This window comes from Botryllus schlosseri, chromosome 8 (genome assembly GCF_051294905.1).
Source record: "Botryllus schlosseri isolate E-star chromosome 8, Bs_hap1, whole genome shotgun sequence".
In the NCBI taxonomy this organism is placed as follows: domain Eukaryota; kingdom Metazoa; phylum Chordata; class Ascidiacea; order Stolidobranchia; family Styelidae; genus Botryllus; species Botryllus schlosseri.
In genome coordinates this window covers 1032075-1103351 of record NC_137243.1, presented here as the reverse complement: position 1 = coordinate 1103351, position 71277 = coordinate 1032075, and the positions used below count along the sequence as shown (strand labels likewise).

The 71277-nt window shown below is 40.4% G+C and overlaps 7 protein-coding genes and 1 pseudogene across 9 annotated transcripts; 3 read left to right on the top strand and 5 right to left on the bottom strand.

Moving 5' to 3' along the window:
* Positions 1 to 7434: 7434 nt before the first annotated feature.
* On the bottom strand, positions 7435 to 9625 carry LOC145445175 (natural resistance-associated macrophage protein 2 pseudogene; annotated as a pseudogene).
* Positions 9626 to 14089: 4464 nt separating this feature from the next.
* Positions 14090 to 21283, top strand: LOC145444370 (activated CDC42 kinase 1-like). Its single transcript, XM_080322337.1, has one exon. It carries the CDS (start codon positions 14895 to 14897, stop codon positions 17913 to 17915), a length of 3021 nt encoding a protein of 1006 aa, XP_080178463.1. The 5' UTR covers positions 14090 to 14894; the 3' UTR covers positions 17916 to 21283.
* Positions 21284 to 21333: 50 nt separating this feature from the next.
* LOC145444371 (palmitoyltransferase ZDHHC22-like) lies at positions 21334 to 25770 on the top strand. Its single transcript, XM_080322338.1, has 3 exons — positions 21334 to 21600; positions 22821 to 23001; positions 23822 to 25770. Exons 1-3 carry the CDS (start codon positions 21336 to 21338, stop codon positions 24255 to 24257), a joined length of 882 nt encoding a protein of 293 aa, XP_080178464.1. The 5' UTR covers positions 21334 to 21335; the 3' UTR covers positions 24258 to 25770.
* Positions 25771 to 26256: 486 nt separating this feature from the next.
* On the bottom strand, positions 26257 to 32179 carry LOC145444924 (KATNB1-like protein 1). The gene is made up of 6 exons (XM_080322984.1): positions 32030 to 32179; positions 29257 to 29426; positions 28399 to 28497; positions 28230 to 28334; positions 26783 to 26876; positions 26257 to 26371 (listed from the first exon to the last, which is right to left on the bottom strand). The coding sequence occupies exons 1-6, from the start codon at positions 32045 to 32047 to the stop codon at positions 26339 to 26341; spliced, it is 519 nt and encodes a 172-aa protein (XP_080179110.1). The 5' UTR covers positions 32048 to 32179; the 3' UTR covers positions 26257 to 26338.
* Positions 32180 to 33546: 1367 nt separating this feature from the next.
* Positions 33547 to 44714, top strand: LOC145444922 (L-2-hydroxyglutarate dehydrogenase, mitochondrial-like). The gene is made up of 10 exons (XM_080322983.1): positions 33547 to 33656; positions 34263 to 34402; positions 35808 to 35959; positions 36679 to 36807; positions 40526 to 40664; positions 41144 to 41184; positions 41636 to 41800; positions 42746 to 42903; positions 43686 to 43817; positions 44334 to 44714. Exons 1-10 carry the CDS (start codon positions 33559 to 33561, stop codon positions 44527 to 44529), a joined length of 1350 nt encoding a protein of 449 aa, XP_080179109.1. The 5' UTR covers positions 33547 to 33558; the 3' UTR covers positions 44530 to 44714.
* A 753-nt stretch (positions 44715 to 45467) lies between these two features.
* Positions 45468 to 47248, bottom strand: LOC145445372 (cartilage-associated protein-like). Its single transcript, XM_080323566.1, has one exon. It carries the CDS (start codon positions 47075 to 47077, stop codon positions 45848 to 45850), a length of 1230 nt encoding a protein of 409 aa, XP_080179692.1. The 5' UTR covers positions 47078 to 47248; the 3' UTR covers positions 45468 to 45847.
* Positions 47249 to 53234: 5986 nt separating this feature from the next.
* Positions 53235 to 54716, bottom strand: LOC145444628 (uncharacterized). The gene is made up of 3 exons (XM_080322651.1): positions 54382 to 54716; positions 54099 to 54270; positions 53235 to 53470 (listed from the first exon to the last, which is right to left on the bottom strand). Exons 1-3 carry the CDS (start codon positions 54536 to 54538, stop codon positions 53305 to 53307), a joined length of 495 nt encoding a protein of 164 aa, XP_080178777.1. The 5' UTR covers positions 54539 to 54716; the 3' UTR covers positions 53235 to 53304.
* Positions 54717 to 59041: 4325 nt separating this feature from the next.
* On the bottom strand, positions 59042 to 65025 carry LOC145444575 (E3 ubiquitin-protein ligase TRIM32-like). Of its 3 annotated transcripts, none has more exons than XM_080322578.1 (13): positions 64408 to 65025; positions 63425 to 63554; positions 63189 to 63311; positions 63027 to 63131; positions 62885 to 62970; positions 62724 to 62828; positions 60862 to 60973; positions 60675 to 60804; positions 60535 to 60625; positions 60345 to 60456; positions 60150 to 60195; positions 59734 to 59918; positions 59042 to 59679 (listed from the first exon to the last, which is right to left on the bottom strand). In XM_080322578.1, the coding sequence occupies exons 1-13, from the start codon at positions 64533 to 64535 to the stop codon at positions 59353 to 59355; spliced, it is 1680 nt and encodes a 559-aa protein (XP_080178704.1). In that variant the 5' UTR covers positions 64536 to 65025; the 3' UTR covers positions 59042 to 59352. The 3 variants fall into 3 exon arrangements, with proteins under 3 accessions (XP_080178704.1, XP_080178703.1, XP_080178702.1); XM_080322577.1 differs by having other exon boundaries at positions 60003 to 60195; positions 64408 to 65015; XM_080322576.1 differs by having other exon boundaries at positions 59734 to 60195; positions 64408 to 65024.
* Between the last annotated feature and the right edge of the window lie 6252 nt (positions 65026 to 71277).

Genomic DNA, 71277 nt, shown 5'->3' with positions numbered 1-71277 from the left:
GAATCAGTGCGACAATTACGTTCGAATAATATCAGGTACTATACATTCTATGATATTTACGATGAATTGCGCTATCACAATGCCTTAATCTATGTTTCGAACTTTATTTTTTAACAATAAATAGGCAAGTTGCGTGATTTTGGTAGTAAAAATATTCAAAATCTAATAGACAGGTGAGGTACTGCCTCACTTGACTCCCCTGACCCCACGCCACTGACGCATCACGATTGGGTGTGTATACTAATGTATGATGAGCGTGTTGACTCCCCCTAAGTATGCCATCATGGGCCCTCGCATTTAAGAATGGCATCTAGACGAACTTACGACCTCGTTTAACTGACGAAGGTCTCAAATTTTGTGTGAGGCTTAACCTTAACAGTTATCAACCATACTAAAAAGCCATCAGGAATACCATGCAACATCAAAAGACGCATTAATTGTAAAAGGCGTGTTAAAAGTAGATTCATACTTTTATTGTTGTCTACAACTGTTGGAAATCTAAATGTTATTCGTCTTAAGCTTCGAAAAATATCATATGCCTCTCAGTGCAATAATTAAAAATATATTACTTGCAAAAAATCTAGCAAATCTATGCAAATTTAGCATACTCATTATTCAAATGAGGCAACCAGCATGATTAGTACGAGTTTTTACTGAGAAAATACGCTGCAAACGACGAATCCCATATAGTGATATCGAATTTGCGCTACCATGACGTCACGATTTTTCAATTGTGACGTAGTCGATGATCGTTATCTATGGCTCTTTGGGAGGTAAAATGGAAAATATACGGTCAATATGGCTCTTCGGGCGAAAAAAGGTTCCCGACCACTGTCCTATAAGGATTGTAGGAATAGTCAAAATATATATTGGAATTGACCAAACAAGATAATCCTTAACTAGTGAGACGCACGTGATTCTAATTTGTTATTTCTTCATGGGGCTCATCATCTTCGCGGTATCCATTACTATTTACATTAAAATCGAAAAATTAAGTATGACTGAATCGCGCGAAGAAAATATTCGAGTTGAGCTAAAATCTCTCAAGAATTCGGGAGCCAGTTCGTAAATTAAAATTGTATGTTGACAGGCGCTGACCCACGCTAAGTTAATTATGAGTATGTAATAACGCATGATTAATTGATTATTGCTCTTCCCCCACAGGTTGACCAAACCTGAACTAGACTCATTGTCGTGACACGATCGACAGCTCTTCTGTATCTTTAGTTAGGAACATTGATAGTCATCGTCATATTCATCTGAGGAATCATGATGATAACTGATTTTCTTCTTCTCTATGTTTTAAGCCGACCGGAATTTGTACTGAATAAGTCCCGATATTTGCATATTTACATAAAAAGCTAAATGTGCATTGTGCGATCGTGTGCATGTCATCTCATCGCACCACCGCGGATGTATCTAGCAGTTGCAGTGGGATTATATTGAGGAGGGTTGATGTCCTTGCGTAGCAGATGTCCAAGAAAGGTTGCGAACAACTTCACGCAACTGTACAATATTACTACGAACATTAGAAACTGATGCCAGGATGGGGTCCTTCTCCATCAATTTTTCTAGGTATAGACTGATTTTTGATGGGCTCTTAGTGCTGCAGCAAACAATATACGTTCATGATGCCAAATTTATTCCACTCGAAGCGTTTCGACTGGCTCTCATCAGGAGCGAACGCCAATAAATATGGTTAACCAAGTTCGAAATAAAAAATAAGAGTTGCATCTCCCGTGGATAGGCACAGCTTGTAACAGGTTTGAAAAACAGGGTACGTCCTCCTTGAGTCATTAAGCCCATTTACATGGTCAAGTCGTCTTGAAGTCAAGTCGTCTTGGAGTGACGTCATGAGACGGCTTGCCAAAGTGATCGAGTTTACATGGTCATGTTTATCGCAGCTCGAGTGATACACAGCACTTTGGGATTCAGCTCGGGAATATGCTATGGCAGTTGAGATATCCAGAAAAACTTCATCACAATTCTAGAATGACCAAATACACCGTGTATATATTCTTTCTGATAGTGAGTTGCGCAAGTTATATTGTTGGCTGTACTCGCTTCCTAAGTTGTGACGCAGAACAAATAAGACCACGTGCATATTATAAAAGCAGTATCATGTACTGATAGAGCTTTCACATTCACCAAGTTGAAATACGCGCCGGTTTCGTGAAATATGAACATGAAATGTTGGTATGTTGCTGCAGTCTGGATTCGTTTTCAAGTACCGGCACTGTTCAAGTCGTCTCCAAGCGACTCTGCGGAACGGATTGAGCTCAAGACGGATTGAAGCCGTCTGCCTTTTTCTCTTTTTCAAAAACGAGAGAGTCGGATTGACGAGTCAGCTTCGAAGCTTACCCAAACGGCCATGTAAATGGGCTTATTGTTTTCCACAAGTGGAACCCCGTGTCATAGCCTATTTACTATACTACAGCGACGCGTAAGGATGTGCTTCATGCGATTGATCAGCACGCCAACACACTATTGGGATTTCGTTTGTTGGTACTGGTGCTTGGAAATGCGACCAGAAACTGCTAAAAGTGAGGAAAATTGATACATTATAAATGCGAACCATTCAATATCACCAAACAGAGTTAAAAAGTGGATTTAGGAATACTACGTACTCATCTTGTATTTTCATGACATTTCATGTTATCATTTTGATCAAAATGTCTAAATCGCCGTGGTGCAAAAAGCCTTCGATGCGAAAAGCACCACTAAATGTTTTTATACATAATAATAATAATAATGTACTGTACGCGAAATCCGATGCAGACCTGAATAACCAAATGAAAATTGTTCATGAGTTTTCGGAAGATATAAAAATGAAATTTGGTTTGGATAAATGCTCAAAACTTACCATACGACGTGGAAGAGTCACCAGCACTGGCGACATGAGCTTCAAACTGGGTGAAACCATAACAGAATTGAATGCCGAAGATCACTATAAATATCTAGGGATCTGTGAAAGCGACAACATTAAACATGCTGCAATGAAATCAAGTCTGAAAAAGGAATACATTAGCAGGCTCAAGTCAATTCTCAAAACTGAACTCAATTCCAAAAACAAAATCAATGCCATAAACAGTCTTGCAGTGCCTGTCTTGAGATATAGCTTTGGTGTGGTGAACTGGCGCAAAGATGAAATTAAAAAATTGGATACAAAGACGAGAAAATTGATGACAATGCACCACATGCATCACCCAAAATCTGATACACAAAGACTGTACATCCCCAGAAAAAAAGGTGGTCGAGGACTACAAGAAATTGAACAAACTTTCAAAACAGAAATCATCGGCTTGTCACAGTACATCAACAACAGCGAAAACATTTACTGCATAATCATTGCACAGGAAGACCAACAGCGCAAAACAAAATCTCTGAGCTATCGTCACGACAAGTACGTCAGAGAAGTCAACATGGAAACAGCTAACCTGTACACTGCTGAAAACACTGTTGCCAAACCCACAACAATAGCAAAAGCAGCACGAGTCCAGTACAAAAATGCAATGCTCAAAATGAGAGAAACGATATGGGAATCGATGCCTCTTCATGGACAGCACAAGAAGTTAACTTCACAGCCCCATGTAGACGAGCTTTCATGGACCTGGCTATCCAGCTCTGGCCTGAAACCGGCAAGCGAAGGATTCATTTTCGCAGCACAAGACCAATCGCTTCCTACAAAATACTATCGCAAAAGAATTCTGAAGCAAAGCACGGACGGCAAATGCAGAATGTGCCACAACCAAAATGAAACTGTAGCACATCTCATGTCCGGCTGTGGTGCACTTGCAGCTACCGAATACACATGGAGACACAATAGGATTGGTCACTACATTCATCTTGAATTATGCAAACATTTTAACATCACCACTTCGACAAAAAATTGGTATGATTACAGCCCAGCACCAGTGACAGAAAACGAACAAGTAAAAATTCTGTGGGATGTACCAGTTATAACTGACCGCGAAATCAGGAGCAACCGCCCGGATATAATCGTCAAACTAAAAAAGAAAAGAGAATGCTTATTCATTGAACTGGCTGTCCCAGCTGATCACAACCTACTGCAAAAAGAATCAGAAAAATACTCCAAATACGCAGACCTCAAAATGGAATGTGAGAAAATGTGGCGATGCAAAATAAACATTGTACCGATAGTCATTGGTGCTACAGGGGTCGTGAGCAAAAAACTCATGAGACATATCCAACAAATTCCGGGTAACGTTCGATTCGACATGATCCAGAAAATCACATTATTGGGCACTGTGCACATTCTTCGGAAGGCCTTGAATGCACCACTGGACTAAAATTACACTTGTGAATCACAGCATAATTTCTGTAATTTCGATTCTTCATCTTCAATCATCTCTACCTCTGCTCTGTAACCCTTGCCAATTCTTCAACTGCTGCAATTCTGTAATCTGACGTCTCCGTGTATTGCATAGGAATAACAATTTGAATGTATTACTGAAACTTTAAAAATTTACTCCAATCTCGCCATTTTCCTTTGGGGGCAGGTTGCTCCCCGGATTATGTGTGTATCTACCAGTTTTACTGTGAATAAAGAATATAATAATAATAACTGGAAACTGAGCAGTCAACACAATGACTTGGACTCGAGTCATAATACCATGACTCGGACTTGATCCTCTGTTCGCTGACTTGGACTCGGACTTGACTCGGTGGGAATTGAAAATGACTCGACTTGACTCGAGTCAAAAATATATAAGTGAGATTGACTTGTGACTCGGAGCCTTGTGACTTGGTTACAACCCTGCTTGTACCGCAATATAAAACGAGCACAGTACAACTATCCTATTCTGATTAAGGACCGGATATCGCAAACTCAATTATCACTTGCGCAAATTGCATATCACCATGGAAAACTGAATAAATCGCGGATTATCCACCGATCAAGGATAATCCGAGAAATATCATCGAAAAACTCACACAACTCCGCTTCTACTGGTCGGAATTGACTCAAATTTGTTTTGCAACGTCTTTGAAGACAGCTCAACAATTTCATGGGGTTGGCAGAAAAATTTGGAAATTTTTTTTTTAATTTTCCATAATAAATTAAAAATTTCAATTGGATCTGCGGAGGCCTTTACTGGTTGGAATCGATTGAAATTTGGTGAGCAAGGTTTTCTACTGCAACCTGACGATTTAAGAGGTGACCAGCTTGAATCGGAAAAAAAAAGTTATTTTTGAACAGCCCTGTCGGTCATTCTCGGAAATATATGCGCGTAGGAATGGTACGCCGTTTTTATAGATAACTAGTTATCTATAGTTTGTCCCGGTTTGTTAAATCATGAGATTAACACTAACTTTAAGCGCCGCGATCAACCGGTTTCATAAATCCTGGGTTGATAATTCCTGACGAACGCGATAATCGACTTTATTATCTCCGCCATAAGACAGTGTATATATTATAGAATTTAATTTTCTAAATTTAATTGGCATGGCGCAAAAAACCATCCGCAGTTATACACACCATTTCCAATTTTACACACATACGAACATTTTGATCCAAAACATACATTCAAGTAGACACACGTAGGATTTATGATCGCGATATCATTCTGAGTTAGGTTCTGTTTTCGTGTACCACCCTTTTCGGCCCTATGAGTGTGGTGTGGATACACACTATTTTCGATAAGAGTGTAGCATAAAGAGCATACAGATAAAACGACAATTGCTGCCCGAAAGCATATGCCCATCAAATGATATAATTATTAATTGTTACAAACCTAAAATTTGATTCGTTCAGATTTAATTCATCTGATTGTTTTCTCATCTCGAAGTAAACAATTGAGGAATTATCAAATATTCTTAGCCGAGACGGGTGGTGGAAATAGGCTAATCCAGTGCTTCTCAACCTTTCTGGCCTTGCGGCCCTCTCTCAACGGGACAATTTGTTCGCGGCACCAGCACCATATAGCCCTGAGTGGCGTAGTGGTACGCTGCAGAGTTGGAGCTTATCTGATCTACCCAATTCAATGCTAATAATTTGATCATTTCAATATGCCACAAGACTGCGATACAACGAAAGATAGGAAGGTATCGACACGACTTGGAGTAGTCTTCGCAATCTGACGCTCACCTGGCCTAGGCCAGGGCTGGCCAACGTTTTTGCTATTCACGGCCGCATTTCCACTACTCATGTAGCCTACGGCCGCATTCCAGGGGATTTAGTTGTAATGAACTAGCTGGACGCCAAATACCCATGTTAAAGTGTCTGTGGCCATTTCGGACTTATCTGGATTACTATACGCTAACGCACCCAAATCGCAAGTGGTCACTGCATGGTCACGTCACGGGATTGTTGATAGTCGCGTGAAGCGCGACATTTTTGTCAGATTCACTGATGGATTTCGTAATTATAATATTAGTAGTTTTACATATTACTATGAAACATTTATCCTTTCTCAACCCATGTGATCAGATTCACTGGTAAAGTTGATGGAGGGGGTGTTTTCGAAAATTTAGGGCAAGTTATGAATGATGTCGATGGTGCATCTTCGGGTGCGCAAATTGTTATTGGTCGCTTTGTTTAGTCCTGTTATTTCTTGACCTCCCATCAGGATTATAGGTTTAGTGAGGACTACAGATTCGGAGCGGGTATTTATATGTGAAACGCATCATTTCCTCTGCTGTTCGAATCGGTACTGTGGGGTTTCTGATTGCAAAGGGTGCTATTATATTAAAATCGAAAAACGATTCGCGCACTGCGCGAGAAAAATTTAAGAATAATTAAAATCTCTCAATAAATCGGTAGTCAATTCGTAAATTCAAATTGCATGTCGACGGCCGCCAACACATGTTAATTGAACAACGTGTCCACGACCGCACAAATCTCCTTCTACGGCCGCAGGTTGGCCACCCCTGGCCTAGGCGATATAAAATAGGAGGCATGCGCTTGGTCGCTGTTGGAGCACCGCCAAACTATCATCGAAGCCGTATCGTGAGGAGTTGCCAAATTAAAACGACTTTCTGCGACGCAACAATGCAGTGCGAGCACCATTACCGTAAGGTCGTTATCATTTTACCAGCTCTAATGATGGAACTGATCGATGATTACGGACAGTCGGACACAGAGCGTAATCATTTGCGTGAAGTTGTTATTGTCTGTTAGTTGCGATCATTGTTAAATAAAACTCTGTCTGTCACCTAACACGTATTTTAAGAACGTAAAAATTATACCAACAAGCATGTTGAGAATCCACAGATTTTCGGAACAAAACGCAGGAACCCCATAGTTGGTGCACGAGAAAAAGTATTCCCCACTCGACTCCTCGTATGTGGTATCAACATTGAAAAATATCAATTCTCAAATATCAACCTACACGTACTGTTTGTAAAAATCGAGTAGGCCTAGCTGGGACATATGAGTCATACAAATGTCTACATATCTGTCATATCAAACTCATGTGCCACTATAGATCGGTATATTTTGATAATATTTTGATATTTGTAGAACAAGTGATGATAATGAAAAATATAAATTATATAATTCATGGACTGTACTATATCATGGGAATAGTTAATTTTTTTGGCACTGTGTGATCCATAACAAGAACGAGCTATAACTACGTCATATATATTGCACAGGGATGCAGCGAAGCGCCAGCATATAAAGGCCTATGCGTCAGTACAAAGTGGATTTGTGTTGACAACAAAATATGGAGTATATAACAATATGGAAGAGACATAGATTTGGCAAGGATTGATAAATGTGCTAGTCGGTAAATGATCAGACAACATTGACTTTGGTGAAGTAAGAACTATGAAAAATTACGAAACTGTTCAGTGTTCAGTGATTAGAATCAGTTAGTTCATACATGCGAGTGTATCCAGGGTCACCTTTTCTGCACCAATTGAACAAGTTTGATGTCAAACACCAAATCAAATACGCAACAAACGCTACATAAGCGAGCGCAACCAAAATGGATAAGACAATCAATGCTATCATTTTCAACCGCTGCACGTAAACAACCACAAAGAAAAAGTTTATCCCGATCACCAACATTGAAATCAAGCAACCAACGGCAAACCACCACCATGAATTTTTGAATTCACCCATAATTTCTTTGGAAGTCGTGAAATGTAATATAGGAATTAGAGCAAAAGGCAATTGTAAACTTTGTAATACATTGAGAAGGTCATTCAATCCAGTCAAGCTATGCACATCAGTGAATATCGCAAGGAGTAAAGTAGGACCAATCGCAATGGTACGGGTTAATAATATTCTCTTAAAACGAGACCATTGTAAATCGAGAAATCCTTCCATCACAAATTGTCCCGAGTAAGTTCCAGTCATCGTTGAACTTTGACCCGCTGCCAAAATTCCAACCGCCCATATGTAATACGCGACAGGTCCATAAAAACAACCCAAAAAAATTCCACCCTTGAACAAGTCCGTGCTTACTGTCGCGTTTGGTTGAGACGTGTCGTAAGGGAAGACACCGGCGCTGTTTGGAATCGAACTATTCTCACAAGTCTGGTTGAGTTCGCCGGCAGTTACTCCGTAAAATCCTTCAGCAAATACAGACACCACAAATAAATTGATGACAAAAGACACTGTCAAAGCTATAGAGGCTTCGACTAAAAAATAAAAGTTTGCTTCTCTCACTAATCGTGGGCGGCTGCGGTCGATATCACGAGATTTAACTAAAGCCGAGTGCAAATAAATGTTATGAGGCATTATAACTGCACCGATGATACCAACTGCTTGTAAAAGCTGCTTTGAAGAGCAGTCTGTGCAGTGAGGATATAACACTCCGAGCACAACTTCCTTCTGATTAGGAGCAACCGCAACATACTCATATCCAAATGTAACAGCCATAATAGTGATCAGGACTGCAAAGAAGGCCTCTAATTTCCGCAGTCCATATCTGTCTAACAATAAAAACACAAATGCATCACATGCAGTGATTAAAACCCCTGCATAAAGTGGGATTTTACCGCCCGATAGCAACACAAAAGCAATCGCAGATCCGATAACTTCTTGCATATCCGATCCAATTATTGCAATTTCGATCATAATCCATAAAATGATTCTTGGTACTTTCCTGTAATTTTTATTGCAAACTTCAGCAAGATGCATTCCAGTCACAACGCCCAACCTTGCAGCAAATCTTTGCATGAAAAGTCCCATCAGCGTGGCTAGAAACAACACAAAAAGCAGCTGGAATCCCGCTACGGCCCCTGATTGCAGATCGGACTCTATGTTCCCGGGATCTAGATAAGCGATGCTCATCAAAAATCCGGGTCCAGTAAATGCCCATAGCTTTTTCCAACTGAACGGAGGCATGTCCAACTGACAGCATTTTGAGCCACAATTCTGTTCTTGCTCGCCACGAGGAACAGGAATTTTATCGGAGAAATAGGTTGGTGAGTTTTTGTTGCGTTGATCAATATTTGGTAAGTGCCGCAACGAGGGTTGAGATGCTATTGGATCTTTTTCCGATGATCGATCCTGCGCTTCCATCGATTAATCTTTCCTTGATATCAAACAAGTTTAATAACAATCACTTGTAAGGGATCAACAATTGCTATCTAGACTTGGCGTAACATCCATTATGAACGCCCCTGAAAGTGAAAGCAAGCAGCAAGGAGAAACCTCAATGAGGAGGGTTGGTTCGATTATGTTCACAATAAGAGCAATTCTGTTCACAATAAGAGCAATCTCATGTTCACAATAAGAGCAGTCATGTTCACAATAAGAGCAGTCTCCTGTTCACAATAAGAGCAGTCGTTGTATTCACAATAACATCAGTCGCAGCACCACCATATCCCCCGGACACGATGTCCGGGTGGCAACATAGTATTAACACAACCCAAAAATGATGTCCGAACACGCCCAGACACGATGTCCGAGTATCAACGCAGTTCGAACACACTCCTGACATGATGCCCGAACACCCCCAGACACGATGTCCGAGTGTCAACGCAGTCCGAACACACCCCAGACACGATGTCCGAACGCCCCCCCCCAGACACACCCCCAGACACGATGTCCGAGTGTCAACGCAGTCCGAACACACTCCCGACATGATTTCCGAACACCCCCAGACACGCCCCAGACACGATGTCCGAGTGTACACGCAGTCCGAACACACCCCAGACACGATGTCCGAACGCCCCTTCCCCCAGACACACCCCAGACATGATGTCCGAATACCCCCCAGACATCCTCCAGACACGATGTCCGAACTCGCCACGCCCCAGACATGATGTCCGAGTGTCAACGCAGTCCGAAGACACCCCAAACATGATTTTATGAACACACCCTAGACTTGATATTTGAACACAGGCCGGGGCATGATGTCCGAACACGATTTCCGATTGGCAACGCAGTGCGGACACACCTCAGTCATGATATATCCAAACACCCCCAGACATGATGTCCAGAGTGTCAATGCAGTCCGAAGATACCCCAGACATGATAATACAATAAGAACAGCCATGTTCACAATAAGAACAGTCTCATGTACTCAATAAGAGCAGTCATGTTCACAATAAGAACAGTCTCATGTTCACAATAAGAGCAGTCATGTTCACAATAAGAGCAGTCATGTTCACAATAAGAACAGTCTCATGTTCACAATAAGAGCAGTCATGTTCACAATAAGAACAGTCTCATGTTCACAATAAGAGCAGTCATGTTCACAATAAGAACAGTCTCATGTTCACAATAAGAGCAGTCTCATGTTCACAATAAGAACAGTCTCATGTTCACAATAAGAGCAGTCATGTTCACAATAAGAACAGTCTCATGTTCACAATAAGAACAGTCATGTTCACAATAAGAGCAGTCTCATGTTCACAATAAGAGCAGTCTCATGTTCACAATAAGAGCAGTCGTTGTATTCACAATAACATCAGTCGCAGCACCACCATATCCCCCGGACACGATGTCCGAGTGGCAACATAGTCCGAACACAACCCAGACATGATGTCCGAACACCCCCAGACACGATCTCCGAGTGTCAACGCAGTCCGTGTCTGGGGCGTGTCTGGAGGGGTTCGGACATCGTGTCTGGGGTGTGTTCGGACTGCGTTGACACTCGGACATCATGTCTGGGGCGTGGTGAGTTCGGACATGGTGTATAGAGGATGTCTGGGGGTTGTTCGGACATCATGTCTGGGGTGTGTCTGGGGGGGGGGGCGTCCGGACATCGTGTCTGGGTGTGTTCGGACTGCGTTGACACTCGGACATCGTGTCTGGGAGTGTTCGGGCATCATGTCAGCAGTGTGTTCGAACTGCGTTGACACTCGGACATCGTGTCTGGGGGTGTTCGGGCATCATGTCAGGAGTGTGTTCGAACTGCGTTGATACTCGGACATCGTGTCTGGGGGTGTTCGGACATCATGTCTGGGTTGTGTTCGGACTATGTTGCCACTCGGACATCGTGTCCGGGGGATATGGTGATGGTGCGACTGATGTTATTGTGAATACAACGACTGCTCTTATTGTGAACATGAGACTGCTCTTATTGTGAACATGACTGCTCTTATTGTGAACATGAGACTGCTCTTATTGTGTACAGAATTGCTCTTATTGTGAACATGATCGAACCAACCCTGTAGACCTCAATAGCCGTGGTATAGTGCTAACTGCTAATACAATATAAATTTAAATGTTTATGAGAAACACTCTTGTTATGATTTTGGCTTCGGTAATAGAGCTTGGTGAAAATTGTAATTAGGGCTTGTTACGGAGGACGGACCAATGAGGTTTCGACATAAGATCCTGCATTTGGCTACAGGATCACGTTTTTGACTTATCGATTTATCTGATAGCTTACCGACTCACCTCTCTTCATTTTCATTACTTGCCCATTAATGACATCTTCCTGCATTTCTAATTCCGTGCGTGCGTACAACATCATCACCAGGTTATTAATCATTTAATCCGTTCAAGGACACTAAAATGTTGTGATGCAACCGAAAGATAGGAAGGCTAATGTTAATTTATGTTTTTCTTTACATGTATGAGCCATTTCTTTTCGCTTCGGCATCTTCCTATCTTTCATTGTAACGCAGTCTTGTGATGTTATGAAATGATAAAATTCGATGAATAAACTTGAACTTAAACTTGATCTGGGAATTGATTTTATTCAATTCGACAATATTTCAATCCGACAAAATGTAATGACACCTTTGTTTTTTTTCGTGGTCAGCCTTGAACACATATTGTTTTCGAAAGTAGACGTTTCTGGTTTGAACTCCACAGCACTATAGCGCGCGATCGTCTATGTGTGATTGTGTGTGGAGAAGTACCCTCTAGTTTTAGACAGCGTGAAGGCAATTTACATGTATCTATGTAGGGGATGGCACATATACGTTACCAATCGATATTATAGCGTTGGTTGTCCCATCATTATGCCTGTATCTGTATGGAATCTGGTGGAATCTAGTCTGAGATTATCTAAATTTTTTCGCTTTAATTTAGAATAATACCGTCTCTTTCTGGGGATTTGTTGATTTAATTCCAGATTCAAGCAACAAGCTCTTTCTGTGAATCATTCAAATCCAAAAGCTGAATATTGCAGTTAGAGTAGAGTCAGAGTCACAGTGTCAGTGTCAAACCAGTGTGACTACTGACTAGGCAGGAGGCAGGGACAAATAAGCTATTGACTGATTACCAGAGAACCCGGCCCTTGGAGAACCCGGCCATACCAACCCGGCCCTTGGAGAACCCGGCCCTTGGAGAACCCGGCCCTCGGAGTATTCACCGGCAATCCTAATATCCCACCTCCGGCAACCCTAATATCCTCACCCTACCCCTAATATCCCACCCCCGGCAACCCTAACCCTACCCCTAATATCCCACCTCCGGCAACCCTAATATCCTACCCTAACCCTAATATCCCACCTCCGGCAACCCTAATATCCCACCTCCACCAACCCTAATATCCCACCTTCGGCAACCCTAATATCCCACCTCCAAGAACCCTAATATCCTACCCTACCCCTAATATCCCACCTCCGGCAACCCTAATATCCCACCTCCACCAACCCTAATATCTCACCTTCGGCAACCCTAATATCCCACCCCCGGGAACCCTAATATCCCACCCCCGGCAACCCTAATATCCCACCTCCACCAACCCTAATATCCCACCTTCGGCAACCCTAATATCCCACCTCCGGCAACCCTAATATCCCACCTCCCCCAACCCTAATATCCCACCTCCCCCAACCCTAATATCCCACCTCCCCCAACCCTAATATCCCACCCCCGGCAACCCTAATATCCCACCCCGGCAACCCTAATATCCCACCCCCGGCAACCCTAATATCCCACCTTCGGCAACCCTAATATCCCACCTCCGGCAACCCTAACGCCCCACCTCAACCTACAGTTGCAATAACGAGCAGACCACGAGTGGTTGATATGTGAGCAATAACAATCGTTGGGATATATTTTTCATCTGAACATTCACACACAATGTACAATGCGATAAGACCCAATGTGATGTCATGAACAGATACGAGTATGTCGAACGTCGCACGTCCGCCCCGCGCCAAGTCAATTCAACACTGAGCCGACCACGCAAGCGTGATCACGTGATCTGATCACTCCGTGACTGCGTGATCTACGCATGCCCTGACCTCCTTACAAGATTGACAAATCAGTTGATAATAACATTATTACTTTATTAATTCATATTAATACTTGTGAATACACTTAATTTCAAAATTTCCCGAGGAATTCACCGAGGGCCGGGTTCTCCAAGGGCCGGGTTCTCCAAGGGCCGGGTTCTCCGGCAACCTATTGACTATTGTTTACCTTCAAATAATTTAGTTATTGTTGTATATGAAGATCACAATCATATCCCAATTGTCAAACATATCATTTTACAAATCTCCGTTTGCCCCCTTTTACATTTATTTATATTATTTTTTCGTACCAACGGTGTATTGATCTTCTAAACTAAACTGGTAAACATAACATGATGTGATTGAGTATAATATGCTGAAATATCTCTCTCTGATAAAGTGTTTGGTTTGAAATATTGTGTTATGAAGGGGCTTCATTCCAAGCTAATCATATAGTCTCAATCTCAAATCATGATTAGCTTCAACATATATAGTGGTAGGCCTACCGGTAACTTGATGAATTAATTTTTTTTGATATTTCATATTTGGGTTCTGGTTGGATATTTGACATGTTCGTCTACAAACGTATAGGGATCACTGACAATTATCATTCAATGTTATGAGGCCTTATGTTTGCGGTTTGGTTGTTTTTACCGGCATGTTAAAACTATATATCTGTTTGTGAATATGAAATAGAAAAGTCTCTTGGAAGTACAGAACTTAAATTCACAATTGAATAATATATTGATATTGAAATAAACAAGAGTATTTTCAGCTGACACTCATGAGGGGTAATCGTCAGCAAATTGTAGAGAATTGGAAATAACATTCGTATCACCAAATATGACATCACTGGCGAAGAGATGTACTATTGTACAATGTACTATTTTTAGATGTTACACGGACGCTTTCTGTTGGCACAAACTAGGTTGGCGTATTTTGATAACAGTTTACTACAAGGCACACAAACGGTCTCTCCTGACAATGCAAAATCTGTTGCCTCAATATTTTTTAGCACACACAGAATTGTCCAACAAATGCTTGCCAACGGCCAAATTCATGTCATTTGCCTGTTTAAATTCAAGTTTGAGGGAATGAGTCCAGGACACTTTTCTCCAAGCGTGATGCACGTGTTCTACTATAAATCTAAGGAATGTGAAATACTAAAATTGGATGGAAATTTTTTTTTTAGATCATCGAGTAATGGCATTAATCGTTTTAACCTATATCCGTGTCACATGATATTTCTTTATTTCTGGTGGTGACTTTTGACCGGGTACAAGATGTCGGTGGAGGGATCCCATTGGCTGCAAAACTTGTTGATCGATATCCAACTGGAACAGTTCTATTGCGATATCCGAGACACTTTACAAGTGACCCAGCTGTCTCATTTTGACTTTGTCAAAGGGGAAGATCTTGATAAAATCGGGATGGGAAAACCGGCACAGAGGAGATTATTAGACGCCGTGAAAAAGGCAAAGAACTCACAAAAAAAGAAGAGCAAAAATAAAGGATCAAGTCACTTGGATAATGTCGCAAAAGACTTTGAACGATCGAGCTTAACTTGCTTCATCAGCGAAAAAGAATTAACTCAGCTTGAAAAGATTGGAGATGGCTCGTTTGGAATAGTTAGAAAAGGCGAATGGACTACTCCAAGTGGTACTGTAATGCCAGTTGCAGTAAAAATTTTGAAAACTAACATGTTGACAGAGCCTGCAGTGTTCGAAGATTTTGTAAAAGAAGTCAACGCGATGCATCTTTTGGATCACCCGAATTTGATACGTTTGTACGGCGTTGTTATTTCATCGCCAATGAAAATGGTGACAGAGCTGGCTAAATTAGGTTGTTTACTTGATCACCTTCGAAAATTTCAGCGACACGTTATATTTACTCTTTGCGAATACGCTGTCCAAATCGCGCAAGGTATGGCGTATCTCGAACAGAAGCGGTTCATCCACAGAGATCTAGCCGCTAGAAACATCCTTCTTTCTTCGAATAAAAAAGTTAAAATCGGGGACTTTGGTCTCATGCGTGCGTTAGATACAAAAGATGATCATTACGTAATGGCTGAAAAACGTAAAATACCGTTCGCGTGGTGCGCTCCTGAATCGTTAAAGCGGCGTCAATTCTCACATGCTAGTGATGTTTGGATGTTTGGCGTGTCTTTATGGGAAATGTTCACTTACGGTCAAGAACCGTGGTTGAGCTACAATGGCGCGCAGATCTTACACAAAGTTGACCGAGATGGGGAAAGGTTATCGCAACCTGACGACTGTCCCGACCAATTTTACAAGCTCATGCTGAATTGCTGGAAATTGAAACCAGAGGAGCGTCCAACGTTCAAAGCGATTAAGGACTTTTTGCCTGAAATTCTGCCGAAAGAATTGACCGCGAACAGCAATTTAAATGAGCCTGATCGTTTGAAAATCACCAAAGGCGACAAAATAACTGTGATATCGGGTGAAGCGGAAAATCACTGGTGGCGAGGTCAAAATAAACGTACTTTGGAGGTCGGAGTTTTTCCGCGTATGGTCATGCTGTCTGGTAACAGCGGCCTCACCTCTGCAGATATCAGCATGCCGTTAAAGAATTCACTCATACACACCGGGCACGGTGACATCAACCCCAGTGAAACGTGGGGTTTTCCAGAACGCATTGACGAAGTCTACCTTGGAAATCCTATGGAACCTCCTGACTTGATGAAAGTCGATAAAGCCCCTCGCGCCGAGGCAGAAGAGATTCATCAAAACCGCAAACAATTAGCGAAAGTCGCAAAGGAAAAGTATCGTAAACTAGAAAATACAGTGCGTTCGAAAATAGTATGGCGCGATGTCGGCCAAAAACTTCGCACCACAGACGTTAGTAGTACATCACAAAACATCAGCCATCGCGAGAAAGAAAAAAGCACGAAGTCACTCCCGAAAAACTCTGCCAGTGTGCTAGACACGAGTCTAACGCAGCCGTCGCATAAAGGAGTGTCACTTCCGTCACCCTTAAAACCTAGCATTCAATATGAAAGTTTAGGTGAAGAGTGTAAAGGAGGGTATGAAAATCAAGCTGCTTCGCTTGTAGACCGCGTTACAGGTCCCATTTATGACGAAGTCGAGCCTGACCCTCCCGCAACCCACCAAGATTATCGATGGGATGTACATTTTGATGATGTGGATGAAAACGCGACATTAGAAGGTGTACGACAAGCCCTCCAGTTGTCATCGATTCAAAAGTCTTCGCAACAGAAAAAAGAGAAAGATATATCGTCCGCGTTTAGTACAGAAGACCACAGTTTTCTCTTTAACACAGTGCCGCCTCCGAAATCAAATATCGCATACCCTCAACCGTTGGCGACTTCAAGAAGTCACTCCTATTCAGACGTGCCGAAAGAGACCCGTCCAAAAGTGGAGATTCGTCCTGACGCGTTTGAGGATTTAAAATTCGAATTCGTGAAAAAGTATGAGTTGGATAAGGGCAATTCGATTATAACTCCAGAAATCATACAAAAATCTTTTGCTGATGCGAAAGGCAACTCCAGCACTTTGAGCGATCTAGCGAAACGATCCCCATCACCAGCGCACGCGTCTTGGGTGTCCAACTTTGAAGATCAGACATGCTTATCAACTAGTAATGTGGGCAAAGTAACTCCGACTTTTCCGAAAAGACCGATCGGTTCGACCAGCTCACAAGGTAGAGTTAACAGTTGGCCTGAAACACCCCCTATGATACCACCACATGCACCGGTACGTAGCACTCCTTTCTATGATAGACAGAACAGCACGACTAGGTCTATATTCTCAGCGATGCCGTCGGCAGGAGAGCAAAAGACAGTCATACTGCCTATTATGAAAGACGGCGAAAAAATGAGCAACACTCATTACTTTTTATTGCCAAATGAAGACGGTGCTGCCGGAATATCTTCTGTAAGTCGTGATGTACCTAAAGCCGAGGTAGCTCCGTACTCTCACATTTCCAGTGACTTGTACAAACGCAATTCTGCTCCACCTTTGGTCCACCGTCAGGCGAGTTCAGAGCGCGCCCGGCATCGTGTGGATTATTCAAGATTGTCGCATTCTCAAAAAATCAGGCTTTTGCAGAACCACGTTTTCGGGGTGACCTTGGAGGAATGCGATCAGGCTCTAAAACTCAATTCGTTGGACGTGCTCAAAACAACAAAGTATCTGAAAATCGAACAGCTTTTTCAAATGGGGATAGCGTCTCGCGAACGGTGTCAGCAGATCTTGCAGATGATGAATTGGAACTTGCAGACTGCGTCGAATGCTTTGATGCAGGAGTTTAAGAATAGTGGTTAGTTGAAGCGATATTCAAGACTGTCATCGTTAGAGTCTGAACGATTATTGGTTCGCCGATAACATTGAGTCGGTATCGCACTTTGGAACAACTGTCCGTATCGGATGTTAGCTGTAAAAAATATCTGCAATTTTTGTGACTTCACAGCGTGGTAGTCTGAATATTGATCTATTACTTATAGATTACAAGCAGAAGTGGTCAGTAGTCATCGTTGGTACTCAAGTAGAAGTAAAAGTTTTAAATTTTTACTCGAGTACAAGTAGAAATGGCGATTTCCATGTAAAAAAAGTAAATATTGTAAGCATCATTTTTTCCAAAAACGGATAATGAACTAGAAGTATAAGCACTAAGAAGTCTAAAATAATAGGCACTTGAGTGATAAGCGTATTTCGGCAAAAACGTACTTGACTACTCAGAAGAAGTAATAGTACTCCATCACTGACGCCCTTTGTCCACAGGTGTTCAGATGCATCCATCCTATTTTATTTCATGCCCAAGCATAGCGGTGGCTAGATGCCATATTTTTTGCATTGGGGTTATCTGTGAAGGTGCTAGATACCGGTTTTATCGGTATCGGATCAAAAATCCCATATTGGTCAGGCTCCCATTGTCATGATTGTCATAAGAGTATTTACGTAGATATATATCATCGTTTAGCTGCCTCCATTATTTGCAAGTTATTAGCCGAATTTTGCACTGCCTGGTTAGCTTGAATTGATGTGCTGGTGCACAGATTGACATTTTGCGGGCTTCCGATCATCAACAGCAGAAGAGTGGTTTTGACAATCAACGAGCGAATGTCCTATACTGTGCTGGTTGTAGTTGCAACAGTCTTCCTTATACAGACAATCCGCAATTCGTTTTATTTATGTGAGAACGCGATCCCGAACCTCTTTGACTGCCACAATTTTTACTGCTTGACGTTGTGGATCTAGTATTTGTGTTTGGTATCTTGAAGGCTCGCAAATACGCGTAGCTTACATTTCAGTTCAGTGCAACAGATGTTCTGTTATTGAGAAATTTAAGGCGTACATCCATGCATGTACGTTAGGGCTTTTCAAAAATAACTTCATGTTTTTCTGGGTGCTTGATGAAATTGTTAGGTTACATAAAAAAAACGCTGAACAACAAACTTGACTCAATTCCAACCAGTGGAAGCGAAGCTGCCAGAGTTAAAAGTTTGGGTTTTGAATAAAATAGTATTTACGGTAGGAAATTCTATCGATATTTATGAATAGAATTATCCACCGTAAACACAAATTTTTGGAATCCAAAATTTTTTCCTTCAATTACCTCGTTTCTATGGGATAAAATTTAGCAAAATTTGTTAAGCATCATTATTTGAAACGGCCTAACAATTTTATGGGATTGTCGGCAAAATTTGAAAGAAAAGTTATTTTTGAACAACCCCAACTTACACAATTACATGGAACAACGCAACCTTGATGATCATTGTGTATTGTTATTTTATCAAATTTTTGTTACTTTATGAATACGTTTGCGCGGGCTCATTCAATACTCATATTTCCCAGATTCAGTACAAATATAACTCGCGTCATTCCTCTGAAGGTTTGATACCAGAGTTACGATCGAAATAATTCTGTTACCTCGAAGATGGTGGACATCTTGAAAAGTTATTTTGTTTTCACGATCTAAGTAAATGCCCATTCTTGTCTTTTTTCTTCAAGATTCCTCGTAACAGTTTTGATATACTTTTTGAAATCGAATCAGTATTTATTCAAGTCCGATCCGTTACATGTGTCTGTTACCAAAGTACTTGTATTTTATCAGGAATGACAATTTTTTTTCATCACACTATGGTGATGTCAAATTGCTTATAACTCTTTTAATGATGATTATTTCATTTGTTCCACGCTGTAACATACACAGAAATGAGACTTGGCAGTCTATTGCATAATATGTCCGACAGAAAGCACTCATTCAAAGCTTCAAAGTCAGCGTCTTGCTGGGATATTTTGTTACCATATCAGAAAGCATGACATTTTGTGTTATATCTTTTCCTGGTGTTGTTTGACGATTATTTCCCTTTCCTGTCACGTTTATTGAATCAATGAAGAAACTGTCACTTGACCTCGCGGACAGGAAGTAATCTCTCCTTGGCAGAAACCGATGCTGCAGTTTCGATAATCCATACAAAGATTTCTAAACATGGCATTATATGTGTTCAAGTATTTTTCGGATTTCAAATAGGCTACCGATTCAACACGGCACGGATTCAATTTCTCATATTTCACTCCATTCCGACTAGCAATTAAATTCTCTAATTGTGATGATTAGTTTGCTCGACAGCCTCTTTCATTCACAAGAATTTTTAAGCTAGAATGATAAAACAGAACAAACCAATTAAACAGTACAGTTCAGAGTGTAGCAAAATATGTGTTCATTTCTGGACACAAATAAATTTCAAGTCAATTCGCCGAACTTATTTATTTCCGCTATAATCATTGCATTACCTCGGTATTGCTGTGGTTTATATTTGCCAGATACAATCCTTGGGTACCCAGAATTTATATCCCTTGATATGTTGTAAATACTGAGTTAGTATATTTTCCTAATCAAAGCATGAGACCCCATGAGCGTGCAGTAGGGTTGTTGAAAAATATCTTTTTACGCCGGTTAGGTTGGGTGAAAAGCGTTGCACACCAAATTTGGCTCAATTCTACTTGGTAGATGTCAAGGTGGAGGATTTTGAAGTGATTACAAAAAATTTAGTCAACCCTATGAAATTTCCTGAAAGAATCGTGTTTTTCACAATTTTTTCGCACTTTCAACCAGTAGAAGCGAAGTTATTCCAGTTAGAAATTTTGGATGTGCGCAAATAGCATCGTTCGTGGGTAATTCCAGAACTATTAATGAAAAACTTGAATAACTTCATTTGAACCGGTTGGAATTGCGGTAAATTTGTTTTGCATCGTATTTGTAGACAACTCAACATTTTCATGGGGTAGACAGTCAAATTTGAGAACCTTTTTTTTATAAGAACTTCAAAATATTAGAACTCTTGTACCTTGACATCTACCAGTTGGAATTGAATCAAATTTGATGTGCAACCTACAGTTTATTCAGTGAATCCCCGGAATCCGAAAAAAAACACGTTATTTTTGAACAACCCTAGTGTGCAGGGCAGGTACAATAGTACACATGAAGCACTGATGAAAGTTGATATACCCGTTGCACAATTTGAACTGTTGATTGTCTCGTGTGTGTGTGAAGCTCTTGGCAGTTTTCGTTGCTGATCTGTAAAGATCTATGATTTGTTCCTTCATACGATATCACGCGAATGAGATATTTTCAAACTTTTCCATCCTATTTGTGATTGCTTCCTTCTACAAAGTGCTGTTTATTTCAGTCAGTGATAGCCGCGGAACTGAAATTTTAATCTAGCAGTAGTCTCGGCAGACATGAAGTTTGTGAAGAGAATTTCTGAAGATGTCACTAAAACCATGACGGCGAAAGAGAACATGGGATTGATTCATGTCGCATGTATCGGATACTTCTACATGCTGGCTGTTTCTTCATTATCGTCGTTGCTTTTCATTGCGTTTCCCGCGATTTATCGAGACGAGGAGAGTTATTTCTTTCATATGATATGCGCCATGTTCATCTTCATTAACATGATCGGAAACCAGATCCTGGGAGCGTCTTACAAATCTTTCTACACTAATGGTAGGTGTATGGCTAAATCGAGTTTAGCTGAATATGTTGTCATATGAGTATGGAGGATATTGAATATATATAGGCAACCTTTCATCTGACCGCAATGAATATAATGCTACTACTACATCACATAAGTAGATACTTTTTTAATCAGACCAATTTCATTGCATTTTGTGACAATGCTGTGGGTTGATCGTGACCTTCCAGTCGTTCCAGATATGTCATTTCCATTAATGTGTGCAGCGTTGTACTACTCGTTTGTTGAGATGGTCACAGAAGTCATTGTTGGTACTCAAGTAAAAGTAACGTCGTAAATTTCTAATCAAATACAAGTAGTCTAGTCAAGCAGACGTACCAGTAATCTAAAGCCATAACCACTTAAGGAAGTAGTGCGAGTAGGCAAAATCTACTTGATGTACTACAAAAAGTAGAATTAATTCGTTACTGACTACCACTGCATGTTCATTAGGGCTGTTCGAAAATAACTTTGTTTTCCCGATTCCTGCCATTCACTGATTAAATTGTCAGCTTACCCTTAAAACGCTACACACCAAATTTGGTTCAATGCTAACCAATTTATTATCAAAAATTTGAATAAATTTATGTCAACCCAATGATATTGTTGATTTGTCATCAAAAATGATGCGAAACAAATTTGACTCAATTCCAACCCGTAGAAGCATTGTTATTGCAGTTGAAAGTTCTGGATAATCCCAGGATTCAAAATGAAAAACTCAAATAACTTCGTTTCTACGGGCTGGAATTGAGTCAAATTGGTTCTGCATCAATTTTGAAGACAACTCAACAATTTCATGAGGTTGACTGAATTTTTTTTTTAATTTTTTAGACCATAATAAATTAAAAATTTATATTGGCTCTGTGGCGGCTTTTCTGGTTAGAATTGGACCAAATTTGGTGTGCAGCGTTTTTAAGGGTAACCTGACAATTTAATCAGTGAATGGCTGTATTCCGGAGAAAATAGTTATTTTTGCGCAGCCCTAATGTTCATATGCTGCATTACGGCTCAAGGTTTCAAGACTTCTGCAGCAGAAATAGCATATGAACTATATCTCCGGTTGATGAATTTACTCTTAGTGGCAAAGATCATATTTCAGTAGACCTACTTGAAAAAATCTCGTCTCATTACTCATCTCGAATCATTATAATCCATACTCGCTTGAGATTCGAGTAATCACTTGTTGTTTACTGTTCATCTCCACTTGTGGCAGGTCTTCTACTACCTAACCCGCCAAAATCGTGGATTCTCTGCTTGTCCTGCCAGCAGCACTGTCCGCCGCGATCGCATCATTGTCCGGTGTGTCGGGTTTGCGTTTTAAAAAGGGATCACCACTGTTATTTCTTCAAGACATGCGTCGGGATTCGTAACTTGCGATATTTTCTCCCTTACTCGTGAGTACGAAAGCTGGTTAATTATTATCATCTAGTTCACGGGCTATTTAAGTTTTTGAGCATGCTTACTGGTAGAATTTCAAAGTCATTTTGGGGGACCATTGAACCTTCGAAAATCAGAGTTGACCCAATTTTTAATTATAACTAAAGTATGCGACTCGAAACTGTATATTGGAAATTTCACTTAACGTTTCATTCTCGATAGCAGACATGCTATAAGTGGTTCTCATGAAGTTTAGGCTATGCAAGGTGAAGTCCTGTTTAAAACCACTAATTAGATTTTGATTGTTCGCTCTCTTGAAAGTAATGTGACTTTGGTATTAGCTAGCCTTTACTGTCAAATGTAGCTAATTTGTACTGTTGAAACTGAACAAATTTGGTTTAAAGTCTTCTTGTCGGCTACTTTTAAACAGTTCCGTACAACATTTGCAGCATGGGTGTCTGGTTTAAAGACTACAGTAGGCCTACTTAAATTCGTTTCGACAACCTCCTATCTTTTCATTATATCACAATCTTGCGGTGTTTTGAATCGATTTTAAATTCTCTTGTCTATGGAATACCGTCTAACTTGGGATTGAGATATAAAATTGTAATATATTAGTCAACATCTTTATATATACCGTTATACAGCTAAATAATATAGTGATATCGAAATAAACCGAACTATTTTCGGCACTCGTCAGGGATGATCGTCACTGACTAGTAGAGAATTCAAAAGATTGTCAGTGTTAGACTATTCGGTTTTATTTCAATATGAATCTATTATTCAGTTTTATACTGAATTACTGTACCTCCACGAGTCTCTTTATCTATATTTTAGATTTTACGTTGGATTTGGATCGATCTACACAATTGTACAAATGTTGTCGTACCTCAACTATTCGTACTATCCAGTCGAAGCATCTTTCACGTCCCTATTTTATTACACGTACCCCGGAGCATTGTACAGTTATTTTTGGAGCAAAGAGAATTTATTCAACTTGAACAAGTTTATCTGCTTGACCGTAACGTACGGTTGCGGGATGACCGGCTTTGCGAGTTCTTTTTATTTTCTTTCCGAACTCTTTTTACTCATCAGAGGACAGACTATTTATGAATTTGGCAAAGACATTCGACGGTATAACTTAGGATGGTGGAAGAACGTGCGTGTTGTTCTGTGGCCGTGGAGTATTTTGTATTTTCTGGTTCCATTGCCTTTGCCGACGAGAGAGATCAATGCACCGTGGGGCATACCCAAATTCGTCAAAGGTGTGTAACGATTGAGACCATGCTAACATCAGAAACAAGGCAAATGAAGACTTATTATACATGCAAACTTAGAAAATCATTTCACAAGTGACTATTTTCAATGGTTAGGGCAGAGCACAATCGAATATTAATTCTAATGATTTAGTCTGGAACTGGAATCATGCACCCCTTTCCAGTAAGAGTTGTTTAATCAACAAAAAATTATAGTTTGAACAGTATTCTCCACTGTGGAAGCCATGAAACCTTGATTGGTCATATAGCGTCATACGGAATACATAGCGCAAAGCTATGCATGTTAGTGGAAATGATAGTCCCGAGAAGTCGTGATCAAACTACAGCATCGTCACAAAGTGCAATGAAATGAATGTGGTAAAAATTACCTAATGATCTTTAAAATGTGATGTGGAACTGGCATTATATGCTTAGAGGTCAAGTAAAACCTACCTATTTTAACTTTCTACAGCATCCATAGTGTAGTGCCATGGTGACGAGTGATATTCGATTCAGAATGAATTCGCGAGCGTACATGATATTGCTCAACCCTATCAACGGTTATGTTGTACTTATATTTTGTCAAGTAAGACGTATTTTTGTGATACTTTTGCAACAGTTTTATCCGACGGCCATTAAAGATGTACTTCCACTTTTTGAAGGGCTAAAGTAGGGTTATGAATTTAGACCCTTATTTCTACCTCATTTTTTTTAGGCAAATCCAGGCCTATAATACTTTTTCATATACCGTAAGCCTACTTGGAAATTGCAACTTCTACTCCAATAGAAGCTCCAATGATGAGTCCACGACCACCTCTGGTTTTATCAGTGAGATAGTTTTAAAGTCTGGGTGATGTGGCCTCCAAAGAAATTTAATTCAAAATTGCACATCAGTAGAAATGCGCCTGCCCTGAAGCATCTTGCAATTAGCACTAAGTAGACTGTGACGCCGTGCCTATATCTACTTCTTCAAACTATGTACCGGTAGGCTAGTAGTCTACCTATTATGTTCTGCTTGAAGTAGAGAGATGTTGGTAGTTTACTGGTAGCTGGGTAGAAATTTATTTTGTGCTTTAGTTTGGCCACCCATTGTAAAGTCACATGTGCTATTATTTAGTAAAACTAGTTTATATATATAGAAATGGCTAGCTATGGAGCCTGTTTTAAAAACAAAATGTTGATTTTCATTCAAAATACTTGAATCCACACTCCACAGTCATGCACCCATCATAGAAAGATTACTATTCGACGACGCTTCCCACATTATAATTTATTTGATGACTGTATGAAGTACTTAAATTTGGCATGACCTCCTCGCCCAACACCTCATTGAAATATAGAACTTTCTGTTTACTCTGTGTTGAAGTCCTACAATTGAACGCTTCATACATCTAAAATGATATATTGATTGGAGCCAGACCGATTTCGGTTTGGTAATGGGGAGTCGGAACGCTATAATATACAACTGTAAAGCTGGGAATATTGATCTATTCATATATATTATTTGTGTCCAGATGCTGTCTTTCTAGTAAATTTATGTCTAAAGATAGCCAATGTCTGCGAAGCGGTTCAAATAAAGCTGTGAAGTTTTGGAAATGCGCCTCAAGCTAGATGCAGTATCTTTGAATATATTGATGATTGTGAGACTATCTCTTTCCCAATCAAGTGTACTTGTTTGTTTGAAATAATATATTGTTTTTCAACAAAAATATATAGATCAACAGTCACAGGTAATAGAAACAGTGTTAACAGGGAACGTATGATAACATGTAGGCCTACCAACACTCATCATACTGATTGTGCCGTCGTTGCAAACAAACCTTTTTTGAATAGTAGCATGGTGGTGGCAATGTTACAAAGAGACATGAAACGAGAAAAATTCGACACTCTTGACCAATGTTCCCTCTAAGCTGCGCATGTGCGCAATTTCGCAGTGCTGACACGGTCTCTGCGCACAAAAAATCTGTAGTGATGACCTTTTTTTAGTCGTTACGCACAGTTTTGTAAGGGACCTAGCGGTGAGTGCGCGCAGACTCATGAAAAATTAGAAGGAACATTGCTCTTGACCGTCTGAGGAGTCCTGTCGATGTGACCAAGGTCATGAGAGTTCATCCAAGAGGTCGTGCAGAACCTGAATGTTTTCGATTGTAATAATTTGTCGCGCAAATGTAATCAACTGCTTAGGTGGAAAGTCTTTTAACACCCAGAAGTTTGCGGATTTCTGTTCACACTAGCAACTGCTCTGTACCAAAATTGATGACAAGATGTGGGTGTATTTTGTTAATGCCGTGAACTATTTCTCTTGACTAGCATCAATGTCAGTTACCATCTCGGCCCCTCCTATTTCATAAATCTATTTGGAGGGGTCGAGATCGTTGCTGATATGATGCTACTCAAGTAGAATAATGGAATATTTCCTGGAAGAAGCGACGTTTACAAAATAGATGCACATGCAGGATATTATCATTCATATACTGTGATAATCTACTGGCTGTGTCTTCAACTGAGAGAAATACATCCAATGAACATGCCCATTACTCACCTTTGCTCTCTCACCCAGCTTCCCGTCTCTTCTGCAAAGCTTTTTGACGGTCGCCCTCATGTTCATCAGTTGGAAATGAATGGGTGATAAACTCCTGCAATAAAAACCGCGTGTTCAAGAATACAGAATTGGCTGCATCTACCTTTGCAGAGTAGGCCTACTTGAGTCACTTTAGCCTACTTGCACTAAGTGGTTGTGTTTTTAGGGTATTTCGGATAAATTTGCATCCCATCAGTGAAATTGTCATAAGAGTTTTGTGAAATAGAGTGTATCACAATAATGAAATATGATATTGAAGATTGCACTCATTTGAAGTGTCATTGGTCACTCTGTTTTGGTCGCAAATATCCACCTTTGAAGGTACCCAGTTACAATCTACTGATAAGTATGCGGCCCCTCCCGACCAAATCTACTTGGAGTAGGTTTGACATGCCCGAAAATACGTTGCTATTGACTATCTTGTGGTGTTTTTAAAAGCCTTAGTAACAATCAATTCAATATATTGTCAAAAATTTCATCATTTCAATACAACACAAGACTGCGATACAATGAACAGATGGGAAGGTGACGAAACGACTTGGAGCAGTCTTTGAAATCAGGCACCCACCTGGCCTAGGCGATGTAAAGAGGAGCCATGCACACTGGATGAAAAGTGAAAGAACATAATATAAAAGGATAGGTGGCCTGTGTCGGAAGGCGAGATCGATATGTCAGGTTGCGGTCCAGAAAACTAGAGGGGCAACTTGATTCTGTACAAATTGTCAAGATTGAACTCACCCGCTCAAGATTGATGCGGAACATATATATATATATCGACTTTTCAATTAGATAAAATAAAAAAGGGCAAAAGAACATCGAGATAATCAGTTTTGGGCTCGTGTTAAGCGTCTCCAACGTTGGAGACGTGGAACAATCAAAGGTCATAAATTCTGCAATTAGCTAACACTTGTTGGATAATCCCGCTTGTGCGAAAAATTATCGAGACTACAGATTTCGCATACTCGGAAAGGGTCGCTCACACTTTCATTTGTGTGCCTTGGAGTCGACTTTTATCAAAATACACCAACCAAGGCTGTGTCAACAAAAAGAGTTCGTGTATCATCTAAAAATAGTACATTGAACGCTCTTGTATTCGACATTTCGTGTTGGTGACGTCATATTTTGTGTTACGATTGTTGATAAACGCTGTTCTTTCGAATTCTCTACTAGTTGCTGACGATTACCCCTGACGAGTGTCAGCCGAAAATATTCGGGTTCATTTCAATATGAATATACTAATCAATTACAAATTGTCTGTATTTCGACTCGAATGTGGATGTGCACGATGACTGTCGGATAGCCGACAATATTCCAGAACTCAACTTAGTAGAACCGCTGACTAATTTGACCACTCCTGATTGAAAGCCTTCCTTTTTGAAACTAATTAATACCAACAAATGATACTTACAGGCTCTGGTTTTGTAAATCACTTGGTCCTCTACTTATATTTTTCAATTCCAGGTACCACCGGTGGCACATCACTCTGAGGAAGTCCAGGCTAGTAATGATGTAGCTAGGAACGATCAATATCAGAACTAAATCCAAGATATCAAGAGAATTTTGCTTCTGTAATTTACGCTTCAAACTTGGTTTTGAGCAACATTTGCATGGCAGGCAGCAATTCGAGGCACATTCCCAAAGTAACCATTTTTCCAATTTCATTTTCTTCTTTAATGCTGTAATGAGTTATGACAGACGGACTGAAGTAATTTCCAAAATAAAAGAAATGATTCCTTGAAATGGTGGACAACGATACAGCCATATGGTCACCGAGTCCAGAAGGTCACATACACCTATATGTAGGCTAATACCATGTATAACAATATACCTATTCGAAGTATGTACATGTACATGATTGTACATATACAATATACTTATGTGTGTGGGAGTAGCACTGCTGTCAATGAACTTTACGGAACTAGTAACTATACAAATGGTATGAAAGAAAATGAACAGGCGATAACAAAATTTCACAATTATAATTTCTAGAGCTGTTCTACTAATGATATTTGAAGTCCTTGAATGACATGTTTTTCAATTAAGCTGGAATCTCTCCCCAGATCCTGGAAGGAAAAAGTAACTAACAAATGCAGATTCGGTATTACCTTGCAGGAAGTGTTGACATTTGTGGTATCTATTAATCAATTTTACAATTTCCAAAGAGCAAATTTTAATGTTTAGGGATCGGTGTGCTGACTATGTGCCATGTACAATTCAAAGTTCAATATCATATTGATTGAATACTTCACTGGTGAAACCGACATCAAATTTTGCAAGTTTATAAAATGCATGCAATAGACACAATAGCACTTTCTCATCATATTTATTTAAATCTTCCTCAAATTAAAACACCACAAGTTTGTGATATAATGAAAAGAGAGAGCACCTATCGAAGCAAATAAAGGAAACATTTTCAACATCAAGCAAGAGCTCACCATCTCGTCACCTGCGGAATGACATCGTGGTACAAACTGTTATCGTTGGTTTTAAGAAGATATGAAGTGAGCTGAAGGAGGTCTCGCCTATTCCAAAATGTCAACGATGCATCCAGTCGCATTTTCCTCGCTTCCAAGATCTCCAGCATTGTTCGGTGCCCATCGCTTATCTGCACAACATTCGAATTACATCAAATTTGGAATAAGTATTTAAGATGTAGTAGTTGATAATATTTACCAATTCGCAATGAAATTCTACCTTTGCGATGGCCCGAGCTATCTTTTGATTGTGATATCACTCAAGCTAGCAATGTAAGAATATGTCTAGGCCTTAGTGTTGAATGTTGATTAATGTGTTACGTAGATTATTTTACTTTCACCAGAATTTTTTACACATGAAAACCCAAAGGATTTACCATGTAATGTAAAACGTTGGCCAAGGTGAACGAGTAGGGTTGGTGCTCGCACCTTGCAAATGGGTAACGATTTACCTTGCATATGGGAAACAAATCTTGCAAATGGGTAACGATTTACCTTGCATATAGGAAACAAATCTTGCAAATGGGTAACGATTTACCTTGCATATAGGAAACAAATCCTGCAAATGGGTAACGATTTACCTTGCATATAGGAAACAAATCCTGCAAATGAGTAACGATTTACCTTGCATATGGGAAACAAATCTTGCAAATGGGTAACGATTTACCTTGCATATAGGAAACAAATCTTGCAAATGGGTAACGATTTACCTTGCATATAGGAAACAAATCCTGCAAATGGGTAACGATTTACCTTGCATATAGGAAACAAATCCTGCAAATGAGTAACGATTTACCTTGCATATGGGAAACAAATCTTGCAAATGGGTAACGATTTACCTTGCATATAGGAAACAAATCTTGCAAATGGGTAACGATTTACCTTGCATATAGGAAACAAATCCTGCAAATGGGTAACGATTTACCTTGCATATAGGAAACAAATCTTGCAAATGGGTAACGATTTACCTTGCATATGGGAAACAATCTTGCAAATGAGCAAGGACTGATTTCACCTTGCAAATGACCAACAACACGGTCGAAACACACGACGTGGTGGGGTGATCCGCCCACCAGTGGAGCAGGACCCAGATGGGTTCCCCCCCCACAAATTCGGTGAAATCCAAATCCAAATTAAAAAATCCAGATGCTCATTCAAAACTGACGGTAATTGGTGCTATACCATACGACCCCTCCCCACCACCACCACCAATTCGAATAGATCCAAATCCAGATTTCCATCAAATCCAAATCTGAAAATCCACATTTTTATCCAAAACTGACGTCAGATGTAGTTGGTGCTAGCATATATGCCCCCCACCAATTCAGCCAAATCCAACTCCAGATTATTATCACGATTTACATTGAAATCAATCAGAAATCAAACAATTTACCTTGTAATAGACGATAGATCCATCAGTTATGCAAAGGCAAGGACTTACCTTGCAAATGGGTAACGATTTACCTTGCATATGGGAAACAAATCTTGCAAATGGGTAACGATTTACCTTGCATATGGGAAACAAATCTTGCAAATGGGTAACGATTTACCTTGCATATGGGAAATAAATCTTGCAAATGGGTAACGATTTACCTTGCATATGGGAAACAAATCTTGCAAATGGGTAACGATTTACCTTGCATATGGGAAACAAATATTGCAAATGGGAAAGGCTTTGACCAACAACGGTCGAAACACGAAATCTGGATTTGGGTCAATCCGAATTGGTGGTGGGGAGGGGTCATATGGTTGCACCAGTTAACGTCCGTCAGTTTTGGATGAACATCTGGATTTTCGAATTTGGATTTGGATTTCGCCGAATTTGTGGGGGGTGAACCCATCTGGGTCTTGCTTCACTGGTGGGCGGATTACCCCACCACGTCGTGTGTTTCGATCTGGATTTTTTAATTTGGATTTGGATTTCGCCGAATTTGTGGGGGGGACCCATCTGGGTCTTGCTCCACTGGTGGGCGGATGACCCCACCATGCCTTGTGTTTCGACCGTTGTTGGTCATTTGCAAGGTGAAATCATTCCTTGCCCATTTGCAAGATAGTTTCCCATATGCAAGGTAAACCGTTACCCATTTGCAAGATTTGTTTCCCATATGCAAGGTAAATCGTTACCCATTTGCAAGATTTGTTACCCATTTGCAAGGTATGAACACCAACCCTATCGAGGTAAACAGCACATTCTCGCATACACGTGGATTGAGGAATAAACATGAGCAAGAAATACTATGTTTATCTTGCATGCAGGAGTATAAATGATTTATACTGTAGCCTATGATGAGCTGCTTCCACATAAATTTGACTTATGGCGTTTCCACTATAAAGTGTGGAATTGAAATGACAAACAAATAGATTCATTGTTTTGCACAAACGAAGAGAAAAAAGGTAATCTCTTTTGTATAGTGAAATCCAATATAAATTCACGTTTTATCAACACCCACATCTGCATGCCAGAATGTTTAATTATGGATAACATGTTCCACAGTAATTATACATTTGTCTCGTCACCAGAACTATGAAATGAACCAAGTATTCTTCAACTATTTGTGACTCAAGCCGTGTAATGATTGTGCAATCACGTCATCCAGTTGAAACGGTTACCACGACAACATGACGCTTCAAGTTGGTCACATTCACGTAATACTTCTTCCTATATTCTTCCAGCATGCCGTGAATATATATGATTCAACATAAGTCCTGCTCATAGTAAATATTTTATACGAACCTTAACCGCAGCGTCCATGCCGTCCCCAGCAGTAGTACCTTCCAGTTGGAAATCCAAGTTTGCACGTCGAGAAGTTACAGCAATGCAGAGATATACTGAAAATATATCTCGGTTACTTAGCGCCACCTAAAGACTATCCACGACACTCTCTATTTATTATCGCCGTAGTTCAATTATCTGGTTGATTGGTTTCAAAAGCATTGTAAATTCAGTTCGATGAATGAAATATATTTTCTTGAAAGTATTGTATCTGCAACACGTTACGCGGTATGGCAGCAGACGGTGGCATAAATACGTCACTACTCCGGTGCACGCTTGACTGCATAATGCATATCTTTCGGCAATAAGCATTTCTCGATCGATAGGCTAACAAAGGTAAACCGAAGGTAACCCGGTTTACCTTCGTTATCTGTAATTCATCTCTGTCTGTGCTTTTGCGTAACTCGGTTTGGTCAATGATGGTCAGTTGGCCACTCCACCATAGTGGCTGAAGAATGTCTGCCGATAGGTGCCTGACCCCGGCGCTATTGGGCTATAGGCTATATGGTCGTATCGCAGCAGTGCCAAACAATGTACTGCAGAGATATGGCAGTTAGTGGAAGTGACATATGTGTGAAGCCATCATTAAAACCAACAGCATGTTCACAAAGCACGGTCGAAAAAATAGCTTCATTTTGATGTGTAGAACTGGCATTACCGGTAGGCCCTATATTATTTGTGGTCACATAATAGGACATATTTGAACTTCTCACGCCATCAAGACATTTGTGACAGACATTCGTCAACAGGAGGAAGCATATCGAGCTTATCTGATCCTTGTTTGTAGGCATTTACGCATGTACTGAAACCTAATAAATTGATGCGACCTTATAAAATTTACAAAATTTTCGAACCCTTTTTTTCAATCTTCCTTTTTCTCGTCTGGGTACGCACCTATACTGGATATTATGATAATTTTGTTGCCATATACGAGCAACTAAACAATTGTTGATATTGAACGCTTGCAAGTCGCTCTAATAGTAATTATTTGTCGTTCAGACAGCCCTGATTGGAATCGCTGGCCTTTCTGCCTGATATATCAGGTGAGCAGCGATGATTTTCCAAGTTGAAGTAATTTAATAAAAAATAATTAAAAAATAGAATATAGTGTGAGCACAGGACACCGATTCCATACAGGCAGACAGCCTATAATAGTTACACACTATTACACTGCTATTTAGTCACTTATCATAATGCGACGTCTGTCGTCAATAGCGCAACTTGGATGAGCAATTAAAATTCAACACACTCCCACCCAACGATTGCCTGGACTGGCAGTGGGGCTTCGAGTGCCTTGAATCCCGACTAAATTGTAATTTCTATCTTCTGCATTAGTGCAACAGTAGTTTTTGATTCATATACACTGTATTGGTTTTTTATCAATTTTTGTACTTGAGTCGCTATTCTGTCGATACCGTACCTGTTAGTGAATTGTATTTAACATTAATGATCATGAGTAAATATATGTGTGTGACATTATTTTCTAGCCAATGTACAATTTGAATTCATTTACAATCATGCTGCGTACAATCCATCGATATGTTGGGAGATCCCGCACCTACAATTTCAGGACCGCAAGAAATTTAAGGTACATACTGTACTATGTACAACAGTATAAGTTCCTCGTATCACTAAAATCAAATTGACAGAAAAAAACCCTTTTTAGATTGTCTGATTTGACAGTGGCATAGTGGGAGGGTTTCAAGGTTTCCTTGCCCTCGAAAGTTTAGGATTTGTGACATGATAGCGTGCAAATTTTAAAGACTTTCGAGTAGCATTTAGTTTTAGTTCCTGGTGGTTTACTGCACCTTTGAAAATCCGCAACTAACTAAAACACAACTCTGCAAGCTCTATATGGGAGGGGATTTGACCCCCCCCCAATTTCATCCCCTATCTACACCACTGTCACTGTTAGTAGTGATGAGTGATGACTCTGAGCTAGCAATGGCCGCAAGAACATCACTCAATAGGACACCGGTATTACGATTCACACCAAACGACGCAAGTTTTTTTTAATGCTTAACTAGAATTAGAACTAGTCACTTATTTTGAATCCGCAACTAGAGCTAAAACTACAAAAAATCAATACTTAGTTGAATGTCCGCTAAATAAATTGGTTACAAATGTGACTCGGGTACATTTTTTATCATATTACTGATTCTTTACATTCATTCATTCATTACATTGTCAACAGCTCCACTCTCAATTACGATATTGAGAAGTATGACGTCACAATTGTCGGAGGAGGCATTGTTGGACTGGCGACAGCACGAGAACTTCTCTTGAGGAATCCGGATTTAAAACTTTGTCTCCTGGAAAAAGAGCACCAGTTGAGTCAGTTCAAGTCCTTCATTGTATCGCAGTCTTGTGGTGTTTAGATCAAACCTGGACAGCTAGAATTATAGCTACACCTTTATTTCCAAACTGTAACATTAAATTTAGAATTATAGCTACACAGCTTTTTTCCAAATTAGATTAGAATTCGAAATACTGAATTCACGAAAACTCGGACATTGGATCAAGTTCCGCTGACCTCATATAATGGTTCATATTTATGGGTATGAGAATAGCAAATGTCTTTACAGCAATCTTAGCACTACCATATGCAGTTCTCCTGTAGCATTTACCGGCAAACCTGAAATTAGATTCTAGAATTAAAAGAATAGCATTGACACATTTCACGAATTAGATTACCGGTACCGACATTACGCTCTATTAAGTCTAATTAGAAAACTAGAATGATCTAATTGTCAGTTCTGCGCCCAGCCCTGGTCTGCTGTCTACTGAATAAATACTAGGACATTAATTCTTCCATTTAGGCTATGTGTCTTGGATTCAAATATTATCAAAAGTGCGCCAACCTAGTTTGTGCCAGAAGAAGGAGTTTGTGTATCATCTTGAAATTGTACCTTGAGCTCTGCCGGCCTCGGTGATCCGAAATTTGATTTGAAACCTGTGATCAGGGTTGTAACCAAGTCACAAGATTCCGAGATACAAGTCAATCTCGCTTTTATAGTTTTGACTCGAGTCAAGTCGAGTCATTTTAAATTCACCACCGAGTCAAGTCCAAGTCAGTGAATAGAGGGTCGAGTCCGAGTCGCAAGTGTTGTGACTCGAGTCCGAGTCCAAGTCACTGTTCACTGTTCAATTTTGAGTTCATTGCGGTTCAAACCACTATTTCAACTCTGCTCGAGTGATATAGAATGGCTCGCATTCATAACATCATACTTTTCCACAGTCCTAACAGTTTCTGGCCCTATTTTCTAGTTACCAGGACTGATAGACGAAACACAAATAAGGTGGCTCACTTTACTATTCTTCGAAGTTGCAACGAAATGTTTGTCTTGGTCGTCTTAGTCTCGAGTCATAGACCTATGACTTGGTTCGAGTCGTGTACAATGACTCGAGTACAAGTCGAGTCAATACACGAATTGTCTCGAGTCGAGTCTTTTTACGCATTGGAAAACAAGACTCGAGTCAAGTTGAGTCGCCTAAAAATCGGGACTCGAGTCATTACAACCCTGCCTGTGATCTCATAATTCATGGTACGGTACGACTGTTGTTATAAAATGTTCTTGTCAATTTTCTACTAGTCGCTCACGGTTACCCCAGATTAGCATCAGCCAAAAATATCCGGGTAAATTTTAATACATATGTCTTATATCTAACCAATTGTACTCACTAGTCTGCACTCGAGATTTTCCGGACCAAAATGTGACATATCGTTGCACATTTTCAGGTATTCATCAAACGGGTCATAACAGCGGCGTGATTCACGCCGGCATATATTACAAACCTGGAACTCTCAAAGCCAAACTCTGTGTTGAAGGACTGAAGATGCTTTATGACTTCTGTGATGAACATCGCGTGCCTTACAAGAAGTGCGGCAAGGTGCACCTAATAGGCTGAATCTATCAATAGCTACACTACAGTAGAAGTGCAAGTCATCTAAAATCATCCCCAGTCGAGTGAATAGTGCTGGTCGCATTTCATTTCTGCAGAGATGTCTCAGAGCAGTTGGTATTTGGATCGAAGTTGAAGTAACGCCATAAATTTTTACACGAGTACAATAACGAAGAGTGATTTCCACGAAACTAAAAAGTAAATATACCTGTACCTGTTCTGTCGGCTACATATATTTGGTAACAAGCAGAGTTGTGCAGCTAGAATATTTTCATCTTTTCCCAGTTACATTAGAATTAGAATTATACTGTATACTGCCTACAGTTGTTTCCAAATTAGCTTAGGATTAGCATTACTGGTGGAAATTGACTTCAATTCAGAATTAGACTGAAATACAAAAAAAATCAAGTTCACTTCATATCAAATCACGGAGTTGATTCTCGTAAGGATTAAAATGGCAAATATCTGTACAGCGAGTTTGGCTTGTTTCGCGCTATACAGTTCTCATGTAGCATAGAAGCATTTAACCAATTAGACTAGAATTAGATTACCAGCATTTCACTGTCTAAGTAGACAACTAAAATTATCTACTTTTCCGAGTCTGATAAGAAGTCCGTTTTTTGTGTTATTTGAGCGAGAGCGAGACATTTTGTATTTGAATCGGTCCAACTAACAAATTTTGACCCGATTCGCATCATTCTCTTCAGTTGATTGTCGCAACCGAGGCCGAGGAAATTCCGCGGCTAGATAATCTCTACGCGAGAGCTCTGGAGAATGGCTGTACCGTTTCTATCGTGGAAGGAAAAGACATTCAAACCTTCGAACCTCATTGCAGGGTGAGTGCTTTTGAATTTCCATTGAATGAGTCATAAGTTTTGTACTGTAGGGCTGGACTCGAATCCGAAAAGTGTAATAATTGTAATAATTTGAGTAGAGTAGTGAAGATATTTTTTTGAATACCTAAATTATATCGTCGCTGTTGAAACAAAGTAGCTTATGTCTATTTTTTTCAAATTTTGAGACCCATTTTTCAAATTGACAGAAAATCAAGTTATTGTTAAATTTTCATATTATTATTTATGGCCTAGGTATGGCCGAAAGAAAATGACAACTTTACATAAAGTCAATTTTCTCAAAATGTGTGGAATCGACATTAGCTACTTCGAGTCTACAGCGACGATATGTCCTTTCGAATAGCTTCTTGGAGGTACAGAACTTCAATATACAATTAAATAGTATATTCATATTGAAATGAACCTGAATATTTTCGGCTGACACTCGTCAGGGGTAATCGTCAGCAACTAGTAGAGAATCGGAAAGAACATTGTATATCAACAATCGTATCACAAAATATGACGTCACCAGCATGAAATTTCGAATGAGAGAGCGTTCAATGTACCATTTTTAGGCGGTACACGAACTCCTTTTGTTGACAGAGTTTTGGTACAATAAAAAATACACCAACCAAAACTCTGTCAACAAAAGGAGTTCGTGTGCCGCCTAAAAATAGTACATTGAACGCTCTCTCATTCGAAATTTCATGCTGGTGACGTCATATTTTGTGATACGATTGTTGATATACAATGTTCTTTCCAATTCTCTACTAGTTGCTGACGATTACCCCTGGCGAGTGTCAGCCGAAAATATTCGGGTTCATTTCAATATGAATATACTATTTAATTGTATTATGTCCTTTCCCACTACGTGTTAAGTTATCAAAGAAAATTGTCGGTTTTGATACTTTCCCAATATGGAAGCCTCGAAACCTCAATCGGTCGCATCACAGCATACGAAACCTGCGGCACTAAGCTAAGCATGGTAATGGAAATAACGTTTCTGCAGGGTTGTAATGACTCGAGTTATGACTGAACTCGAGTCACGATTTTTAGATGACTCGACCTGATTTCAATTGAATGACTGAGGCTTGAAACTTGGAAGAATGTTAAAGTTACCTCATCATTCGTATATGAGCACTGGCATTTGAAAAATAGGGCCAGAAACTGTGAGTGAGGAAATTAGTATATTATGAATGTGATACATTTGATATCACTCCAGCATAGTTGCAAAACAGTGGGTTGGACGTGACTTTAAGTGGAAACTAAACGCTGAACAAAATGACTTGGACTAGAGCAGTGGTTCCCAACCTTTTTCGGTGGCAGGGCCAAATTTCGAAATTCAGAGTATGGTCGGGGCCGCACGAATACCAGGGCAATGAAAGGAACCCAGAATAGTCACCAAAATATGAAAATTCGCATTGTTGCGATCATTCGCTTGACGCCATTGGCCATTGTGTTGCCGCGCTCCCGTTGTTCAGAACAATCAACCTTTGCTGGCTATTTCGGAGTAGTTTTATTGACCTGGCGAGATTTCAATTCGTAATTTTGGAATCAGTGCGACACCTCCTTTCGATAAACACCGTCATATCAGATTATTCGGACGCTTGGATCGCGAGCTATAGGACTACCAATTATGCAGTTTTTGCTAAGCAGTACGCATCTCGGCGTATTCAATCGTGAGTCACTCGTTACACATCTATCCGTTGATTAGTTATCAATACCAGGGCCGTAACAGCACTTTGTCACCCCCACCCCAAACGTTGCTCTTGGCCCCATCAGGCTAGATGGCTGTTTACCGCTATTTATCATCTAAATCGGGTGTCCGTTTTAGGCAGCTTCCCTCGACTAATCGCGCCAAGCGCGAAAAATTTCTATAATTCATGATTGAATCGGTCAATATAATCGGGAATTGAAAATATATTGGTATCAATTTTACCCTCTCTCTCCTCACGTAATCAGATTGACCGGTTGAGCCGAGTGAGTTGTGTTTGAAAAGGTAGGACCACTCAATAATAAGTAAACATCTTCGGGCGTATACACGTTGGCAGGAACGAAACAGCACTCCGTCAGGCCCCTCAAAACACTTTGGTCTTGAGCTCCCATAGGGTGATAAACCGACCCCCCGTCCCGTTGTTCGCTTCTGCCACGAAATCAGGATCACCGTTTAGTGAGCCAGCGTGGAGCGCGAAAATTTTCGATAATTCAAAATAAAATAGGTCAATAAAATCGGGAATTGCATATATATTGCTATCAATTACTTGTCCTCTCTGCTCACGTAATTAGATTTACCGGTAGAGCTGAGTGAGGTGTCTTGGAAACTGTAGGGCCCGTAAATAATAATTAAACATATTGGGACGGGCGGACCCGTTGGTACGACTTCGTTGCATGATGTATTTCGTGACCTCCAGTCTGCTATATCAAAAAATATAGAATCGCCCAAACGTACTAAACTAAAAGATGCACACGATTTCAAATTGGTAGTTCTTCACTGGCATATAATTCTTCCCTGCGGGATGGTAGCCTATTTGTCTCGTGAGGTTCAGATTGCCAAGACAAGGAATATTGGGGTCAGTCATTTAGGCGCCTATGGTCAATTATACCTATATGTATTTTGTATATACATAACGAAGTTTCCGGTCAGCGTAAGGGCAGTCCTTTTCGGCCAAGGTTTTCTCGCTGTCGATCGTTCTGGCACACTTCTTGGAGTCGCACGTTATATGGCCTGAAACTTTATATGTCTTCGTGCGTCGTGATGCGGTGATGGCCAACGCCGATATGCCCACTTATATAAATCTTGCTTATTTTATCTTAGTGGAAGAGTATGCAATAATGAAGGTACTTGGAAACATGAAATCGCGCACAGCGCGAAAAATTTTTGAAAAAGTTGCATGAAATTTCATAAAATACTTTATAATTCATGCTAATTCACTAAATAATTTTGGGCCGCCTTCGAGCTCGTTCCCCCCAATTGGGGGACTTGGGGTGCAGCAGTTACGGTCCTGTCAATACCTGTATCTATACCTATATCTATAGGTACTGCTCGTTCAACTGGAAAGTTAGGGCACATTGCATTGAAACAGCAGTGACGTAATCTTAGCAGTCTACTCACAACTTTCCTGCAATCCTAATTGAAAACTTTAGACTCCAAGCCAAGCAAGAGCATTTTATAAATATAATTTTCTTTTCATAAATCGATTTCTCAATATTTTTGTGGGGGCCGCAGAAAGGCTAGCTGGGGGCCGCATGCGGCCCTCGGGGCCGCGGTTGGGAATCACTGGACTAGAGTCTCAACATTATGACTCTGACTCGAACCTATTGTTGGTGAATCGAAAATGACTTGACTCGAGTCAAAACCCCAGAGTGAGATTGACTTGTGACTCGGAACTTTGTGACTTGGTTACAAACCCTACGTTTCTGTGACGTCATGATCAATTGTCGCAAATTGTATTGAAATAGGTATGTTTAAAAATAACCACCAGATTATGTTTAATGTGATATAGAACAAGCATTATTTTCTTTGCGGTGACATAAAAGACATATTTAAACTTTCCACATCATTCTTACCCATGACATGATAATTAATGATACTCAAATACTCGAGTCAAAGCCTAACACTCGATTCAGTCCAGCCCTAGTCATATGTTGTGATATTTTATTATTTTTATCACATACTTTGATCTCTACGAATTCTTTGTTCATTCATTTTCTTTCTGTTAAGGGATTGAAAGCAATCCACTCCCCGAACACGGGTATTGTTGATTACGCCCTCGTTGCTCGAACTTACGGCAAAGAATTTGAGAAAAAGGGAGGTACTATAAAGCTCGCCTATCAAGTGGAAGACTTCAAACAGAGTTCAGGTTGGTCGTGTCTTTGGCAGCTTTTCGTGTTGTTGAAACCGGATTTCACAGATTAAATTAGTAATTCTACTTTTAGGGGTTTGCCTCGGGTGGTTATGATTTTAGACGACGGCTGGCCTACTTCTATTTAACAGTTTTTGGAGAAAATTAGCCCTGTTACTTGTAAATCACACAAGGTTATTGGAGTAGGAAATTTTTGATTTGAAAAAAGTAGTATTGACAGTGGGAAATTATATTATGTAGCTGGGCTACTGCAATAGGTTTGCTTTTATAGACAATGGAACAATTTCATGGGATAGCCTGTAAAATTTGCAAAATATTTCTTAAAAAACATAGAACCTAAAATTTTGTTACTGATCGATCTCCAGAGATTAAAAGGGAGCCAATTTGATGTGCATCGTTGTTTAGGCAACCCAACAATTTTTCTACAAGTCAGCAAAATAAAAAAAATTATATTTCATTCGGCTTTTGTTTTTCAGACGCAGATTACCCAGTCGCAATCATCGGTAACCATGATTACGTGAGTTCCTTTGCATTTGTACACTAGAGCTATTCAAGAATAACTTTATTTTCGATATTTTACTGGGTACCGTAGTTTATATAATTTTTAGGTTGGCTAAAAACACTGTAGAAGCGAAGTCGGAAATTATTGATTTGAAAAACTATATATTTACAGCAGAACTACGGTAGAAAAGTCTATGATCACCCACCGACCACCGTAAACACTATTTTTCAAAATTTCATGGACAATTATAGAGACAACCTAACACTATCATTGAGTAGCCTGTATAATTTTGAAATTTCATTTTATGATAAATGTAATATTATCTATTCATAACTCCGCTTCTACAGGTAGCAATTGAGCCAAATTCGGCGTGCAACGTTTTTTCAACCAATTTAATTTTATCAACTGGTCAATTTTGACCAACCCTAATATGCACGATGTGATGCTAAACTCTCTGATATTTTAGCAACAAGTCCACTCTCGGTACGTGATTACGTGCGGTGGTTTATATTCCGACCGTCTAGCCACCATATCGGGTTGTGACAGCATTCCCAAAATTGTGCCTTTCCGAGGAGAGTATCTCGTTCTCAAGCCTGAAATGTCTCACCTAGCCAGAGGGAATATATACCCGGTAAGAATATTGCCATATTGCACACAATTCCATTCCGGTGCTATTAAATAGTTTATTCAATTCGTTGGTCGAAATTATTCAGGTTTATTTCTGTATGAATATATTATTCATTTGTATACTGAAGCTCTCTACCTCCAACAGTATCTTCCAATTCTCTACTAGTTGCTGACGACTACCCCTGACGAGTGTCAGCCGAAAATGTCCGGGTTCATTTCAATATGGATATACTATTCAATCGTATACTGAAATTCTGTACCTCCAAGAGTTTCTTCACATAGTTTTGTTGTGATGTCACCAGAGGTGGTCGATGGTCAGTAAAGAAGTATTTGTTCTTTGTTGGAGCACTCGATCAGGGTTGTAACCAAGTCGCGAGGTTACGAGTCACAAGTCAATCTCACTTTTATAGTTGTGACTCGAGTCAAGTTGAGTCGTTTTCAATTCTCCAGCGAGTCAAGTACGAGTCAGTGACCAGAGGAGTCCAAGTCATTGAGTTCACTTTTCAGTTTTGATTTCAATTCAGTTCAACCCACTCTTTTCAACTCTGCTCGAGTGATAAAGAATGGCTCGTATTCATAATATCGTAATTTTCCTCAGTCCTAACAGTTTCTGGCCCTATTTTCCAAGTATCAGGACGGATAGACGAAATACCAGTCATGCGGTGACTTTACTATTGCTCGAAGTTGCAACGAAATGTCTGTCTTGGCCGTCCTAGTTTGCATGCTCAATGACTCGAGTACAAGTCGAGTCAATACGCAAATTGACTCGAGTCGAGTCATTTTACATATTTGAAAAAATGACTTGAGTCAAGTCGAGTTATCGTGACTCGAATCCTTACAACGCTGTACTCGAGCACCTTTCGCTTGCTTGCACTCACAGCAACACTGACCACTTTGATTGACCCCTTTTGTATGTCAGTTAAAAAGTCAACAGCTCGATCATATTCAGGTCCCTAACCCAGCGCTGCCTTTTCTTGGCTTCCACTTCACTCCACGAATGAACGGTGATGTTTGGCTGGGGCCGAATGCTCTGCTCGCGTTCAAACGAGAAGGGTACAACTTCTTCGACTTTGACGTTAAGGACAGCTACGAAGCTGCAACTTTCAGGTATGTGATTTTAAAAATTCCCAAATAGAACTAGAACTACTGCCTTTTGTAAACTCGAGCTAGAACTACTCCCTTTTTTAAACTCGTAACTAGACCTAGAACTAACGACCTAAAACACTTCGAACTGGATTCAATTCCAAAGTAACTCGATAATTTTTAATTTATTGGAATCGGGCTAGCTTTCCACAAGCACATCAATATGAGTTTGAAATGGGAGAGGTTTCGTCCGCCAAAACCCACCCCATGTTCATAGTGATCACTCTGAGCTAGCAATGTCTGCGAGAACATAGAACGACTGATCACTAGTATCACGATTCATACCAACGAAGACATGTTTTGGAATACGCAACTAGCACTAGAACTTCTCACTATGACACTAGTTAGTTGACCACCAACCAACGAAATTGCTAGTTTGTGTAAGTCTGTTATCGGCCATTAGTGATGCACAAATATTTACAATTTTCCTGATATCACAGCATGGTAGTAAGGGGTCAGAGAGCTATATAATCTGTCACTGCTACACTGGAAATACTGATAGACATCATATTGATTGAAGTCCTACCTGATAGTCCAGATGCAGCCTTTCTAGTTTATTTCATCTCAAGCATTGCAAAGGCTGTGAAGCTGTTTAAATAAATGCTCCAGTTTTGGAAATGCACCTTATGCTACATGCTAGATCTTTTGAATATAGGGTTTATTGTTGAAGGTGCTGGTTATCGGTATCGGCTTAAAAATCTGGTCAGACTCGGTTCATGAGCCAATGTAACAGGCCACATTTTCAGGGGGCTACGAAAGCTTGTCATGAAGCACATCGGGGCTGGACTCGGTGAACTCAGTCGGGCTGCCAGCATGCGATTACAAGTCAAGAAACTGCAAAGGTTTATCCCTGAACTGCGAGTGGAAGATGTGCAAAGGTGATCTATATTTATTGTATTATGTTCCCAATAATTGTACTTCCTGCTTGTATGACCAGAGACCAGACTTATGACCAGGTCAGTAACCAAGTACTCCTACTTTTTCGAAGTACTCGCGTAGGTTTTGTCTTCCGACACTATCCACTCAAGTGGCAGTGTTTTTAGACAGCTTCCACTGCTACTGTTTTCAGTATTTTCAACAATACCAGGCCTAGAATACTCATTTTCTTAGGGATATGGAGGTTGCTCCTTCTACGCGAGTTTGGATTCACGACGTTCTTTAGGATACTTGGATCGCTGTTTTTGAGTCAAAGATGTTTCTAGCAACTTTGAAATGTAGATTTGATTGTCCTACTCTACCGTTCAAAGCTACATGGTTGATACTTTTACAAACCTTTCGTGTTGGGCTCCCATTTGCAATAATCTTTTTCAGTATATTGCAATATTTTGGTGTTTTGATGTGACGAAAATTTCAATAAATGACCGATTGTCAGTGACCGTTTGAAATCTTTCCAGGGGCCCTGCTGGTGTTCGCGCACAAGCCCTTGACACGGACGGAAATTTAGTGGACGATTTCATTTTTGACAGCGGGTCAGGCCAGCTGAGTCAACGTATGTTGCATGTCCGCAATGCCCCGTCGCCAGCTGCCACATCGTCTCTCGCAATCGCAAAAATGGTGGTCGATGAATCTAAAAGAAGGTTTCTATTATGATGTAGGAAGGTTTTATTCGCTTCTTTTCACTCGCTGGCTTTTGCAAGAATTTTACAGTACTGTCGAGGTCTTTAACATGCAGCGTTTTTACTTGCTCTTACATGCTATAGTATATCGGTGCAATTATTATAATTGAATTAATAATGGTCATGAACGGTTTTAATAAATCAATATTTACAACCTTGGCAAGTGTCCTGGCATTCAGTGTTAGACTAGAAAATTTTCAGCTTTTCCAAATTCGAATCGATATAAAATTACTGGAAATTGAATTCGATTCCTATTTAGAAAGAAATTCCACAAAAATCAGGTTCTGCTCATATGAAAGAAGAGTTCATTCTCATATGCGTGATAACGGAAAATGTCTGTACGCCGAGCTTGGCTTGTTTCGTACTATACCGTTCGGTAGCATTTCCAGAAAAAACAGAAATTAGAATCACCATGAGAGCATAGAAGAAACGTTTTACGAATGAGATTAGAATTAGATTACCAGCATTTCGTTCGAATTAGTCTGACGAGATCACTAGAATTATCTAGTCGCCCGAGTCTGCTCGCATTCCAAACCCATATTTGATATGTTGGGTACTCAAAATCTGCTCTGCGACCCCCTCACTGGTCTGCAATGCTTTACTGACAAATCGGCGCATTGATAAACTACATGCACAAAGTAGAGAAACAGGATATTCTTTCAGATGAAATCCAGATTTGTGTAGCCAACAAGTGGCTATAGCCACAAATGATCTGTTATCATGATATGGGGTGACAAAAACTGTTGATAGTATATAAATACAATCGCTCAAGTAATTGCAGAATACGACAGAACTTATTATAGCGCCTACTATAAAGAGTGTGTGCGAGTGTGGCAGACTTTATTACTGACCACCTCTGTAAACGTTCTATTCCTTGCAAAAACGTTTGATCCTCGGTTTGATTCGTGCCAACCAGGAAAGTTGCATGTTTATTACAAAAGCATGTCATTTTTAAAAACAATACAAAGTGTTAGTATTACATAGCTATGTAGTTCAGTAGTATAAAAATTTTGATGCAACACATATGATTATGGAGTCAAATGAATCTCTCGCAGCAATAAAAAGGTTTTTATGCAACATATGCTGATTAAGTAGCAAATGAATATCTCGCAGCACAAACGCAAGTTTTGTACCGTTATTAGTGATTAAAAAATTCACTGGTTTTACATCCGTGTTCGAATATGAATCCAGTGCTTGTTCCCATACAACTACGCGCCACTGGTTTCCATTTCCGTGCTACAGTTGTCGCGCAAGACATCAGCTTGATCATAGGCAGCTTCCCACTATTCATATCAACCAGTTTCTCCGAGTAAATTCTCAGACATGGCCATCACTATTTGCCGCGATATCTCTTGAACCAAATGATCTCCAAGAACGGATTCATCTTCGTCTGGCGCTTCTCCTTCATCGTAGTAATCTGTCGCTTCTGTAATAAGTTCGAAGATAATGGCTTGTTGGTTCAGTTCTTCATGATAATTTTGTGCTTCTGGCCTTGGAATAAAGTCTTTCTTATCCAGTTTGAGCTCTTGGTAACTTTCCGTATAATACTGCATGTTACTCAGGGATATTTCATCCGTATTATCAATCAGTAACGCTGAAGCGGCTGCCGAAACGGCTTTGCCATATTTTTCTTGCTTGTAGTAAGCAAACTGTAAATAAGTGTACGTTCGCGGCACGAGTTTTTCAACAAAAGAACCCTCAAAAAGCGGTCGAAGTTTTTCTTCACAAGTTGACACGCATTCAAAAACTGGTTTGTATCTATACGCGACACTCATAACAAGTCCATGGAATGTTTCTGGGTCTTTTTCAGCGTGGCATAAAGCCTTACATTCATCGAGAGCGTCAAGATAATCACTCAGTGCTGCTTCAAAGTTTGTGACTGCTTTTTCATACTTCTGTTCTTCATAAAGTTTTACTGCTTTTGGAAATAAATCTTTATATGGACGACCTTCTAAATCTTTCATCGAATTTTTATCGTTTTTGGACGATTCGTAATATTTCATATTTTCTTTCATCTGATCATCGTTTGGGTTCGCTTGTAAAAAAGTGTACGCCGCTCGTAAGGCTTTCTCTGCATGACCAGTTTTCCAGTATGCAAATTGGAGGTAATTATAAGGTAGCCTTGATTCGAAATCACGTACATAGTCTTCTCTCGGTCTCTCAATATTCTTTTTAGTGAATGGATGCTCCTCTTTGCAAATCTTGAAGCAGTTTGCTTGAGCAATCAAGTTACCGAAAGCGTAGAGTTCGTTAAATCCTTTAAAATCCATTGCCAACTCTTTGCTGATGTTTGGAGATTTGCATCTAACACCGCAAGTTGAGTCGATGCTTTTGAACATGCGATAGTGGATCAAGGCGGACTCAAAATCGCGAATGGCGGAAGGATAGTCCTCGTCGAAATACGAGTCCACCGCACGTTTTGAGACTGCTTGTATTGAATATGGAGAGGAGTTGCACAGCACGGATGAATATGTACAAAATGCGACAAGAACATGCATCGAGTTTGCAGCCGCGAAGCCCATGATAATGCCGTAAGTTATGTATGTATTGCAAAAAAGCGCTTGCTATCTCATCTCAGCACTCAGCAGTCAGCAATGAGCAGTGAGCTGCAAGTTGCAAATGCGATGCGATATCGTCAATACAGCTTCGAATACCACGAGCGTCGAATATATCACCAAGGTTTCGAACATTAATTTTTCATATTTAGCCGGCAGAGGCGGTGCAAGCAGTCATTGATGATACTCGAGTGCAGGTAGGAATAATGCCGTAAATATATACTTTGAATATATAGAAGTATAAATAGTTACCTTCGTGATAATCTATAGATAACTAACCTACGTAGGTTAGTGTGTGTGTGAGAGAGAGAGAGAGAGAGAGGATGGGGTTTCTTCTCGTATGTGTCTGTAGAGATGTTAGGGCCTTTTTGGTAAGATTGTCGAGTATGCGCCAACATTTTCTCTCCTCCGTGCTATCCAGAAATACTGAGCACCGAACGGGGAAGTCGCGGATACCAATTATTTACTTTGGCCTGAGGGATTTTGTTCATAGAGAAATGCACTTCGTTCGCTTATTTAATTTTCTTTATCATTTTCAAACACCATAAGATTGCGATAGAATGAAAAGATGTTGAAATGACGTGGGCTAGTCTTTTAAATCAAACATCCACCTTGGCCTACGATTCTTATCACCTATCAGGATCCTGACAGTCATGTCTTATCCATCTCAATCTTGGAAAGTGACAGAAGAAATGACGATTGGGTTGCTCACTCGATGACAGCAGAGTTAACGGCGATCGCATTACAGAGTAGGGGTCGATTCCTCATATCGCGGTCAAATTAACATGTAATAGTAATCAGTGATCAGACCATGTGACGTCAAGCATCTGTGGACGATCTGTGGACTAGAATCGTGATCAAATAGAGGTGCTAATCAATGATCAGGCGTTAACCAACATCTGAGGAATCGACCCTGAATGTCCGAAACGTCTGCCAGAAATGGCAAAAGAATCAGTAGAGCACGACACGATTGCTTAAATTCAGGGGGCAGATAAACACCAGCTGGGTAAATCGCGGAACGCATGGTATAAATACGTAAGAAAAGCATACGAGGAAATGATGATTGGCAGTATGGATACTATAGTAGGGCTGGGCAAAATCCTGAGTGATTCGATTTTGAATCGTGTGTTAGGCGTGGAGTTGAGAATTCAAGTACATGACGTCATAACAGTATAAACGATGTGGGCAGTTCAAATATGTACCTTTAATGCTACAACAAGAATATAATGCCAGGTCTACCACATAAATATAATTTGGTATTTTTCCGGCTATGCCTATTTCATTTCTATATGTGACAGTAAGACAACTCTGTGGATTGATCACCAGAGATGAGCAATTGAGTATAGAATGTAAACATGGAATGGCAGCGACCGATTTTGCAGCTTCGTTCCGCTTCGCTGAAGCTTTACTCAGACTTATTTTACGGCAGCTACTGTAGGATTTCTGGCAATCCAAAAATTGTCTTCCAGAGCTCAGAATTTACTGAATCTGGTCTTGATCGAAAGCTACTATCGCACTGATTCCGAAAATATAAATAAAAATATGATCAGGCACTGAACCGATTAGAATTCGCCCTCCAAGTCTGAATTATTGGCATTGTCCGAACAATCGAAGAGCCGCAATGGGTCATTGTTATGGTCATTGTTTTGCGGTCATCCGATTGTTCTGAACAATGCAGATTTTAGATGTTGAGGGTGGTTTTTCATCTCAGTACGGTGCTTCACCATATTTTGATTGATATTTTCGAAATCAGTGCGACAGTAGCTTTCGATCAAGACCGGATTCAGTAAATTCTGAGCTCTGGAAGACAACTTTTGGATTGCCAGAAATTCTACAGTAGCTGCCGTAAAATAAGTCGGAGTAAAGCTTCAGCGAAGCGGAATGAAGCTGCAAAATCGGTCGCTGCCATTCCACGTTTACATTCTATAAATTGAGCATGGATTAGGATTAGGTTTTGAAAAAACAGGATTTGTGAAATTTTGTAGGATTTGGATTGGATTTGGATTAGACATTTTTTTCAGACCGGATTAGGATTTGGATTGGATTTACCTATTTTCTGGGAGATTGAAATGTCGTGTGGCGAATGGCGACAAACTTTATTCAGATCAGTTATTAATGTACTTATGGTTACTAAGTTATCTTGAATCAAGTGAATCGTTGGTTGTGAAAGAAAATTTTCGAATCCCTCCATTGCATAAATTGGTATTTTTTTCTGAATTTCCGGTTGGAATCGGATTAGGATTGGACATGGACTTGAATATGAAAAAGTTCTGGATTTGGATTTGGATTTGGATTTGACGGTTCGGATTTGGATTGGATTAGGACATAGAAATTTCAAATCCGCTCAACTCTGTTTGATCACTATACTTCACAGAAATGTAATTATCACTATCAAGATTACCGGACCACGACCGGACCTATCGCGATCTCGCCTTCCATGACATGCCGACCCATTTTTGTCGCTTTCCACAGTGGAAAATAGTATGGAAACTATAATTCTCGTTGATAAATTAACTCTCCTGGGGCAAGACATGCTCTTCGCAAGAATAAAAATCTTCGGTATTCGGGAAACCGCCGAACTTTCGTATGATCGGTATTGCATGCGATCTTATTACGAACACGATGAAATAATAATCTTCGGGAATTCGGACAAATATCTTCGGGAAGCTACGAAGTACGAACAGCAGTCAATACCATTCGTGTTCGTACGATCGTTGTTTATTGTTTCGGGAAGACTTATTTCGACATAAGGGCAGTCCATCATCATTTCTTTCCAAATAATCGTATATCGCACATTGGAGAATGTCAGAATGTCAGAATGTCGGTAACATTTTGACTTAAACCAGGGGCGGGCAACATACGGCCCGCGAAAGGATTTAGTCCGGCCCGCCGACAGTTTTCTGTCTTACATGATAATGCGGCCCGCGGCCCCAGTTTGTCGAGATTCCCCACTACTTGCTTAATACGTCAATGTTTAGTGAATGAATGTTATGATATACGTGTATATGCGCACTGCGCAGCGTTGCAAGAGTGGAGCTTACGCGTAAGTTCATCGAAGCGAGAAGACTTAAGGCATTTACGATGCACTCAAACCTAATGTGGTCTGGGGTAATCATGACTTTTGTCGACAACAATGGTCATTTACACCAGGCTGATATTTCCTATTTTTGATTCCGTAACCGCCGACTTGTAGCACGGCACACTTCTAGGCTTTTGTAAGGCACCGGTTATGCCCGAGGTCGCCAACTCAAAATGGGTCGCAGGCCACTTTTCAAATTTCGTAGAGGACGCAGGCCGCATGAATTCAATATCATCATCATCATCATTGGTTTATTAGCAATTTTATCAGTTCAATACACCACAAAAAATGCGATACAATGAATAGACAGGAAGATGTCGAAGCGACTTGGATTTGTCAATGGAATCGGACACCCACCTTGGCCTATGCGTAGTAAAGAGGAGGCATGCACACTGAATGAAAGTAAAGAATACAGTATAGAAAAAGAAAGCGACAAGAAATAGGGCGGCATGTCATGGGAAGCGAGATCGATAGGTCAGTCGAGATTAATTAGGCCACACAGTTGAACAACGACGCTATCTCGTCACCTACTCAACCCTAATGAAATGATGTCTTGGTAAATTAGGGTTACCGGACTTATCGAACGCCTTGAAATCTTAATTGGGGATTTCACCGTGTGTTGATTGGTCAGAGAGAAACAGATATGGTGGAGCGATAGAAAGAGTCGTTGCACATTAAAATGTACAATCGAGCATAAATATGAAATCGAGTATTTGTATTCGTTATTAAAGAATAGCATCAAGCCATTAGGTCGCAGTTCTGCAGACCAAACCTTGTTGGACGAAGTTTTGGTATCTCTTATAACGTTCGGTTAAGGGAGCTTTAAACAATTCCAACCAATTTACGTGCACCACTGCCTTGGCATGTTGTTTACTTCTTATCAAGGTTAGTATTATACACTCATCCTACATGCCTAAATAAAAGCGATTCTAGAACTGTGTGTCTTGATGATTCTCAGGTGTACCGCGAATCTTTATATACTTTCGGGAAAAAACTGTATGGCATTGAGCATACAGCCAAGGATTTGACGTGAGTTCGCTCTCACTAACTGCTTAAATAGCTGGTAGATAGACGCGACGATTAGAAGTCCAGAGGTGGTCAAAGTAGTCAATAAAGCTACTCAAGTAGAAGTAGAAGTTGCGACGCGAAATCTACTCAAGTACGAGTAGAAGTACTTAGTTTGAAAGCAACCTAAAACTACTTGAAGTAGAAGTAGAATTGACTGACTTTAAATCTACTCAAGTAAGTAGGTAGTTGTGAAAATGGTCGTAATTCGTTCTCATGGACTGTCAAAAGATGCAAATTGAGCAATGCGGAAGGTGTAGAGAGCTTGATTCATATTGATGCATCCCAGGAGATATCAATTTTTGACAGCATAACCATTGGTCCGCAACATGTGATGCAAATGATAGTGATGATATGGAAATGCTGTACTGATCCTTTGTTTACTCTTAGAACATATCTAGGCATGGGGCCCTCCCCCATATTATAAGGCCCGTAGTTGAGTCGAAGAGCATCACGGAGAAGTTGTATCTGATACGGTGTTAACACTTTGGGCGATTAGTATACGTTAATAAAAATAGGTTGAATCGTAAAAATGTCATATAGTGTAGCTATATTTTCGGAAAATAGAGGCATTACTACACTTGCTTTTATACCTCATCATGCATGATCTTCAGAAAAAATGAACTGAAACCAATTAGAACTTAAATTATGATACTTGGAATTGAAAGAGAAATAATACCAATACTACTTCCAAAAAGAGGAAAATTTATTTTATGTCTCATGTCCAGAAAGTATTAACGGTATTCTGCTAAAACAGGTCTAACGCACAAAAAAGTCTGGAGTCCACTTTTCCAGATTAGGACACACGCCATGGGCTGCTAGATCACGATATGATAGGTAATTGCTAGATTGCGAATCGGTAGTTTCAAACATATGTGCCATACTTAATATGATGAAATATTTCATATGGGCGACAATGCGGCGTGAATGTAACCACACAACCCGTTACCTAAAATATAATCACCGATACTTTCGTGAAAACATACTTGTCACTCCATATATGTAGCCTACTGCGCGCGAAGCGCGACGAAAAATCTAGTCTTTACTTAACTTCTATGAAAATTAAATGTTGGTACTCCGCGAAAACAGCCCCGAAATTCGTCAGGTTATCGTTTTGATTGGAGGATTACACTACTTCTACTTGACAAACTGAAAATAGCGAGAAGTAAGTAAGTAGATCACGAAATTTTATGAAGTAGAAGTAGAAGTAGCGGAAATAAGATTTACTCGAGTAAGTACCGCAAGTAGCGGAAAACTACTTGAGTACTTCGAAAAAGTAGAAGTACTTCGTTACTGACCACCTCTAGAACAATTATGAGATTGGCCATAGCGTAGTGTAGTTGTCGTGGGCTGTATGTGGAAAACGTATAGGCCTCGAAAAAAGTATTTGATTCGTTTTCAACTCTAAATTAATCAAGCCATGATCAAATATTCATTCCGCAATTTTATTACCATATTGTCTGGATTTCCGCTTGCACTGCAATATTACTAGCCAGAAATTGTCGGTAACAAATTTAGATCGAGGAATCTTTCTGCAGATAAGCAGCTCATTGATTTACAAAACGAAGTGTCACGTTTCCCACTTTCAACTAATCGCGAACAAAAGTCACGAGTGCGAACAAAATGCCTATCCCGACGATATTCGATTCGGTTTGTGCAAGTCCCGAACACGAACGTGATTACGAACACGATAACAAATGAGCAAATGAGAATAACCACCAACCCAACTCTAAAAATCATCTTTCACCACTCGACTGGAATAATAAATTTAATCCTCAATTCAGATTCCAGTACTCGAATCACAGTGCCCAGCCTTATACTAATCCTATGCAAATCAGTCGCAAAGGATACGAGTGGAAAGGAACATAACACTCGATCGCTCTCAATACAACCGGTTTTCACGAATATCGCCACATAACCGGTTCATTGTGCAGCAATGTAGAAAACCGACGTGATATATGACTGTGAGGGTGTTTTTTTAGTTGCCAAGTCATAAAATCTACAGTCCCTCCACAACTCAAATCCAAGTTGGCCTGATAAGAGTGACGGTTTAAACCGCGGTCGAATGAGCGGCACAGTCGTCATCTGATGAACGCAGTAGGGCTCCGTGGACTAGCGGCACGCTCGGCACTGAGATCGCCCATTCAAAGTCGGCATTGATGCGGTTCACGTAACTTGAGAAGTCGTACGAAATAGGCTCCGATATCTGAGTAGTCCTGCAACGTTTCATTCACGATTTGAACCACAAAATATTCACGCAGTTCCGTTCAATTTCCATAACAGAATACAGAACGAAAGGTTACATGCGTTGGTTATTTTCATAGTAATTGGCCGACGACGAAGTGTGTCAGCAGAACCAGTGTTCCTTCTAAACTGCGCACGTGCGCAATTGCGCAGTGCTGACACGGTCTCTGCGCACAGAAAATCTAAGCTGCGCACAAAAACTCCGAAGTGATGACCTTTTAGTCTTATCCGTATGGCATATTACACATGGCTTTAAAAAGTTCAATTTTAAATTTTCCAGGTCGAAACCTTCATCGGGTCTACGCTAAATCTGATCACATGAACCAAAAACGGATTTAATTATTATCGGCAAATAATTCATTAGATTAGAAAACATTTTGCGCTTCGCACGACCAGCCGATAGGAATAAATTTATAAAAAGTCTTGGCGTTCGCCGTTCTGTTCCGACTCTGTCTTGAATCACTAGTTCGCTACGGAAAGAGTATGCGTGCCTGTAAGTCATATGTAGATATAGGGTTAAATGTTGCAATGGGGTGTGGTCTGCTTGGGTATATTACAGGAAGTGGTTACGAAGCTTATAGGCCACGTACCGTTCCTCACCTTTTGCAGTCAAAAGCATTGCCGCACATAGCAAAGATAACCATCACAAGCATGAGTAACGTTGGTGACATCACAGCAACCAGGTTTGCAGGTGCGATAACTGTCGTTGTTGATACTGTTGTTGTTGTTGTTGTTGTTGCTATCGTCGTCGTCGTTGTCCGACAAGGCGTCGCTAAAACAGAACTCTGCGTCACATTCCGTGAATGACATCTCTGTCATAGAGGCTGCGAAGCAACATACACATCGCAATAGGCCAACATCAACAGTCAAATCCTGCATTTACCTAAGGTGGTTGCAACTACGACATGATCTTCTGGTTTGCTCGCAGCTGTTCCATTGACTGTTTCATTTCCTCTGCTGATCACCGACGCGGCATCGGCGCCGAGCGCACAGCAGCTCAACGCCCAAAACCATATCATGATCAACGGAGAAACTTCCATCTGTTGCTGTATTGATGAAGTTCAGCGCAGCAGGAATGTGCTTTTTGTTATTGTTGCGCGATTATTGCGCCTGTTGTCTTAAAACAAACGAGCGGTTGGCTGGCTATTGAAGTATACTTTACCCGATTAATGTACCTGGAAGAGGCAACTGTCATTGAACAATGTACAATTGTACATTCGTGAAACCTGTCAGGTCAAGAACTAACGTGTAGACTGTGGGGTCGCTGTACCGTGGAGTTGCGTTCACATTCTTAGCGGAAAGAGTGTGTATTCACACCCAAAAGGTGGTACAGGGGTGTGAATGCACAGTAACACACTCTGTTCCGAATGCTGACCTTTCCAGTGTTGAGTACGAACCTTATCTGTCTCAGTATTTACCTATTTCTTAACAAAACCAAATCCAATATCGTTGATTCTCAAAAACACTACGTCAATAAATTCCAATTACCTCCCTTTATAGCAGAGGTCTCAAACTCAAATGTGCTTGCGGGCCAGTTTTCCAGTGTTGACGACGCCGTGGGCCGCAGCATCTATTAGTGGTATTCTATGTCTTTCCATGTAGGCCTTATTTGGCGGGAATGAATTGCCCTATTGAAAGTGAGCCGATCCAGCAGACTGACAGTAAATACACATCGTCAAAATGTGATTTACTCTTGTATCTATTTAAGCCTGACACGAAAAGAATCATCGCATTTATAACTATTTGAATAGAATTTTAGTTGTACTAGATATATATTAACTATTAGATATAGACACCATATGGACGGACAAATATATGATGCCATCATAAAAGCTACCGGGTTATAATTTTCAGCTGCTATTAATATTTTGAATCTAACAGATTGATAATAGAGACTGATCTGATATCAAAACATTTTTAAGTTGAGCATTGTAATTCCAATCCAGGATTCGGGTATACTTCTGATAAGTAGGCCTAGGCTATTAATCTCATGGCCAAATATCTTCAAATATAGGAACAGAAAAAATATAAATATAATATAAATATATTAATGAATGTGCCCGATAGTGATTGAAATGTCGGAACGCCGAACTACCCATTGCTGTTACATCGTTGGAGCGTACCACTACGGTACTCGGTACCTTTGAGTGGCCTTAATAACATGGTTTAGCGACCAAAGATGTAACTAACAGATTGCCAATGGTTGCCATAGCTACTTGCTTAGTTAGCGAAATACCAAGCTGCGACCTTCTGATCTATTACTATTCCCCTGAAATGCGACCTTCTGATCTATTACTATTCCCTTGAAACGCGATTAGTTTGTTTCGTCCATGGTTCTAACAAATTTACGGCATTCCGAGTCACTCCAAGTCCACTCGAGTCATTTTCATTTTGCCATCGAGTAAGCCCGAGTCTGAGTAATTCTAAGAAAGGTCGCGTCCAAGTCCAACTCACAAATTTCAGTCACGAATCGTCAGGTTTTGTCATTATGAATATTACCAAATGCGGCGAAATAGTGAATCTTTCACATGCATGGTAGCGTTTGCAATTGCTGTGATAGTGAAGTTTGATGAATAGTTTGGCTTTCGGACCAATTTCAGAGGGAATTTTCACTTTATATCCTGAAAAGATATACGTGACACTTATATATTGTCAAATTAATAAAAATCTAAAATGTCGTCGCGGGCCGCACAAAATGCTCTGACGGGCCGCGTGTTTGAGACCTCTGCTTTATAGTATAGTGACTAACGGATCTTAATCTTCGAGAATCCGAATCCGTCTGACAGGTTGAGTCTCTACGGAACAGTTCGTCTTATTCCGAAGTTTCTCATCCAAAAATCCACGCCAATCCGACAAATCTCGTTCAAGAATCCGAATTGCATAACTTTTGTTGAATAATCCCAACTATAAGCTGATTTCAGATGCAGTTAGGGCATAGCCTTCACAAAGGCTATGGTTAGGGTTGGCAGATATATAGTTTCCTAGCAAGGCAGTGTTCTACCAGTCAGTGTTGGGATCAAGTCACTACCTTCGAGTCACGAGTCATCTCGAGTCATTGCATATTTTGACTCGAGTCAAGTCCAGTCAATCGATTTTCAAAGGTGACTGGAGTCAAGTCAAGTTACTCGTTTTTTGGAGGTGACTCGAGTCAAGTCGAGTCAAGTCAAGTCAAGTCACGAGTGAAGTCACAATTCGAGTCAAATTGAATTTTCGATGTATGAGTGATGATTCAAAGACATTACACTTTGCTAGCTATGTGAAAGACAGATTAATTGATCAATGATGATCATATATATTGAATAAAATAACGAATATCTAGTTAAATATATATGCGAAAAGACGTTGTATCACTCACGCACACGTAGAACTGTTAATAAAATACCTGAGGAACTGTACAGTCACATGCTACAGTCAGTTATTATCAGCCAAATTATAGGACCTAATCTACATCTACATATCCGTGAGTAAATAAACGCACAAACTATATTTGTTTGATTTAAATCATACATAAAGGTTGGTAAAGGTGAGCACTGCGCAACGTAAGCATTGATCCGTCTAAGAAACAGAGACACATTGCTATTTAGACTTTTAGAGTAATCTTCTACTACTACTACGACAACGCAAGCTGTGATTGTTTAGTTTGCGGTCTATTTATTTGTGATCTAACAATCGAGGATCAGTGTATCGTACGATCAGTGAATGACTGGTTGCTCTCACAAGTGACACCGGCGTATCTCGAACAATCCGAACTTACACAAGATATAGGGATTTATTCGACACCGTTTCCATGATGACTTGAAATTGACTCGTACATTTTGCTCCGAGTCACGAGTCAATGCTCATTTTTGAAGCTTCGAGTCAAGTCAAGTCAAGTCATTTTTCCAAAGTGACTCGAGTCAAGTCAAGTCATAAGAAAAAGTTGACTCGAGTCTGACTCGAGTCAAGTCATGACTCGAGTCATCCCAACACTGCTACCAGTCCTATCACATGCTGTTCACTATGCGCGTTTGGATATTAAGATGACAACTATTATTTCTTCTGACCTGTAATCAAGGCACACTTCTAGCTATCCGAAAATATCCAAAACAAAATCTGGAATAGATTCCGTATCCGATACAACTGACATAAAATTGTGGAAAATCCGGTCCGAATTCGAATAGTGAGGCTTCATCACTGCTCTGCAGTTGTGACTAACAGAACAATCCAGTTCTCGTAATGCTTTTGGTAATACCGCTTTACCGGATATTGTATGTATATAAATACACAGTGTTGTATTTGTATAACTGTGAATTATTTCATGAGAGTATCACATGAACAAATTTTGAACTTTTGCAACTAGACCTTTCCCAAAACTTGCTGCGTAGCCCTGCCACAAAGGATTCAAACTAGCCGAGATCACAGGCGATAGATAGTTCTGTCAGATGATTGACGACCACAGCACGTTATTACTTGCTGTAGCTCGCTTTATCCTTCATTCTTACACGCATTGTCAAGCAGAACGGAAGTACAAGTCACCAGACTAGCGACACAATTACCATCCGATTTATGGTGCCATCGTAATACTCTGCTCATCGGGATCAGGAATGAATGAGCGTGTATTGGTTGTTGGCAGTTACGGTTACCGGAGATGTCGGACGAAATAACTATAAGTATAAAAACTCAATCAACATCGTCCATAATGACACGGGGACTCGTCCGCTCCGGCTCTGGAAAACTATATTACGACTAAATCTACACATTTGGGCGGTATACTGGTATATTCGAATTCGTTACTGATGAATTGTCGCATTCAGCATGTGAAATAGGCTACTGCTTGGGTTCGAAAACCTTCTACCGTGAGTCCAGTTATTCATTAAGGCGATGGGAATATATTCGAACGCTATTACTCCAAGTTCACAATACTGCACCTATTGGCTGATGACAGGCTACTTGTGTACTTATATCTGCTACACACTTGACCTCTATTCAAACCAAAGCTAATTCCGAAAGATGTAAGATGACAGCTTGAATGAAAACCAACCGTCTAACTCAGTGGTTCCCAACCTTTTTCGTCTCGTACCCCCCTCGGCTGATATTTGAGCTAAAATCCCCCCCCCCCTATGTAAAAGTTGCCTGTGACTGAAAAAATGTACTTTTTAACGCGCAACCATTTGTTGACCGAGCAATTAATGGCCAAACATATTCAGAACTATGGCGAATGCGGATCGCACTAAACTTTGGTGAAGTACAGTCAAATTTAAACTGTTTTTTACCGGTCGGGTAGCCCGATGACGAAAAATAAATCACCAAGTCCGCTTTCATAATTGCTAACTAATTTCTGTACATTATGCATATTTTGAAAATGTATTTTCTCTTTATATGGGGGGTTGCTCCAACATTATAATCACGAAATCAGGAAAAAGTAAATCGCGCAAAGCGCGGAAAAATTCATCAGGATAAATGAAAAATCTGACCCTAACCCAAATTCGGCTCTCCCTAATCTGTAATCTCCCTAACCCTAAAACGACTCTATTTTATGTTGATTTCTGAAATAATTTCCGTAATAACTTTGGGTCGCCTACGAGCTTTGTACATTTTAAAACACTCACTTTTCGCAAAAGCATATAGTTATAATATGTCTTGTGCGTTAACTCATTTGGCGTGACTCGAAAAATCATCTCACGTGCAGGAGGTTACCGACCCCTGTGTTATACTCCTGGCAGTTTTCAAATTGAAGATTCACCAGGCTTAGGTGTAACATGTGTCCCGAACATCCAACAAACATAGTCCGGTCGCAATGTCGCGCGAACGTAAAGGAAAAGAATACATTAACATAATGGGAAAATCTTCAGTTCGAACGCCAAAATCTCGTTGCTCAAAAGATTTGAACTCTGGTGTTGACGCCTTCACTGATTGCGATGCCTCCGTCTGACAAAAGGCAAACTCCTTGCGGCTCCTTCATCTCTCCCGGCTCAGAACCCTCGCTCCCAAAACAAGTCACGAAGGCTCCGTCTTTCGTAAAAACCTGAACCCGGTGGTTGTCTTTGTCGCTGACGATAATGTTGCCGTGTTGATCTGTGATGACACCTCGCGGTTTGTTGAACTGAGACTCGCTGGTTCCTTCCGTTCCAAATTGGAAAAGATGGCGGCCGTACGAGTCGAAAACCTGAACTCGGTGCTTTCTCAATTCGCTGACAACGACCTACGAAAAGGTCAAAGGTCACGAGAGTTTATATGGAACTAAGGAGTCTTTTACTCTGCCGTTTGAAGTCAAGGAAAGAAATTTCGGATATTCCAAACGGTTCTCTTCCGAACCGAACTTCCGAACGAACTTTCCCTCCCCCGAGAAGACTTGAACTCGGTGATTGCTTCCGTCGCAAACGTAAATCAGTCCCTTATCGTCCGTCGCTACCCCTTGAGGATAGATTAGTTCGCCATCACCTGAACAAATATCAGCGTCACCATCATCGACCACTGTGACGTCACACACACACACACACACACACACACACACACACACGTCACCTGATCCTCTGCTACCGAACTTCTGTACGAATCTCCCGTGCTCGTCAAATATTTGGATTCGGTGATTGTACAAGTCCGAGGCGACAATCCGTCCACGTGGAGTCACACACACGTCATCCACGCGACTGAATTGACCTTCTAATGTACCTTTGCTCCCGATGACTCCCTTAACTTGTCCGTTCACGTCGAAGATCTTGAGAGAGAGAATCACTTATTTGTCCACATTACAAATCAACTTCACACAGTAGATATAAATAATAAAAACAAAAACAAAATTAAAACATGACCGAAGATCTTGAAGCATGATCATTAAAACGAGTTATTGAAACGAAATCCACGAACCTGAATTCGATTGTTTTCGTTATCTGCGACTATGATATCGTCAGCGGCCGTTGAGGTAATGCCATGTGGACATTTCATCTGCCCTACGCCATTGCCTTCCGCCCCGAAATACCTGCGAAGAGAATCATTTCAACGATTTCGCTCCTCTACTACAGTCATAACAGGCTTTACGACGACACAAAACATTCACCTTTTCACTTGTCCTTTGTTTCGATATTGACACAAGGCTTCTGTCACACGACCATCGTCCCCTGATGATTGGGAATCGCGCTGCCGTCGTCCTGAACGGAATCGTTTTGAGAATGCGTCAAAAAAGACTCGCGAGCAAACCTGATGTCCTCCGAATCCGTGGTCCCCCGTCCGAGGCCAAGCCATCGTCGAATGTGAGCGGCGCTTGCGCGAAAACGGTGCAGAAATTAGATATTGCGGACGAAACAACATTTTCGTTGCGATTAGTGATCTGAAAATATTTTGATTTGTGTGTCGCCACGTATCGGTTTCCCAAATCTTAGCTCACCTGTATCGTTTGACGAACTTTGTCCGACGAGATCGCGTTGCTTTGGAGAAGCTCGCGACCTCGTTGCGCCAAACAAAGTATTTCGCTCTGGAATTGCTGGATCTCGTGGGTGCTAAGGAGAAGTTCAAGTGCTACTTACAATAAAGCTAGTCAAATAGAAGTCAAAACAGCGACAAAAAATTCTAGTCACTTTCGAGTAGAAGTAGTAGGTGGGGCACAATGAAGACAGGGACACAATGGTACATCGACAGGAAGAATATACAACAGCCGTAATCCTGATGTGGTTTGATTTCGCTAGGATCGCTGCTATTGTGAGAAAATGACGAGTATCTTAAGTTTGCTAACCTGCGTAAATTTATATCGCTACCTCTCAATCGTGTTTTAGGTTGGTATAACTCATTTGTTTTGGTTGAAATTAGTACACAGCTTAGTCAGGGCAGTTATTAGTCGCCTTGTATTCTATTTTAGGCGCACGATTACGATTTCATTTTTTGTTTGTTTGTTTTTGCTCTAAAGAAGTGGTGGGTGAGAAAATTTGATTGGGGCACAATGGTCCATTGATATCCAAAGGCTGATTTCACAAAGTACATAAAAATCAGCAGAAGAGTGGGCAGAAGCGAGATCGTCACCATCACTCGCTTAAAAATATCTCTTGAAGTGTCACGCAATAAATTGGGGGAATTAGCACTCCTTATATTCAATGTGGATTGTGGATGGACGAGCCGACACCGATCCTCATTCGTTTTACCCTAGTGGTCAGTTTCAGAAAATACCGTCAACGGCGCCGTCAATTTTATGGCCCACAGTTTCAAGTTTCAACGAAGAGCAATGTGGAAAAGTTGTATCGGATACCACATTAACGCTTTGCGTTATTAGTACGTTAACTAATATACGGTGGTCGAAAATAGCTATGCTATTTACACTTCTTTATATCTCGGGAAAATAGAGGCCATACTCGAAGGCTAGTTATTATAGCATGAGCGTAGTGACGATTTGCACCCAATATATAGTCGACGTATACGACGTGCAGCGGCTGGAACCCTCGAAATTGTCGTCGGTTCAACAGCTATAGAAAGTAGACAAAGATCATTGGTACAGAATGGTTGTTCTGATGATGATGACCGCCGACCGTAAAAATGCTGCAGAACGATGTAGTCCTGGTTGAAAATATTTTTGGTCTGTTTATGACAATGGTCGGAAGCCTTTTTCGTTGACGGAGTCATATTTACCCTATATTTTCAATTGTCAATGTCAATCGACTATGACGTCATGCTTGAGGATTCGTGACGCCATGGCTAAAACAAGACTAAAAAACAATAAAAAACATATTTGAAACAACGACCATGTTTGTTTAAATTGATTTTTGTTTAAAATGTAACCCTTCCTGATACAAGAGTTGCGTTTAAAACAAAACATGTTTTTATTTTTTATTTTTTTTCAGTTTTCTTTTAAGCCAGGACGTCAGGAATATTCAATTGTGACGTCATAGTGGATTGACATTTACCATTGAAAATATAGGGTGAATATAGCTCCTGTGACGAAATATCTACGTACTATTGCTGTTGAACCAATTATTTTGAAGGTTCCAACCATCCCATATCATATACGTCGGCTATATCGAGTGCTCATCGTCCGTAGGCTCATACAACATGTTTTTGGAAAGTATTTTTACAATTATGCCATAACACAATTTTTTTAAAGGCCTTTGTTTGAAACAGTGTTTAAAACATGTTTTAAACAAAAACGCGTTTTACTACCATTTGTTTTACATGCAACCCTATACCTATTAATAATCATTCGGAAAAATAGCAGTAGCCTAGTTCGTTACTGACCACCTCTGTAAACTTGAATGCGAAACTCACCTCTCAAGCGTAAGAGGTCGTTTGCATATCTCACTAGAGACCTGGCGGTGAGTCGTCAAAGACGTCATTTTTACTTCAAGCTTTTGCTGGTCACGTAGCAATGATCTGAATGGAACTCTTGATTTCTTTCAATGCAACAGTTGATCGCAAACTTCACGAACCCGGTTTCCGTGGCGACCAACGCGTCTACTTCATCGACCAGACATTTCTTTCGTGACTGTAGTTCCGAGATGAAGCATTCTATCGACTGTGGAAGAATTATCGATGAAACTCGAAACCAGTTAGAAACCGCGGACGACCGACCTGCGATATTTCACGTTTCACATTCCTGCCATTTTCTTCCAACTTCTTCGCTCTCTCTCGTAAATCAAAATCTGATTCAGCGATCTTGGAAACGAGTCGGGTGATCTGAAATTAGAGCAGACAAAGGCAGCGTCGGAATGCGTGCAGAGTTGTGGGTCACACCTGAATGAGAGAGTGATGCAAATCTTGCTGCAAATCGCCTGTATGCCTCGCAATGCAACTTTTGCACAATGACTCGTCACAGTGCTTACACATTGCCACGTCACCACTTTCCATTTCACATTCCTGATTTAGAAGACAAAATCTGATCATCATAGTTTATGGCCAAACCAGCTTTTCTCGCGCCATACGTCAACGCAAATCTACAAAAACATAATCACGAAAATGAAGTTTCCAACCTTGCATTGTCGAAGCAGTCGCTGTTGATTCGGAAAATCGAGTAAGTTCACGATCGTTAAATTTGACGGCAGTCCTTCTACGCCATTACGCGGAAGATTGTGACAAGCGCGACAGATTGGGCATCGGACACTGAATGAAGATTTTTTTCTCAGATGGATTCCGGCGCATGTTCAGCACTGCCGGATGTGTCAGCCAAGTTTTAATGAGTTAGATCGCGCGACGGACTTACCAAACTTTGGAATTCGTAGTTTATATTTTGTAATAACATTACTAACGAGATAAAGTCTCTGCATCCATGATGGCCTCCGATTTCTGAGCAACATTGACATTTATAACTAACTAACCAACCAATCAATCAAAAACATGAATAAAATCCAGCGACATTTTTTGAGCACAAATGATAAACACACATTGAAATTCGTGTAGATTGTCCAACGAGGTAGGCTACATGACGTTTGAAACACACATCGAACTAAAACAAAGTAGGCTACCTTGATTTATAAGAAAAATTAGATAGCACCATTTTATTCAATGATTGTGTCTGTCATAATTCTTACAAAGTTTTGATTCGACAGAACGTATATGGCGCTGTCTTGGAATTACATCAACATAAAAAGTTCATGCGCCAATATATATTGACTGCTAGCATTAGCCGGTCCTAATTACCCGTCAGACCGTAAAGTCCGACTTCGAAAATATTTTGACTGAAAATATATCTGTCCCATGTAGACCAAGCTAGCGATCTAGCGCCGAAACATATCACGACCCGAGTAATAGCTGGACCGCAGGTTGGCATTTTGTGATTAAGCCTGCGGTAAATCAGGGCTGGAAGAATTAGATTACACAACGAATAAACTTTGCCTTAGATCATTGTAAAAATGATCGACCTGATAGGAATCGCTGCGACACGACTATTCATTATGAAAATTTGGGCTCAGAATATGTGTATGGTACTGATGCTTCTAAGGGTAAAAAGTGTCACCTGTTATCATGGAGGATATTCTCCAGGCAGGGCCTCAAACAGAAGGTGTGCTGACAAGGTAACACTTTTGGTTCTTTGAAACGATCCGAACACACCGGACACACGAGAAGTTCTTCAATCCTCTCCATTACAGATTATCGAGTCAAAATCACGATCCTATAATCTGTCTGCACGAACAATTTTGCCTTTTGATTTATCATATCTGATACTCGAGTTCAGTTTTTACATAGGTCTACACCAGTGGTTACCAGACTTTTTCAACTTGCTGCACGCTACAAAAATAATCAAATGCTCGCGATACACCAGAGAAAAGATTTCTTTGAATAAAATTATTCTTAAGCAGACAGCCCAGACTCATCCCATTGTTCGTGGCAACGGTGGTTTCGTAAATTATTGAGCTATTCTTCTTCTTCTGCAGGAAGATCTCTTGATTCACTGCTTCCAAATGGATTAACTACAGTATGCCTACTCCAAGCAATAAAGCAGTAATGAACGTATTCTTCTACATATTTGCGCTTAGACTTTTGCAGTGCTGTTTCCCTTGTCGATAGCAAAGGATAACCAACAATCATATTACCGCTATCCCACCCCATGTAATCAGGATGTGACAATTACCAGCCTATTCTGTCGGCAATGTAACACTGGTAATTGGCTTCATATCGTCACAAAGCCTCCGGAACTGCACAGAAAATTGATTGAATACGAACTTGCATTAATAAACCTTTCGTGTCAAGTTAATTATTTGCCGTAACAACAGGCCAACATTAGAGAACACTGATACTGATACAGATACTAGTTAATTATTAAACGCCATAAACTATATGTCCGCGAGTGCATCACTGCATCAATATACGGTAAATGGCAATAGTATCCGTCCGGAGCCATGTTGGTATCTATAAACACAGCGTACTAGAGGATTTCAAAAATAGCCACAGCGGAGCTGTGCTGTCCATGTCTCACATCTAACGACTTTAATTATTATCAGAGAATCGCATACCTTAATAGACTCATCATCATCATTGGTTTATTAGCAATTTTATCAGTTCAATACACCACAAAAAATGCGATACAATGAATAGACAGGAAGATGTCGAAGCGACTTGGATTTGTCAATGGAATCGGACACCCACCTTGGCCTAGGCGTAGTAAAGAGGAGGCATGCACACTGAATGAAAGTAAAGAATACAGTATAGAAAAAGAAAGCGACAAGAAATAGGGCGGCATGTCATGGGAAGCGAGATCGATAGGTCAGTCGTGGTCCGGTAATCTTGAGGATGGATTGTATTTATTTAGTAGTAATTGCTTGTATTTCGACTTGAATGTGGACATGCTCGTCGACTGTCGGATGGCCGGCGGGATACTGTTCCACACATCAGGTCCGGCATATTTGATGGAGCGATGATCTTTTCGGTCGATCATATGATATTTGGACGACGTGGACGCGCGTGTGTTGTACTTGTGCGCTTTTGATTCAGAGGTAAAGAAGTCATTGAAATATTCGGGGCAACGACCGCAGTGAAACTGATACATAAACTTGGCGATTTCTAGTTTCCGCATATCTTCTATGTTTAGGACGCCGAATCTCTTCAGCAGCGACTTATTGGATGGGCAGCCAGGCCCCTTAGGGGCCCTAGCTATGATTCGGAGCACTTTATGCTGTAGTTTCTGCAGTGGCTTGAGCGCATGTTTCCAGGAAATATCACCTTCTACATCACCGGTTCTCCCCATGGGCCCCATATACCCGTCAGGGGTCCGCAGAGTAGTTTTACGGGATTCATGAATACTCTACTCCCGAAATACCCGTCGCGCCGTATTTGTCGTGATTGTCTTGTCAACTCTGGCGTTCGCTGCATCGGAGTCGAATTTTTGATCGCATTTTTGATGCCTTGTTCGATACGTTAAATGCAATGCATCAATCCCTTAAATTCACAGTAGATAAAGAACGAAATAGTTCCCTACCATTTCTTGATGTATTGGTAAAAAAAAACGGGTCACCAATTCACCACAACAGTTTATCGGAAGCCAACATTCACCGGTCATTATGTAAGGTGAAACTCCTTTTGCCCGAAAAAAGCGTAAATTAAATTTGATCTCTACCCTTGTGCATCGAGCACTTATGATTTGCTCTAAAGACAAATTGCCTGCAGAATTAGATTGGATTAGATCCATTATGTCCAAAAATGGATATCCCGATATTATCACTGACTCTGCCATCGCGGAGAAAATGCGCAAATTCCGACAACCCTAAAAAATGCCCGGTATACATACACCTTCCTTGACTTGGCTCTGTTTCTAATAGATTCACCAAGTCAATCAGATCATGCGTCGAATCGTGTTACAACACTGTTAATGCGAGGATTGTATATACAACGAAACAAATTTTGCCTAACACGCGAAAGGATGTGCTGCCTGCTTTTCATATAAGTATGGTCATATATGAATACAAATGCCACTGTGACAGTCGGTACGTGGGACGCATATCCCAACGCTTGCTAGAACGTATCAAACAGCATGTTCCTAAGAGGATAAGATCGGCGTCGCAGTCTCCTGATTCTGAAGACGTAATTCAGCAATGTAAACACGCATCAAAATACCAATCGTACAGCCAAGTGTATTGGCATGCAGTTCTTCAATTGGCCAGCATTTGACCGACAACCCGTCTTGCGCCCTAAACTATTCAGACTACATGTTTTCAGTTTTATTCAAGGGTAGATCCTTATTTCATTAAAAAGCTTTGGAATCCACTTCTATCAAACTAAACAGCCCGGTCCTTTGTCGCCAGAAAGAATTTTTGTATAATCTTAAAATCTCACACTAGTTGTCGTTGCTTAGCTGTTCATCCCTATTTTTGTTCAATTTTTCTGTGTTGCTGCATTGTCTCATTGTATTTGTATGTTATTCCTCACGCGCACTACTTTTTCAAGTTTGCTTGTCGCTATATACGCTGCAATGATGCTATGGTTAAATTTCCATTCGTGTTATTTATAAATTTACGGGGAAGCGAGTGACGCAGTTGGTTAAGCGCCAGCGTCACGACACCAATGGCAGTGGTTCTAAACCCGGTTCGGACTAACTACTATGTGTCGGAGGTTCTATGGCTCCTCATCGCCGACCTCACTTCTAAGCAGTGACTTAAAAAGCCCAACTACAGTGAGCCGAGCTATAATTCGGCAGCAACAGAACCGATGAACTGCTGAAGAGTGCCTGAGAGAGTGCAAGAAACAAAGTAAAAAGACCAGAAGAAATGCATTGAACCGTTGAATTATCATGTCGTGGAGCACAAAGCCTTAATCAGGCTATATGCACCACTGTTGTTGTAATAATAATAATAATAATAATTTATAAATTTACATTATTGCGTCACAATTCGCCATTTGGTTTTGAATCTATTTGTGTTCTGTATCCTTTATCGTGCCGGCTGCTCTTGATAAGAGGCATGCGAAAAGTTCTTCGAGTCAATAAATATGAATTGACTGTTAAAAGCCGTGATCGCATTTCAATACTTTTTTCTAGAAAAAGAGGACAAATTCTCAAAAAAGAGGATATTTAGGCGTCCTCCGAGGACACTTTTAATATATTGGAAAAAGAGGACATATGGTAGCCCTATGCATTACTTACTCAAGTAAATCAATTTAATTTTCCGCTACTGCTACTTCCACTCCATAATATTTTGTGATTTACTTACTTTTCCCTATTTTCAGTTTGTCCAGTAAAGTATTATATTTAGGGTTGCATTTAAAACAAGCGGTGTTTTAAAACACTTTGTTTAAAACATGTTTTAAACATTGTTTTAAACCAGTGGTTCCCAACCTTTTTGTCTTCATTCCCCACTTCAGATTTATTCCGAGTCTTCATTCCCCACTACCCAAAACTATCGTCGTATTTCCTTTTAACTATTGTCATTGCGGAGGAGCTATTTGTTTGTATGAGTACGCAAGATACAACCACAACAGTACGCAAGACAATCGCCTATAACTACAGCACAAAACCGATTGTGAACCGATACCGGTAACCCTAAAAATTCAGCGAATTTCTTATTTCACGTCATACTGGTCGTGCTCGATGCGTTTGTGACGCCATAATTGGTTATCCAGAGATATTATGAGTTTTTGTGAACAACACGCAATACAATTTTTGCTATACATACATTCCAGAGCAGTTAACTGGTAACGGTAATCGTTCATGTGTCTCCGTCAATATGTAGACTATCCTGTATATAATGTTCAACAAATGCGTCTATTCCCCACCCGAAACCATTTAATTCTCCACCAGTGAGGAATTCCCCACCGTTTGGGAACCACTGTTTTAAACGAATGCCTTTAGAAAATGTTTTTTGTTCAAACGTTGTCGCCAAAATTGCGTAAATACGTCCGAAAACCCATCGAGTATAAGCCTACTGACGATTTACACCCAAAATAGTCGACGTATGCTATGTGTATTTGCACGTGGATATTGATCATTGGTACAGAATGGGTGTTCTGATGATGATGGCCGCCGACCGTAAAAATGCTGCTTAACGATGTAGTCCTGATTAAAGATATTTTTGGTCTTTTTATGACAGAAATCGGATGCCCTTTTCATCATAGGAGCATTATTTACGCTATATTTTCAATTGTCAATGTCAATCCACGGTGACGTCACACTTAAAAATTCGTTTCGTCATGGATGAAGGTTTTTCTGGTACGTTAGGGCGATTCCAATAAATGTTTACTATACGGAAAATCCGAATGGGAAGTCAAGAAATATAACATTATGCAACAAAGTGCATCATCACTAATTTTTTGCCCAAGTTTTCGAAGACACCCCTCCTTCAGCTACGCCTGTTAATCTGATCACGTGGACTGAGAATGGATAAATTTTTGACAGTAATATCTGAAACTGCTAATATTATCGACGAAATTCATTCACGAGGTTGAAAAAAACTGAACTAATAACTCCCTTCAGTCGAAAAATAACCAGAATCTACTCTCTCGTACCACCCAGGAAGACATCCGCGTAAGATTAGTGGTACGCGTACCACTGGTTGGGAACCACCGGCTTAAGCAGATCGCGATCGGGGGGCCTATAGATAAGCCTTTCGCGTCTGCAATCATTTGTGACATGCATAACCTTAACTACCGCACCCGGGCCCACCAATTAGTGCATCGATTCGAAAAGGGTCCAAAGTTATTTCATGAGTCACATAAATTATGGAGTATTTGTTTGGAGAATTATTGAACGTCTTTCTAATTTTCTTCGCGCGGTGCGCGATTTCATATAGTTTGGTGTCTTGGTTTTAATAGGGGAACCTATCTCCCTAATAAAATTTAAGTGCCATATATTTTTTGTAGATATAAGAACTTAAAGTTCACTGAAATTCACTATAAAAATCACTGAAATCTCTACAAACTTCACTATCACATCACTTTTAAAAGCTACCATGCGGTAGAAGATTACGTCACATTTCTAGTTCATGATGATAAAACATGACCCGTCGATGATTCGTTACTAAAAAATGTCTTTTGGTTTGATGCGACCCTCTCGTAAAATTACTCGATTTCGGATTTATTATTATTATTATGTATAAAAACATTTAGTGGTGCTTTTCGCATCGAAGGCTTTTTGCACCACGACGATTTAGATTTTAGACATTTTGATCAAAATGGTAGCATGAAATGTCACGAAAATGCAAGATGAGTACGTAGCTAAATGCGACGCTTTGACTCTCGTATGAAGTCCAGTAGATCGGCAATAATGTTGCTGTCCGTTAAAAGGTTATATAGCTGGAAAGGTACGTTCTTTGTCTGCGCGATATGTTGTAGCTTTCTTCTTATCTCAGTCAGATGTGAGCAGGTCATAATATAGTGTTCGACCGTTTCTAATTCGCCGCAATGCTCGCACAATGGTGATTCCGAGCAGCCAATTTGGTGGAGATGTGCATTGAGTCCGCAGTGACCGGTGCGTAGTCGAAACAACGTAGCTTCGCTGCGTCTTGGTGGGACTGATGGTAATTTCACCTCCAGATTTGGTCGGAAGATTTTGTAATGACTTCCTGTTTCTGAATCGAGATATTCCCGGTTCCAAATAGCTTTGCATTTATGTAAAGCGATTTTCTTTGCATCGTCTATAGGGATGTCATGAATTGTGATGGCACGGTGTGACGATGTCGCCTCCTTGGCCAGACGATCGGCTACTTCATTGCCGGGAATTCCTGCGTGGCCCGGAATCCATATGAGCGTGATTAATTTTCCTTCACTCGTCAACCTGTTGAGGACATTAACGATTTGATTAACGATAAAAGGCCCATCTGTTCGATAATTAGCTATACAGTCCAGTGCACTAAGGCAATCGCTGAGAACAACAGCTCGGCTAACGTTATTTGTTTCGATCCAATGAAGAGCGGATAATATGGCATATGATTCTACTGAGAATGACGACAGAGCTCCTTGGCATTTGTGGGATATTGTCACATTCCGCTCTTTTACGAATATCGCATAACCAGTGGCATCCGTGGTCTTCGATCCGTCTGTGATTTCGGATTGACTGGGTGATTAAATAAAAATGACTCGAGTTGAGTCGGGTCAAGCGTTAAAATCAGAGAAGGACTTGCGACTCGGAACGGTGACTTGGTAGTCCTACGGACGCAACAATCTATGAAACTATCACGGGGAATAGTAATAAATCAAAAAGTCGTAGCTTGCGTTGCGTACGGTATATAGCTGTCTAATCAGGTCAGTATGGCAACCATTGTCATTCTGTGATCCCCGTGACTTATTTTTGGTTACATACTGGGTGTTGTTTGTTCTCTTTATCTATGTTATTATCGGTGGCGAGTAGGGTAGTAGTACGCTCCACAGCTGTAACACCAATGAATTATTCTCCGATTGGACA

Bases quoted from the DNA above. Each gene is read 5' to 3' on its own strand.
- LOC145444922 (XM_080322983.1), top strand. From the start codon at position 33,559: ATGTACAATTTGAATTCATTTACAATCATGCTGCGTACAATCCATCGA. The intron at 36,808-40,525 runs GTGAGTGCTTTT...CTTTCTGTTAAG, and splicing joins CCTTCGAACCTCATTGCAGG to GGATTGAAAGCAATCCACTC. The intron at 42,904-43,685 runs GTATGTGATTTT...CCACATTTTCAG, and splicing joins TACGAAGCTGCAACTTTCAG to GGGGCTACGAAAGCTTGTCA.
- LOC145444371 (XM_080322338.1), top strand. From the start codon at position 21,336: ATGAAGTTTGTGAAGAGAATTTCTGAAGATGTCACTAAAACCATGACG. The intron at 21,601-22,820 runs GTAGGTGTATGG...CACTTGTGGCAG, and splicing joins CAAATCTTTCTACACTAATG to GTCTTCTACTACCTAACCCG. The intron at 23,002-23,821 runs GTGAGTACGAAA...TCTATATTTTAG, and splicing joins CGATATTTTCTCCCTTACTC to ATTTTACGTTGGATTTGGAT.
- LOC145444628 (XM_080322651.1), bottom strand. From the start codon at position 54,538: ATGGAAGTTTCTCCGTTGATCATGATATGGTTTTGGGCGTTGAGCTGC. The intron at 54,271-54,381 runs GTAAATGCAGGA...GTTCTGTTTTAG, and splicing joins CGTAGTTGCAACCACCTTAG to CGACGCCTTGTCGGACAACG. The intron at 53,471-54,098 runs GTGAGGAACGGT...GAAACGTTGCAG, and splicing joins AATGCTTTTGACTGCAAAAG to GACTACTCAGATATCGGAGC.
- LOC145444924 (XM_080322984.1), bottom strand. The intron at 28,335-28,398 runs GTAAATTACAGA...GATCGTTCCTAG, and splicing joins CTCAAAACCAAGTTTGAAGC to CTACATCATTACTAGCCTGG. The intron at 26,877-28,229 runs GTAAGTATCATT...TTTTTATTGCAG, and splicing joins GATTTACAAAACCAGAGCCT to GAGTTTATCACCCATTCATT.
- LOC145444575 (XM_080322576.1), bottom strand. From the start codon at position 64,535: ATGGAGAGGATTGAAGAACTTCTCGTGTGTCCGGTGTGTTCGGATCGT. The intron at 63,132-63,188 runs GTGTGACCCACA...CTCTAATTTCAG, and splicing joins TGCATCACTCTCTCATTCAG to ATCACCCGACTCGTTTCCAA. The intron at 60,457-60,534 runs GTGAATGTTTTG...TTCTCTTCGCAG, and splicing joins AACAAAGGACAAGTGAAAAG to GTATTTCGGGGCGGAAGGCA.
- LOC145444370 (XM_080322337.1), top strand. From the start codon at position 14,895: ATGTCGGTGGAGGGATCCCATTGGCTGCAAAACTTGTTGATCGATATC.
- LOC145445372 (XM_080323566.1), bottom strand. From the start codon at position 47,077: ATGGGCTTCGCGGCTGCAAACTCGATGCATGTTCTTGTCGCATTTTGT.